Source organism: Lactuca virosa, chromosome 5 (assembly GCF_052849685.1).
Source record: "Lactuca virosa cultivar CGN04683 chromosome 5, Lactuca_virosa_CGN04683_v6, whole genome shotgun sequence".
In the NCBI taxonomy this organism is placed as follows: Eukaryota; Viridiplantae; Streptophyta; class Magnoliopsida; order Asterales; family Asteraceae; genus Lactuca; species Lactuca virosa.
In genome coordinates this window covers 52,532,109-52,604,197 of record NC_136430.1, presented here as the reverse complement: position 1 = coordinate 52,604,197, position 72,089 = coordinate 52,532,109, and positions in this window count along the sequence as shown.

Here is a 72,089-nt window from a genome sequence, read left to right as displayed (position 1 = left end):
ATTCATAATTTGTTCCAAAGTCCACATTGGAAATAAAAGCTTTATGCTTTCCAAAGTGACTTGAGCTTCTCATTCAGCTTTCTCTTTCTCTTCTGCCTCTCTTGCGATTCGCAAGTTTTCATTGAGAATTGCATCACGTGCTTTGCATTTAAGGTTTGCATTTTCGTCTGCTTCTTCCTCTTCATCATCATTGATGATCTTTTCTTTTCCCTTTAATCTTGATCCCGAAGCTTCATTCTCCTTCGGATCAGATCCCTTTGTCTTTTCTGCTTCACCAGAAGTTCCAATAGCTTTCTTGGATTCTTTCGATGAATGTTTCTCAGTTTCTCCCCTTGTTTTGGAAGTGAGCCAAAATCCAAAACACCCTCAAGCCTATTTAGCATTGCGAACGCTGGCGTAAGTTTATCTGCCAGATGCTTCCTTACGGTGATAAAGATTAAGGAATCACGAGTCTCAATGAGATCAGAGATTAAGGTGTTCACATTGGCAACACAACTCTTCATTACAACTTTCTCAAACTTAAGCTCGGAAAGCTCCTTATTAGCATGTTCCCAGCTTGACAGATAAAACCTTTACTTTTTCTGTTTTGACTGCGAGCAGATATATTATTGAGTTCTCTATAGCCAAATCCGCATGAAGCTTGTCTATTATGGAAGATATGGATGAGTGAAACTCAGTGTTATCTGTCTGAAAGCCAATTCGAACCTTCTCAAGAGCTTCTTTCTCAATACGAAGGGTAGTTCAAAGACTCGTGACAACTGTATTAGCTTTAGCAGTGTATGTTTCGAAAGAAGTCTGGAAGTTACCCATAAAGGTTTTGACATCATAGATTAGTTTTTCAACTTTTTCAATCGCTTCCTTGCATGTGGTAGCGTAATCCTTCACAGCTCTGTTCGCTTTCTCCAAATTCACAGCATGCTCTTTGGTGAGAGTGTCCAGAGATGCCTTGACAGCTACCTGAGAATAAGCACTGTTGGACGAAGCATTTGTAGACTCAATCAATAAATCCAACTTCTCATTGATGGCCTTTAATTGCTTTTGAGTGATTGGAGCATCATCGTTACTCTCTTCTTGAACATGGAAAGGACTATAGGTAAAATATCCGAAATCAGTTACATCACCACTAAAAAGTGTATCTGGATCATCTTGTCTAAGAGGCGAGATGGGTGGTGTACAATGACCAAGAGTGAAACCTGAAGCACCTGCCCCCGTATTAGATGCGTTGACAGAAACTGGAGGTTCACCAGTGGCTGTGGTTGCTGTTGAATCTGTAAATAGTGGAGTGAATTAAGCAACAATAGCTTGGGGTTGCACAACTCCCACAGTTGGAAATGAAGCAATAGTGATTTGAATAGTTGTGGTAATTGGAGAGTGAGGAGTAGAGTGTTGAAAGAAATCATCGGTGATGGGAACAGATTCAGGCATTGAAAAGGTTACCTCTGAACTCGTAGGTATTAGCTGCGAAACCTGAGGATGCGAAGTCGCAGTGGCGTGATTTTGTTTTTGCTGGACTTGCTCTTCGTTGCGAATACCAGAGACAGTGTGAGACTGCGAATCCTACTCATTGCGTGGTGAAGGAGTTCATGGTCTGCGACCAGATTTCTTTACCTTCTTCTTTGTCTGAGCTTGAGCTGGTTCGGAGGGTCCTTCATTGGGTTTTCTTTTATCTCCCTTCTTAGGTGATTCAGCAGGTTCAGATGGACTGACCTTCACATATATTTTCTTTCCTCCCTTCTTTGGTTTGTCAGCCTCTTGAAATACCATTCGTACTTCATCGGTCATTGGATGAAGACCGGAGGCTGGCAGACTGTGATAGGTTCGCATGACTTCACTCGCAGCTAGGACATTGCAAAGCATAGATTCCGAAATTGATCCAATAAAGGAAAACATGGAAGTATCTGCGAGAATGATGTTGGTGGTATGGAAAATCTGAATAGCAGCCATACACGAATCTTCTAGGACTGGGATGTTAAGCCGATCAATAGCCCATTGAACAATGAGAGTCCAAAAACTAGCACATGAGATCTCGCTGTGGCGTGTAGTTGAAAGAGTACTCTGGACCAGTTGAGCTCAAAGCACATTTCCATAGTCAAAATACACTGCAGAGTAGATGTCGTACATTATTTTCATGAAAAGATTGCTTACACAATCGAAGTCGGTTACCCTCTCAAAAAAGGTTTTGAAGATGAGAGTAAACAACCCATTCCACATCGGTCGCAGATTTGGCTTCTTAAACTTTGAGACGACGGTCAAATCCTCTTTGTATCCTATTTGGTAAAACATCTCGAAGATTGCAGAGTTGGAGACGATGTCAGGGTCAACTAGGTCACGACCTTGAGGAATTCATAGCACACTACATAACCGTAATTTCGAGATGTGGGTTTTCTGGTTAAAGATCTCGAATGTAATCATCTCCTACCCTTTTTAGTAGCTTGATGCCGAATAGGCCTTGGACAGATGAAGCAAGGGTAAAATTTCAGACTTTGTCGGCGCGATTACAAGTGGTGAATATCACAAGCACTCGATGATTGGTTGAAGAAAATCACCCTACGTGGACAGGTCAAGGTCCAGAATGAGATTCAGATTTTCCTTGAGGTTGTGAATTGTTGATTGTGCCATCTGTTCAGCGTTTGAAGGGGTTTCAGAAGAAGTTGCCATGGTTGCTTAGAGAAGAAGATGAACAGTAAAGAGAATAATCGTCGGGAGAATTAGATTTCTTTGAAAGTCGTAAGGATAATCGAATCGTCAAAATCCTTTTGTACCGTATAGCAAGAGAGAGAAATCCAACGGTTGGTTGCATCAAACGCTAAAAAGACGATTAAAAGGGCGTGAGTGACAGCTATGACGTGAGGAAACGTGTGTCAGGCGGTGTGACATCAACGTCAGTTACAAATTTTCACGCGCCCAAATCTTATCCGTTTAATATTCCGTTTCAGTTACAGCCTTACACAATTAATCCTCATCAATTGTTCTGCGAAACTGAAAGTAATCATGAGTACCACGAACCAGACTTTGGAAAATCACAAGGATCTTCGTGCGAGAGTGTGAAAAGATAAAGAGATAAATCAACATTATTATATGTAACGACACGATTTTTCAAAAGAAAATTTTCAATTTTAAACTCATAAACATATATCTCATCATTAATTCTCAAAAACAAACAACAAGTTTTCAATACAATTATTCAATCCAGCATGTCGGTGCCTTCCCGCGATCCTCGGAAGTACCTGAAACACATAACACATAACACGGTAAGCACGAATGCTTAGTGAGTTCCCCAAAATACCACATACAACAATTCGCCATTCGAGGCTATACTCCGTAAGACCCTCCGGTCTATGTGTCTCACCGGGACCCTCTACTCTCGTAGCTCGTTGGACCCTCTGGTCCGGTCTAGCTCGTTGGACCCTCCGGTCCGGTCTGATTGAGAACCCTCTGGCCTCATAGTTCGTTGGACCCTTCGGTCCGGTCTAAGCAACAAACAATATAACATACAATACATATCACACAATCATGCATAACTCAAGCAAGCACATAAGACCCTCTGGTGACACATAATTACCACTCTAGGTAAAGTATAGTGAGAAGACTCACCTCATAAGACAGCTAGTAAAAGTCTCGTGCCCGAAATCCTCGGTCTAGCCTCCGCCTATCACAATTAATATTTCTAATTAATATTCTACTCTTATCTCTGAAAAGTGGGTAGAAGACCATTCTACCCTTCCCTGACCTCTTTCACTCATTTGGACCAAGTCCTAAAGTCCACGGAAGTCAACTCCAGTCAACGCTCCAACTCGACGACCTAACCCCTAACTTGACGGGTCACCATCTGACTCAGTTCATCGGGACAAAACATTAATCAACTCATCGAGTCGGTTCATCGACTCGGCGAGTCCGTTCGGTCTCAAATTGTATTCAGGTGATTTCCAGGCAGAAAACTCTCTCACACCCTAGATCTAAGCTCTCAAGGCTTGAATATCACGTAAAGCCTCGATCATTACGTTCATGCATAACACTAAGGGTTAAAAATGCCAAGAACAAGCTTGAGAAGAAGTCTCTCATTCAAGGGGCTATCATGGTTGAATAAAGCAGGGGACTTTCGACTTTAGGGACCTCATAAGGTCCAGATCTGATGTCTATTTCTATGAAGGTCCTCAAAACCTTCAAGGTCCCCAAAATAATATGGAAATAGAGCCCTAACTCTAAAACCATGAGATCTATCCATACAAGAGAGAAAGGTATGAACTTTATACCTCGAATAGAAGCTCCTGGATGTCTAAGCAGTAGATCTAGCCACTTCTTCACAATCTTAAACAATGGCTCAAAACTCTTTCAAAAGCTCAAGGGGGCGATTAGGGTTTCTCTCAGTGAAAGGAAACAGATGGAGAGCCGCAAATAAGGCTTTACTTATCCTTATATAGGCCCTAAACCCGGGGATTTAGGGTTTCAACTCACAGTGCCTACTTGGCGAGTCTACATCCGGACTCGTCGAGTAGATCATTAAACCCACGTGGCCATCCCGACTCTACTCGGCGAGTTATAGCGTCAAATCGTCGAGTAGGTCAATGATCCTCAAAAATAAATACTTAAAATGACATACCTAGGAATCCGGATGTTACAATTTTCCCCCACTAGAATCAGACTTCGCCCTCGAAGTCATGCTCCGCAAATAACTCTGGATGCTGCTCCCGCATCTCTGACTTTGGCTCCCAAGTCAAATCGGACCCTCTCCAATGCTGCCACTAGACCTGAACCAGGGGAACTTCCTTGTTCCTCAGAACTTTCACCTTTCGATCCAAGATCGCGATCGGCCCCTCGATGTAATTCAGGCTCGCATCCACCTGAATGTCCTCTAATAGTACCACTGTCGTCTCATTAGCCACACACTTCTGCAACAGGGACACGTGGAAGGTGTTATGGATCTGACTCAACTCCGCAGGTAGCTCCAACTGGTTTGCTACCTTACCCACTCTGGCGGTCACTCTGAACGAACCGATATATCGGGGCCCCAACTTGCCCCGCTTCCTGAACCGGATCACCCCTTTCCATGGGGAAACTTTCAAGAGCACAAAATCTCCGACTTGAAACTCAAGCTCAGATCGTCGTCTATCTGCGTAACTCTTCTGACGACTATGCGCCGTCAGTAACCTCTGTCTGACCCGATGAACCTGCTGAGTCGTTTTCAGCACTATCTCAGTGCTGCCCATAACTCTCTGCCCCACCTCTCCCCAACAGATGGGAGTGCGACACCCTTTCCCATATAGGAGCTCAAAGGGAGGCGTGCCAATGCTCGAGTGATGGCTGTTGTTGTAAGAAAACTCAGCCAAGGGTAGGTATGTGTCCCAACTCCCACCGAAGTCCATAAAACATGCTCGAAGCATGTCTTCGAGCGTCTGAATCGTTCGCTCGCTCTGTCCATCTGCCTGTGGGTGGTAGGCGATACTAAAATGCAATCGCGTTCCCAACTCCTCACGGAACTTCTTCCAGAATCTGGAAGTAAAACGCACATCCCGATCCGACACTATGGACATCAGCACTCCATGCCGAGCTACCACCTCTCGCACATAAATCTCTGCCAGCCTCTCAGCAGAAGAGCTCTCACTAATAGCAAGGAAATGGGCACTCTTCGTCAACCGATCCACAATCACCCAGATCGCGTCAACTCCACACGCCGTTCTCGGTAATTTGGTGATAAAGTCCATCGAGATATGCTCCCACTTCCACTGGGAATCTCCAAAGGCTGCAACGGACCATGTGGATGTTGGTGCTCCGCCTTGACCCGACGGCAGGTCAAGCACCTCTCGACCACCCAAGCAACATCCCTCTTCATACAGGGCCACCAATAATCTTTCTTCAGATCCAAATACATCTTAGTGGCCCTGGGATGGATCGAAAATCTTGACCTATGCGCTTCCTCCATCAGTGTGCTATGAGCTCCGCCCATATCAGGTACCCAAATCAAACCTCGAAAGGTCATATGTGTGACAACCGTCAAAATTCGAGTGAGTTCTAGATTTGATAAACTTAGTTGCATATATAGGCACAACACATAATAGACTTAGTAACTAGAAGCTAAGTTATAACCTAGTAGAAACTTGGAAACAAATAGAAACAATGGATGGTGTACTTAGATTTCACATTGATATGTGAATTCTATAACTACTTAACTGTAGTGACTATCCATATTTGGGTCACTCTTTGACTTGAATACCTTTTCATGAATCATATACACACATCATGCACTTGACTTAAAAGTAGAAATTAGGTCAAAGTCTCATAGAAACTTAAGTCAAAGTTGAAGACTAGGACTAGTATACTCGATTCCTCAATTTCGCTTGAATCTCGGAATCACTACATAGAATGCCAATAAACCGATAAAATAAGTTACAAACATTATTATAACTATAAAAGAGTTATAATACCATAAGATAAATTTAAGTCTCAAAGAATCTATTGATTTTGATATCCAAAGATTTACAAACTCTCAAAAACCCTAAATGCCCTAAAAACCTAAATTTATGAAATTTAACCTTAAAAATTCTATAAACATAGTTATGAACCTCATAATATGATCTTATAATAATTAAAATTATAAAAATGCATTCAAGTAAAATAAAATTTAACTCATTAACATTTACCCTTAATTTATAAATCAAAATCAAGGTTTTATGAATAAAAACTTGATTTTAGTGCATATTTTATATGAAAATTTTGATATTTTATAAAAGAACTTAAATTTTATAAAACAAAATGAATGAGAAAAGGGTATTATACTCAAAATTTCGGATCCCTCTCTCCCCATATCTCTCTCTCACACTCTCATTCTCCAACACACATACATCTCTCTTCTTTCTCTCTCTAGAAAACTCTCTCTACCTTCTCTCTAATTTTTTTTCTCTCCAAACACCACTCCATTTTCTCTCTTCATCCCCCTAAGAAACACGAAATTTCTCCAGAAAATAAGTCCAAGAACACTCAAGATACTCAAATCTTCATCATATTGTGGTGTTCTTGAAGATAAAATCGACTTCTACTTTACTTTTCCTTCAAGTTTTGCTATTTTCTTACACTTTCTCCTTCTTCTCCTTCTTCATCTTCTTCAAACTTGTTTTCTTTTTGTTAAAATGGTTTTTAGAACATCATGGATGTGTTTTAACACCATGCATGTATGATAAACAAGGTTGCATGTTCATGATCTTAGTGCAAAAATCGATTTTAAGGATTAAAACATCAAACTCAAGTTAAGAGTTTTTGAGAAACAAAATTTTGTTCATAAATGCATGTATACATTTTGATAAATTTTAATCTTTTGATCTCTAATTTTTTTTCTCTCCAAACACCACTCCATTTTCTCTCTTCATCCCCCTAAGAAACACGAAATTTCTCCAGAAAATAAGTCCAAGAACAATCAAGATACTCAAATCTTCATCATATTGTGGTGTTCTTGAAGGTAAAATCGACTTCTACTTTACTTTTCCTTCAAGTTTTGCTATTTTCTTACACTTTCTCCTTCTTCTCCTTCTTCATCTTCTTCAAACTTGTTTTCTTTTTGTTAAAATGGTTTTTAGAACATCATGGATGTGTTTTAACACCATGCATGTATGATAAACAAGGTTGCATGTTCATGATCTTAGTGCAAAAATCGATTTTAAGGATTAAAACATCAAACTCAAGTTAAGAGTTTTTGAGAAACAAAATTTTGTTCATAAATGCATGTATACATTTTGATAATTTTTAATCTTTTGATCTCTAGAAACATGACTACGATATGAGTTTATCATGAATTCATAAAATATTTCAAAAGATTTACTCAAAGAAATGATGAAAACTCACTTTTCTAACCAATCATCATGCATGCAATCTGCCAGATTTCTTTACCTGACTCTAAACTGCCATATCGCACTCATTCCTTAACCAAAATTCGTGATTCTTTTTCTGAAATATAATATATTGAGTTAGGTTTCAATCCCATCTGACCTCACTGGAAAATTCCAATATTTCGATTTTTAACAATTTTTACAAAACTGTTGCTCAAACAGCACTTTCCTTATGAACATTTGTTTTGTATTGCATGTTCAAAGGACTTATTCATCACTAAAAATCATTCAAAAATTATTTTGAGCACTTAATATAATGTATTAAGAGGTATAAAAAGATCTTGATTCAAAAGCCTTTGGAACATGTTGCAAAAATTCTCAAAGTAACATCAATAATCTTTACCAAAATCAAAAGAATCAAGTTTTCTCTATAATTGTTTGAGCCTTTAGGCATCTTTTTCGACATCAAAAATAAGAAAACAAATTTTCATTATTATTAAATTATTTGAAGTTGCATTCTGGAAATTTTCAGCTCAATATATATTTTCTTTATTTTTACATGAAAATAATAAGAAAATAGAGTGTTAAAGCATATAAAATACTTACACTTGTAAATAAATTCTGGAAATATTTGTGGATGATCCTTTAAGTGACCAAAACATCTCTCATGAAGTTTCATCGATTTTTGTTACTGTTTACGATGGTTTTTAATTTTCTTTTTATTTAGCTCCAATAAATCATAAAACCACTTTAGGGAATGTGAAAATATTATTTCCTATTTTTCGCAGATTGTACCTTATATTCAAGAATCAGAAAAATATTTTGGGAATTTTTTAAAATGTATATCTATTTTTCCATGATTTTTGTGTTTATAATGGAGTAAAAACAGGAAAACTAGTTTTACTCATCCAAAATTCATGAAATTTTACCAGAAACTCTTATAATATGTTAGGATGATACATAAAAATTTTGACGATCTTTATCTTCTGTATGTTATTTTTATTCTATTTTCCCAAGATTTAATACACTGAAATGTACAAAAATCATAAAATTGGGTTAAATAGTTTAAAAATCCATTTTTATATTTTTCCCAGCTTAAGTATGTGTAATAACACTTGTAAAAAACGTTTTGTGAATTTTTGAAATTGTTATCTATTTATTTCTATTTTTATAGAATAAATACACAAAAATCAGAAAAATTGTGTTAAACTTTTTGAAAACACATATTAATATTTTTCCCAGACTATGTACACTGTAAAACAGTTACAAAAAAAAATTATAAGAATATTTCATGATAATTTACTATTTTTCCATGATTTTATGATTATTCAAGGAATTAAATGGTGAAAAATAGTTAGACAAATCAAAAATTCAAGAAAATTTATCTTAAGGTCTTTGACTTCAATTAAAACTGAAATACAAAGTTTGGGAAATTTAGAACTAAATTGATTTAGTTTTTGAATATTTAATCATTAGAACACCTCTTAAAATGTTAAATATTAACATTTCAATAATGAGAATTTTCCACTTAAATTGTTATATAACTATTGATTCATTGAAATTTAATTTTCACAGAAAAATGTTTGTAACTTATCAATATTAAATTTTGATACAATATTGGCATAATTCTATTGTAGTAGTAAGTATACTAGTGTTAGATTTCGATTAGAGACTCACTAGCAAATACCATTATTGTATGAATCGGTAGTGGTACACGTGGAACGTAGTTCAAGGCACCATTTGCATCATCTTAATGCATTGTGAGTATTCACGCACTCCCCTATTTTCGGTTTTTATGTTTTGGGGTGGAAAAGCATGTCCGAAAAACTATTATTTGTTCGTTGTATTTAAATTGATTTGTATCAAACATGGTTGCTATTTTATTGCTATATTTCTCTATGTATGTCTATGCAACACGAAACATGAGAACTTATCGTCTTAAGTCCCTTCCATTACACTTTATTCCAACCATTAACTCTTTGAGCCAATGGTCATTATGGATAGTGCTATTAGGAATTGACACCTCCTCACTCGCCCGATTGCTGGAGTGCATGATACCATATAATCTATGGAACGATAAGCATAGATCTTGATAGGGCATCAGTCATAGGCTTGGTTGGGAACTCATTGTTTGCTCATACACATACAAACTCGTTACTTATTATAGCAATAAACTTGTTTATTAATTATAGCAATGAACTTTGTTTCTCATTATAACAACGAACTTTTATTACTAAAAACTTATATACATGTTTTAGCAATGAAATTGTTTGCACCTTGTAGCAACGAAATTGATTGCTCATTTTAGCAATGAAACTTGTTTACTCGTTTGAGTAACGAACTTTATCTTCCATGAGAATATGAATGTTGCATCTTATTTGGGAAACATACTTTATCTCTCCTGATGACAAAGAACTTTGTTTTTACAAACTTATTTACTCATTTTAACAATATACTTTTATTATTGGAAACTTTTATCAAAACTTTGATTTCAATTCATGGAACCAATATTATTTTGTTTATCTGTGAGTACTCACCAACTATTTTTATAGTTGACGCTCGTTTTACATGCTTTTTCAGGAATCATCGAGTAAGTGGCACTTAGGGACACTTCACTGTTAGGAGCATTCACATGTGTTGTATTCCAATTTTCATTGTAATTTTTTTAAAAAGTTGTTCAAACCCATTGTAAATTTGTAATGATTTTTAATACTATGGTTGGTGTTGTCTTTTAACTTTTGCTATGAAACCCTTTATACTGCCACGCCTCTTGTTTCCGCTTTAGCGGGGTGTGACAATATTTCCTCGGCTATCCATCACAAACTCGGATACTTTCCCAATCACCCGCTACCTCTTGCGGTTCTCCAGTCTCACGGCCTCCGCTTGGGCCTCTCGAATGATATCCAATACCGGAGTCATCACTGTCATTCTCATGCATATGTCCCGAATCGGGGCACTCTCTGCCTTGCGACTCAGGGCATCGGCTACCACGTTATCCTAGCCCGGGTGATACAGAATCTCACAGTCACAATCTTTTACCACGTCCAACCACCTCCTCTGGCGCATATTTAGTTTGGGCTGATCCATCAGATACTTCAAGCTCTTGTGGTACGTGTATATGGTACACCGAACCCCGTACAAGTAATGGCGCCAGATCTTGAGGGCGAATACCACTGCTCCCAACTCTATATCATGGGTGGGATACCTCGTCTCATGAGGCTTCAGTTGCCACGATGCATATGCTATCACGTGCCCTCTCTGCATAAGCACTGCACCTAACCCTGATATGGATGCATCGCAGTAAACCAAAAAAGTCCTCCATTCCCTCAGGGAGAGCTAACATTGGAGCTTCGCACAATCTCCGGCGAAGAGTATCAAACGAGGTCTGCTGCTCGGGACCCAAAAAAAAAGCAACGCCCTTCCGGGTCAACTTGGTGAGAGGAACAACAATCTTGGAGAAATCTCTAATAAACCTCTGGTAGTAGCCGGCCAACCCCCAGAAAACTCCTGATCTCGGTGGGGGATCCCGGCACCTCCCAACTCATAACCGCCTCAATCTTGGAAGGGTCGACCAAAATCCCATTCTAATTAACGAGGGGCCCCAAGAACTGGACCTCTCGTAACCAGAAATCACACTTCGAGAATTTGGCATAAAGCCTCTCCGATCTCAATACTCCGAGGACTTCTCTCAAATGCTCCTCATGCTGCTCTCTAGACCTCGAATACACCAAAATATCGTTGATGAACACGATTACCGAACGATCCAACATAGGCATGCATACCCGATTCATGAGATCCATGAACGCTGCCGGTGCATTGGTGAGCCCGAAAGGCATCACTACGAACTCGTAATCCCCATAACTAGTTCTAAATGCTGTCTTCTGTATATTCTCCTCACGAACCCTCATCTGGTCATAACCAGACCTCAAATCGATCTTGTAAAACCAAGATGCACCCTGCAACTGATCAAACAGATCGTCGATCCTCGGGAGTGGATAACTATTCTTGACCGTCAGCTTGTTCAACTCCCGGTAATCAATGCACATCCAATGCGAGTCATCCTTTTTTTGACAAAAAGGATCGGTTCTCCCCAAGGCGAGCTACTCGGCCAGATAAATCCATTTCCCAACAGCTCCTGGAGCTGCGAGAATAACTCCTGCATCTCTGGCGGCGCAAGGCGATAGGGCACCTTGGCAATAGCTGCCGCCCCCGAAAGTAAATTAATACGAAACTCCACCTGCCTCTCGGGAGGCACGCCTGGTAACTCCTCGGGGAAAACGTCAGGAAACTCGCTAACCACCAGAACCTCAGCGACAACACTTGGTCTCTTCGTAACATCCCGCGTATCAGACACATACGCCAGAAAACCCATGCAACCCTGTTGCAAGCTCTGCCTCGCTCACACAGCCGAACAAAATGCTGACCCAGATTGGGTACCCTCGCCGAATACTGTAAGTACTCCCCCACTAGGGTTCCGAATGGTCACCAATTGACGCTCACAGTCGATCATAGCCCCGAATCGGCTCAACCAGTCCATGCCCACGATGACACAGACATCCCCCATCGCGATAGGTACCAAATCTATCGGAAACTCGACTCCAAAAATATTAAGCACACATCCCCGAATCACATTAGTCGCAAAAACAGCATGCTCATCAGCTATGGAGACTCTCAAAGGTCGAGTCAACGCCTCACGTCGGATACTGATTTGACGACTAAATGCTAGCGATACGAAGGATCGACTCGCTCCCGAGTCAAACAACACCAAAGCAGGTACAAAACTCACAAGAAAAGTACCTAAACATGTCACAAATAAGCACCATATATATAAACAAAAGAATAAGAAAAAGATCACATACCAGCCACAACATCAGGTGCTGTGTGGACCTCCTCCGCTGTCAACTGGAAGGCTCTACCGCGAGCCTTCGGTGCCTCGGACTTCACAGGCCGAATCTCTGTAGATCGAGTAGAAGAAGGCGCAGATCCCTGCGTTGATCCCTGAAGCAATTGCGGGCACTCGGCCTTCCTATGGCCAGTATGGTTGCAATGGAAGCAAACCGAAGATCCATTGGGGCAATCCCTCGCGATATGCCCCTCATTCCCGCACTTGTAACACACACCTGTTCTGCACACCCCATCATGGCTCTTGCCGCACTTCCCACAAGTGCGGCTCTTCTGTCCTCCCGATCTCGAATCTGCGGGCCTTGCCCTCTTGGCCCCCGGATGAGACTGTGTCGGCCGCCTATCCCTCGTCTGAGACTCTGCCTCCTCCCTGGCCTGAGTCTCTAGCTCAATCTCCCTCTTCCGAGCATTTTCATGGAGCTCGGTAAATGTTCGGTATGTCGAGTTCGCCACGAACTCACGAATGTCTCTCCTCATAATGCTCAGATATCGACTCATACGTGCCTGTTTATAAGACACGTGCTTAGGGCAAAACAACGCCCTCTCATGAAACATCCGTGTGATCACAGTCACAGACTCAGTCCCCTGCTTGAGTGACAAGAACTCCTGGGCCAACCGTTCCCTCTCCACCGGGGGTGTGTACTCGTCTCGAAACATAGCGGTGACCCTCTCCCAAGTCACCGCGGTAAGCTCTGCAGTAGTAAAGTCAGCTGTCACAAACTTCCACCAGTCCTTCGCTCCCAAGCGAAGCTGGTTCAGTGCGAACCGTACCGTCAGATGCTCCGGACAAGAACATGTGTAGAAGCATCCCTCAATATCAGAGATCCATCTCATCGCGGCTATCGGATCCTGAGTCCCATCAAACTCTGGTGGCTTCGTGTTGCTGAACTCCCGGTACAGCAACGAGTCACCCCCTATGGCCAAGCAGCGGTGACGACTGCGGTGGCTGCAGCAATAACAGCCTCGGTAAGAGCAGCATATCGCTCGTCAAATGTCTCAATCAGTGTGGTCTTGATAGACCCAAACATCTCTGGTATCTCAGCTCAAATGGCTGCGGGCACCTCCTCGTGAATCAACCTATGAATCTCCTCATCACTGGTACCGCTGGTACCACTGTCTCCTGCGTTGTGGCGCGTAACCACCAAGATGCCTCTGAAACACAACATAAAACAATCAGAGACTCGACCGAGATTACTCACACTCGGCCAACCGTTCCTACTTGTTCCTTAGCACCCTGGGGATTCTTACTTGGAATGCTTACCGATCCGATGCTTTCAGTAGTACGGGCCCAATACTACCTTCAACATTGTATCCGTATCCACCATAAGTCCTCCTCCTAGGATCCCAACTCGCAAGTACTCTATACCACTCTGAACACATGCTACTCTCTAGCAGACTTCTCATAAGCTACTCTCTGCTACCTAAGTGCACTCAAAAGCACTCACAGCAGCAGAAACTCCTAGGCTAAGGCATCACGAATCAGGCCACTCTAGTCCTAACATACGAATTACCTAGCCTACTCTAGCATGCAAAACACATCACATAATATCATAACACGTAACGTAAGGATATTTTGGGAAATCACCATTCGGGCGCTGGCTGATTGTACACACTGCTCTTTTCCGCCCGTTCTGGAAATCTTTTACTCTTTTTAGAAAAATTGTTTCTTTTTGAAAATTTTTCTCAAATCCTTAGTTTGAGTCCAGATATGCCCGAAGGTGTATCTGAATCCCTCAAACCAAGGCTCTGATACCAACTTGTAACGACACGATTTTTCAAAACAAAATTTTCAATTTTAAACTCATAAACATATGTCTCATCATTAATTCTCAAAAACAAACAACAAGTTTTCAATACAGTTATTCAATCCAGGATCCACAATCATAGTTCCATATCAAGAGTGTGTGTACAATCACGCTGGTGCCTTCCCGCGATCCTCGGAAGTACCTGAAACACATAACACATAAAACGGTAAACACGAATGCTTAGTGAGTTCCCCAAAATACCACATACAACAATTCGCCACTCGAGGCTATACTCCGTAAGACCCTCCGGTCTATGTGTCTCAGCGGGACCCTCTAGTCCTGTAGCTCGTTGGATCCTCTGGTCCGGTCTAGCTTGTTGGACCCTCCGGTCCGGTCTCATTGAGAACCCTCTGGCCTCATAGTTCGTTGGACCCTTCGGTCCGGTCTAAGCAACAAACAATATAGCATACAATACATATCACACAATCATGCATAACTCAAGCAAGCACATAAGACCCTCTGGTGACACATAATTACCACTCTAGGTAAAGTATAGTGAGAAGACTCACCTCGTAAGACAGCTAGTAAAATTCTTGTGCCCGAAATCCTCGGTCTAGCCTCCGCCTATCACAATTAATATTTCTAATTAATATTGTACTCTTATCTCTGAAAAGTGGGTAGAAGACCATTCTACCCTTCCCTGACCTCTTTCACTCATTTTGACCAAGTCCTAAAGTCAACAGAAGTCAACTCCATTCAACGGTCTAATTTTGACCAGACTCGTCGAGTGCACTCGGGAGACTCGTTCGAGTCCAGTCGATTCATGGCAACCCCGGAAAGCTCCAACTCGACGAGCTAACCCCTAACTCGACGGGTCACCATCTGACTCAGTTCATCCGGACAAAACCCTAACCGGCTCGTCGAGTCGGCTCATCGACTCGGCGAGTCCATTCGGTCTCAACTTGTATTCAGGTGATTTCCAGGCAGAAAACTCTCACGCACCCTAGATCTAAGCTCTCAAGGCCTGAATATCACGTAAAGCCTCGATCTTTACGTTCATGCATAGCACTAAGGGCTAAAAATGCCAAGAACAAGCTTGAGAAGAAGTCTCTCATTCAAGGGGCTATCATGGCTGAATAAAGCAGGGGACTTTTGACTCTAGGGACCTCACAATGTCCAGATCTGATGTCTATTTCTATGAAGGTGCTCAAAACCTTCAAGGTCCCCAAAATAATATGGAAATGGAGCCCTAACTCTAAAACCATGAGATCTTTCCATACAAGAGAGAAAGGTATGAACTTTATACCTTGAATAGAAGCTCCTGGATGTCTAAGCAGCACATCTAGCAACTTCTTCACAATCCTTGCTTGGAATCCTCTTTCTCTCTACCAAAATGCACCAAAGATCTCAAACAATGGCTCAAAACTCTCTCAAAAGCTCAAGGGGCAATTAGGGTTTCTCTCAGTGAAAGGAAACAGATGGAAAGCCGCAAATGAGTCTATACTTATCCTTATATGGGCCCCAAACCCGGGGATTTAGGGTTCCAACTCACAGCGCCTACTTGGCGACTCTATATCCGGACTCGTCGAGTAGATCATTAAACCCACGTGCCCATACCCGACTCTACTCGGCGAGTTATAGCGCCAACTCATCGAGTAGGTCAATAATGCTCAAAAATAAATACTTAAAATGACATACCTGGGAATCCGGATGTTACATTATATGGGATTCTAGTGATGTCATCTAAGACATAAATCAGATGGATCCCGAGTAATGATTGCTTCCTTCAGAGTCAAGAGAGACTCTAAAGTTTCTTTGTGGTGTCCCGTTGAATTACGACCATCTGTTTGTTGAGAAACAGTGAAAGGCTTCTTTTCATTAAGCTTAAAGGGTGGCTTTCTCTTCAACCAAACTATGAAACATGACATCAGTCCGAACGTTCGGATGAAGTACTTGTCTGACCAGTGTAGCCATAAGAACAAGTATGCTTTGGAATCATTTTTTTGTGACTGGATAAATATAGAAATCTAAAAAAAAAATGGATCGCATGGGTAGAAATGTCTTAGGTCAAGAACATTTCATTAAGATCTCGCAAAAATAAAAAGATATTTCAAGGTACAAGCCACGAAGGTGGACATTCGATAATTCGTTGGTGAATAAGCTAGGACATTTAAATTGTTCACCGTCAATTCGTAAATATGTGTTGGATTTTGGGTTTCACTCAATTCGTGGTGATAACGCATTTAAGATCATAAACACAGATGTTGTGTATCCATAAACCACAGTGGTAATATCTAAGAGTCTCAAGGGTTACAATTATGAATGCGAAAGTGACAGAGATAATTGTAGGAGGTTCCAAAGAAAAATGTACGTCTACTATACGAAAGTGACTAAGCAGTCAACTCTTAACTCAATATGAGAAGAGTAAGTTAGCTCATGACTTCTGTGAATGAATAGCCTAATTGGGAAGAAACGATTGGTATTATCGAGTCATTTAGGCTTCAACATACAGTCTTTGAGGCTTCAGACTATATGCAACAACATGCTTCTAGGGACACTTAAGTAGTGCATAGTTTAGGAAATTTATACCTGCCCCATCATTCATAATTGAGATCACCAAGATATGTTCCTTCAAACCTGCTCAATTATCTAATATTTTTTATATTTTCGAATATTTTATGAAAAGAAAAAAGTAATGAAAATAAAGAAAATATTTTTGCATTTTTGTTTTTCTGAAGAAGAAAATAAAAAACAGAAAGAAATAAAATATTTTTGGATTTTCAATTTTCTGAAAAAGAAATAAAAACAAAAATAAATAAAAAAAAACAAAATATACAAAAGTATACAAGAAGCTCCGAAACTTCAAATGAACAGTGGACTGCGAGCTACTACGAGCGTTCGCGGATGAACAGTTGACTGCGAGTCACTGCGAGCGTTCACACCAATTCGCAATGCAACCAAAACTTTATGATTGTCAAGGTGGTTTCGGAACTGATTCAACCTCTATCATTCCTAAGCTTTGAAGAATGCGATTAAAGGTTTGTTCAGGCAAGGCTTTCGTGAAGATATCGGTCAGCTGATCAGCGGATCTAACAAAGTGTATCTCGACATTTCCATCTTCCACATGATCTTTGATGAAGTGATACATCAGTGCGATGTGTTTGGTCTTTGAATTTTTCACTGGGTTGTGACATATGCGAATGGCACTCTCAGAATCACAATATAAGGGGATTCACTTCATGTTGATCCCATAGTCACGAGGCAGAGTTTGAATCTAGATAACTTGTGAAGTACAAGAGGCAGCGACTATGTACTCTGCTTCAACAGTTGATAGGGAGACACAAGTTTGTTTCTTTGATTTCCAACTAACAAATTTGCCATCAAGGAATTGACATCCTCCCATTGTACTCTTTCGATCTAAACGGCAACCTCCGAGATCAGCATCTGAAAACGCTTGCACAAAGAAACCTGAACTTGAAGAGTACGAAATTCCTAATGAGGATGTTCGTTTGAGATACCTGAAGATATTCTTAATAACAGTCATGTGGGGTTCGTGAGGATTCGCTTGAAACCTGGCACAATAGCAAACATAAAACATGATAAGTAGATGACTAGCTGTTAGATACATCAATGAACCTATCATTTGTTGATAGAGTGTCATATCAGCAGCTGGTTTATCCAAAGACGGTGTTAGTTTTGTTCTGAATGTCATTGGAGCCTTCACTTTCGAATATCCCACCATTCCAAACTTAGCAAGTAATGTATTTTTATAAGTGTCCTTATTCATAAAGATACCTTCTTTACTCTGTCTTATATTCAAACCAAGGAAAAAGTTAATCGGACCCATGGAGCTTATCTCAAACTTAGTTTCCATCAACTTTCGGAACTCAACAGTTAAGTTGGGGTTAGTTGATCTGAAGATGATCTCATCAACGTAAATTTGGATGATCATTAAGTGGTTACCATATTTCTTGCGAAAGAAGATTGGGTCGACCGATCCTTGTTTAAATTTAGCATGTTTCAAAAAGCGAGTACCAGTTTCGTACCAGGCTCTTGGAACTTACTTTAGACCATAAACTGGTTTATCCATAATGTAACAGTGATTGGGATACTTTTCGTTTATGAACCCTGGTGGTTGTTCCACATATACTGTTTCTTCTAGTTCCCCGTTCAGAAAAGCACACTTAACGTCCATTTGAAAGACTTCAAAGTTCTTGTGCGCCGCATATGCCAAGAGGATGCAAACTGATTCTAGTCTCGCAATTGGTGCGAATGTTTCCCCGTAATCTATGCCTTCTTCCTGGAAATACCCTTTAACAACAACCCGCACCTTGTTTCGTATCACATTTCCCTCTTTGTCTAGTTTGTTACGAAATACCCATTTTAGACCAACAACGGATGCATCCTTTGGTGTGGGAATAAGTCTCCAGACCTTGTTTTATTGCACCCAATCAGAATGATCAAGAGCAATTTGAACATTTTTAGGTTTAACTTTGGAGATAAACGAGTTGAACATGCAATATTCCACATTAGAGAATAATGCAGTCCGCTTTGCTTTTTGTTGTGCTCTCGTAAGAACTCCTGAAGACGAATCTCCAATTACTTGAGTTTTTGGATGATCTCTGGTCCATTTGGCTAACAGTCGGTAATTAGGATCATAAGTTGGATCCAATTCAGCATTTACATCCTCAAATTTTGACTGCACATCAGAATCATCATTCATATTTTCATTCTCCCCCTTGAATGATATATGTATCTCTTCTTCTGGAATCGAATTCTCCCCCTGGAGAGGACTTTCGTGGGTCACTTGAGGAGTTGAATTCTCCCCCTAAAAAGGTGTATCAGGTGTGGAGGTTGAAGTAGAACCCTCCCCCTGAAACGGTGTACTCATAGATTTTGGACCTTTCGTACTTGGTGGCTCTTGTTCTATATCTTTCACAGCGTCATCAATGATTTTCTTCAGTTCATATTCTTTGTTGTCTGCTGCTTTGGATTCTGAGGAGATGGCCTTTTCTGGCTCGTCAAGTAAGTTCATGAACTCTTCATAGAGAGTGGAGAGTGGAATTGTTGCTGGATTCGGCTTAGGAAAGATCTCCTTTGATTGACTGTGATTCCTCTGATGCTTCTTTAAATAATTGTCATCGAATGTGACATAGTAGGTTTCTTCTATCTTTTTGTACTTTTTGTTGAGAACCCTATATGCCTTAGAAGTCATAGAATACACCAAGAAAATAATTCCGTCAGCCTTCACATTGAATTTGTTCCTTTGCTCTGTAGAATTGAAGATAAAGCACCTGAAACCAAATACATGAAAGAACTTGACATTAGGTTTGCGATTATTTATAAACTCATAGGGAGTAACATAAAATCGCTTATTAAGTGTTGAGAGAAAAACTTTAGGAGAAACACTTGAACAAACGTTAGTACAAGATAATGGTTACGGAATAAGTTAATCTCAAAGGATCATGTAAGCTCAACAATAATAAGTTAGAGTTGTTAGATAGTTAGTTGCGGAAATATAAAGTGTTGAAATGTAAAGGAAATGTAAATGACAACAAGTTATATCAAGTATAAACCAAACTGATTCAGAACAAGGTTTGAATTCAAACACAAGTTAGTATGTGTGATCAGTTCAAGGTGAAGAGGATCTTTGAAGATAATAAGAAAGATAGAGATATGAGAAAATGATCTTAGTATTTCAGAGTAAAAGTTAAGAAAGATCAACAAGATATATGATAAGTAGAAGTGGTGGAGAGATGTATTTTTACACGAACACTAAGACTCTATTTATAGAGTTCCATAAAGTTACATCTGGAATAAACAATAATAAACTACTGACTCTAAGTGACCATGCAAGGTTCACTGGACAATGCAATGCTAATACGCTAAGTCAGTTGATGTAACCAAAAAGTCTTCACTGTGGTAGAGAGGTCGCGGTTCAACTCCGGATCAAACATCTGTTACGGTGGTAAGACTGATTGCGGTGGCCAAAATAGATTCGGAACTGCTGATTGTTAAGTTTAAGAGGGTCACTTTTTGCTTTAACAATTTCCCTCAAAGTGACCTCTTTAACTTTTCTTCATTTGTTGAAACGACACGATTTTTCAAAACAAACTTTTCAATTTTAAACTCATAATCATATGTCTCATCATTAATTCTCAAAACCAAACAACAAGTTTTCAATACAATTATTCAATCCAGGATCCATAATCATAGTTCCATATCAAGAGTGTGTGTACAATCACGCCAGTGCGTTCCCGCGATCCTCGGAAGTACCTGAAACACATAACACATAACACGGTAAGCACGAATTCTTAGTGAGTTCCCCAAAATACCACATACTACAATTCGCCACTCTAGGCTATATTCCGTAAGACCCTCGGGTCTATGTCTCAGCGGGACCCTCCAGTCTCGTATCTCGTTGGACCCTCTGGTACGGTCTAGCTCGTTCGACCCTCCGGTCTGGTCTGATTGAGAACCCTCTGGCCTCATAGTTCGTTGGACACTTCGGTCCGGTCTAAGCAACAAACAATATAGCATACAATACATATCACACAATCATGCATAACTCAAGAAAGCACATAAGACCCTCTGGTCACACATAATTACCACTCTAGGTAAAGTATAGTGAGAAGACTCACCTCGTAAGACAGCTAGTAAAAGTTTCGTGCCCGAAATCCTCGGTCTAGCCTCCGCCTATCATAATTAATATTTCTAATTAAAATTCTACTCTTATCTATGAAAAGTGGGTAGAAGACCATTCTACCCTTCCCTGACCTCTTTCACTCATTTTGACCAAGTCCTAAAGTCAATAGAATTCAACTCCAGTCAACGGTCCAACTTTGACCAGACTCGTCGAGTGCACTTGGGAGACTCGTCGAGTCCAGTCGATTCATGACAACCCCGGCAAGCTCCAACTCAACAAGCTAACCCCTAACTCGACGGGTCACCATCTGACTCAGCTCATCGGGACAAAACCCTAACCCGCTTATCGACTCGGCGAGTCCGTTTGGTCTCAACTTGTATTCAGGTGATTTCCAGGCAGAAAACTCTCTCACACCCTAGATCTAAGCTCTCAAGGCCTGAATATAACGTAAAGCCTCGATCTTTACATTCATGCATATCATTAAGGGCTAAAAATGCCAAGAACAAGCTTGAGAAGAAGTCTCTCATTCAAGGGGTTATCATGGCTAAATAAAGTAGGGGACTTTCGACTCTAGGGACCTCACAAGATCCAAATCTGATGTCTATTTCTATGAAGGTGCTCAAAACCTTCAAGGTACCCAAAATAATATTGAAATGGAGCCCTAACTCTAAAACCATGAGATCTATCAATACAAGAGAGAAAGGTATGAACTTTATACCTTGAATAGAAGCTCCTGGATGTCTAAGCAGCAGATCTAGCAACTTCTTCACAATCCTTGCTTGGAATCCTCTTTCTCTCTACTAAAATGCACCAAAGATCTCAAACAATGGCTAAACACTCTCTCAAAAGCTCAAGGGGGCGATTAGGGTTTCTCTCAATGAAAGGAAAAAGATGGAGAGCCGCAAATGAGGCTATACTTATCCTTATATAGGCCCTAAACCCGGGGATTTAGGGTTTCAACTCACAGCGCCTACTCGACGAGTCTACATCCGGACTCGTCGAGTAGATCATTAAGCCCACGTGGCCATCCCGACTCTACTCGGCGAGTTATAGCGCCAACTCGTCGAGTAGGTCAATGATCCTCAAAAATAAATACTTAAAATGACATACCTGAGAATCCGGATGTTACAATTCTCCCCCACTAAAATCAGACTTCGCCCTCGAAGTCATGCTCCGCAAATAACTCTGGATGCTGCTCCCACATCTTTAACTCCGGCTCCCAAGTCAAATCGGACCCTCTCCGATGGTGCCACTGGACCTGAACCAGGGGCACTTCCTTGTTCCTCAGAACCTTCATCTTTCGATCCAAGATTACGATCGGCCTCTCGATGTAATTCAAGCTCGCATCCACCTGAATGTCCTCTAATGGTACCACTACCGTCTCATAAGCCACACACTTCCGCAACTGGTGCACGTGGAAGGTGTTATGGATCTGACTCAACTCCGCAGGTAGCTCCAACTGGTATGCTACCTTACCCACTCTGGCGATCACTCTGAACGGACCGATATATCGGGGGCCCAACTTGCCCCGCTTCCTGAACCGGATCACCCCTTTCCATGGGGAAACTTTCAGGAGCACAAAATCTCCGACTTGAAACTTAAGCTCAGATCGTCGTTTATCCGCGTAACTCTTCTGACGACTCTGCGCCGTCAGTAACCTCTATCAGAACTGCTGAACCTGCTCAGTCGTCTTCAACACTATCTCAGTGCTGCCCATAACTCTCTGCCCCACCTCTCCCCAACAGATGGGAGTGCGATACCTTTTCCCATACAGGAGCTCAAAGGGAGGCATGCCAATGCTCGAGTGATGGCTGTTGTTGTAAGAAAACTCAGCCAAGGGTAGGCATGTGTCCCAACTCCCACCGAAGTCCATAACACATGCTCGAAGCATGTCTTCGAGCGTCTGAATCATTCGCTCGCTCTGTCCGTCTGTCTGTGGGTGGTAGGCGGTACTAAAATGCAATCGTGTTCCCAACTCCTCATGGAACTTCTTCCTGAATCTGGAAGTAAAACGCACATCCCGATCCGACACTATGGACGTCGGCACTCCATGCCGAGCTACCACCTCTCGCACATAAATCTCTGACAGCCTCTCAGCAGAAGAGCTCTCACTAATAGCAAGGAAATGAGCGCTCTTCGTCAACCGATCCACAATCACCTGGATCGCGTCAACTCCACGCACCGTTCTCGGTAATTTGCTGATAAAGTCCATCGAGATCTGCTCCCACTTCCACTGGGAATATCTAAAGGCTGCAACGGACCATGTGGACGTTGATGCTCCGCCTTGACCTGGCGGCAGGTCAAGCACCTCTCGACCACCCAAGCAACATCCCTCTTCATACAGGGCCACCAATAATCTTTCTTCAGATCCAAATACATCTTAGTGGCCCCGGGATGGATCGAAAATCTTGACCTATGCGCTTCCTCCATCAGAGTGCTACGAGCTCCATCCATATAAGGTACCCAAATCCGACCTTGAAAGGTCATAAGTCCTCGGCTATCCGTCACAAACTCGGATACTTGCCCAATCACCCGCTCCCTCTTGAGGTTCTCCGGTCTCACGGCCTCCGCTTGGGCCTCTCGAATGATATCCAATACCAGAGTCATCACTGTCATCCTCATGCATATGTCCCGAATCGGGGCACTCTCCGCCTTGCGACTCAGGGCATCGGCTACCATGTTAGCCTTGCCCGGGTGATACAGAATCTCACAGTCATAATCTTTTACCACGTCCAACCACCTCCTCTGGCGCATATTTAGGTTGGGCTGATCCATTAGATACTTCAAGCTCTTGTGGTCCATGTATATGGTACACCGTACCCCGTACAAGTAATGGCGCCAGATCTTGAGGGCGAATACCACTGCCCCCAACTCTAAATCGTGGGTGGGATACCTCGTCTCATGAGGCTTCAGCTGCCTCGATGCATATGTTATCACGTGACCTCTCTACATAAGCACTGCACCTAACCCTGATATGGATGCATCGCAGTAAACCACAAAGTCCTCCACTCCCTCAGGGAGAGCTAACACTGGAGCTTCGCACAATCTCTGGTGAAGAGTCTCAAACGAGGTCTGCTGCTCGGGACTCCAAACAAAAGCAACGCCCTTCCGGGTCAACTTGTTGAGAGGAACAACAATCTTGGAGAAATATCTAATAAACCTCCGGTAGTATCCGGCCAACCCTAGAAAACTCCTGATCTCGGTGGGGGCTCCTGACACCTCCCAACTCATAACCGCCTCAATCTTGGCCGGGTAGACCAAAATCCCATTCTGATTAACGAGGTGCCCCAAGAACTGGACCTCTCATAACCAGAAATCACACTTGGAGAATTTGGCATAAAGCCTCTCCGATCTCAATACGCTGAGGACTTCTCTCAAATGCTCCTCATGCTGCTCTCTAGACCTCGAATACACCAAAATATCGTCGATGAACACGATCACCGAACGATCCAACATAGGCCTGCATACCCGGTTCATGAGATCCATGAACGCTGCCGGTGCATTGGTGAGCCCGAAAGGCATCACTATCAACTCGTAATGCCCATAACGAGTTCTAAATGTTGTCTTCCGAATATCCTCCTCACGAACCCTCATCTGGTGATAACCAGACCTCAAATCGATCTTGGAAAACCAAGATGCACCCTCCAACTGATCGAACAGATCGTCGATCCTCGGGAGTGGATAACGGTTCTTGACCGTCAGCTTGTTCAACTCCCGGTAATCAATGCACATCCGGTGCGAGCCATCCTTTTTCTTGACAAAAAGGATCGGTGCTCCCCAAGGCGAGCTACTCGGCCGGATAAATCCCTTTCCCAACAGCTCCTGGAGCTGCGACAATAACTCTTGCATCTCTAGCGGCGCAAGGCGATTGGGCGCCTTGGCGATAGGTGCTGCCCCGGAAGTAAATCAATACGAAACTCCACCTGCCACTCGGGAGGCACGCCTGGTAACTCCTCTAGGAAAACGTCCGGAAACTCGCTAACCACCGGAACCTCAGCGACAACACTCGGTCTCTCCGTAACATCCCTCGTATCAGACACATACGCCAGAAAACCCATGCAACCCTGCTGTAAGCTCTGCCTCGCTCGAGCAGCCAAACAAAATGCTGACCCAGATCGGGTACCCTCGCCGAATACTGTAATTAGTCCCCCACTAGGGTTCCGAATGGTCACCAATTGACGCTCACAGTCGATCATAGCCCCGAATCGGCTCAGCCAGTCCATGCCCACGATGACACAGACATCCCCCATCTCGATAGGTACCAAATCTATCGGAAACTCGACTCCAAAAATCTCAAGCACACATCCCCGGATCACATCAGTCGCAAAAACAACATGCTCATCAGCTATGGAGACTCTTAAAGGTCGGCTCAACGCCTCACGTCGGATACTGATGTGACGACTAAATGCTAGCGATATGAAGGATCGACTCGCACCCGAGTCAAACAACACCAAAGCAGGTACATAACTCACAAGAAAAGTACCTAAACATATCACAAATAAGCACCATATATATAAACAAAAGAATAAGCAAAAGATCACATACTAGCAACAACATCAGGTGTTGCGCGGACCTCCTCCACTGTCAACTGGAAGGCTCTACCGCGAGCCTTCGGTGGCTCGATCTTCACGGGCCGACTCTCTGTAGCTCGAGTAGAAGAAGGCGCAGATCCCTGCGTTGATCCCTGAAGCAATTGCGGGCACTCGGCCTTCCTATGGCCAGTATGGATGCAATGGAAGCAAACCGAAAATCCCTTGGGGCAATCCCTCGCGATATGCCCCTCCTTCCCGCACTTGTAACACACACCTGTTCTGCACACCCCATCATGGCTCTTGCCGCACTTCCCACAAGTGCGGCTCTTCTGTCCTCCCGATCTTGAATCTGCGGGCCTTGCCCTCTTGGCCCCCGGATGAGACTGTGTCGGCCGCCTATCCCTCCTCTGAGACTCCGCCTCCTCCCTGGCCTGAGTCTCTAGCTCAATCTCCCTCTTCCGAGCATTTTCATGGAGCTCGGCAAATGTTCGGTATGTCGAGTTTGCCACGAACTTACGAATGTCTCTCCTCATAATGCTCAGGTATCGGCTCATACGTGCCTGTTTAGAAGACACATGCTTAGGGCAAAACAACGCCCTATCATGAAACATCCGTGTGATCACAGTCACAGACTCAGTCCCCTGCTTGAGTGACAAGAACTCCTGGGCCAACCGTTCCCTCTCCACCGGGGGAGTGTACTTGTCTCGAAACATAGCGGTGACCCTCTCCCAAGTCACCGCGGTAAGCTCTGCAGTAGTAAAGTCAGCTGTCACAAACTTCCACCAGTCCTTCGCTCCCAAGCGAAGCTGGTTCAGCGCGAACCGTACCCTCAGATGCTTTGGACAAGAACATGTGTAAAAGCATCCCTCAATGTCAGAGATCCATCTCATCGCAGCTATCGGATCCTGAGTCCCATCAAACTCTGGTGGCTTCGTGTTGCTGAACTCCCGGTACAGCAACGAGTCACCCCCTGTGGCCTAGCAGCGGCGACGGCTGCAGTGGCTGCAACAACAGCAGCCTCGGTAAGAGCAGCATATCGCTCGTCAAATGTTTCAATCATTGTGGTCTTGATAGACCCAAACATCTCTGGTATCTTAGCTCGAATGGCTGCGGCCACCTCCTCGTGAATCAACCTACGAATCTCCTCATTACTGGTACCGCTGGTACCACTGTCTCCTGCGTTGTGGCGCGTAACCACCATGATGCCTATGAAACACAACATAAAACAATCAGAGACTCGACCGATATTACTCACACTCGGCCAACCGTTCCTACTTGTTCCTTAGCACCCTGGGGATTCTTACTTGGAATGCTTACCGATCCGATGCTTTCAGTAGTACGGGCCTAATACTACCTTCCACATCGTATCCGTATCCACCCCAAGTCCTCCTCCTAGGATCCCAACTCGCAAGTACTTTATACCACTCTGAACACAACCTACTCTCTAGCAGACTTTGTGACAATCCGATATTTTTCAAGTCAATGTAACATTCAAAAAGTCAAATATAATGAACTATTTAGAATCAATGAAATCAGCGTAAAAAATGAAGTGTTCAAAAATCTAAATTGGGATGCATAAAGTGTTAGACATCGTGCCAAGGATTCCGAAAACATAAAGAACACTCAAATCCGAGTTATAACAAAGGAGTTATGACCAATCGAAAATCCACGACACACCCGGTAAAACACTGCTAAACGTAAATAGTGAAACTTCAGTAAAATAGTTTTTAGCCTAGGTATCTAAACGAAAGTTGTAGATTACGTTAAACCGTGAGCATGCACAAAAAGAACGCCCAAATCTGACTTTGTACGAGGAAGTTACGATTTTTCTATGTTTCGGAACAGCAGTAGACAACTAAAAACTCGAAATAAAGATCGAGTGATTTTTAGCCGACGCTACCTAAACGAGAGTTGAAGGTCTCTACAATAATAGTTCAATGGTAAAAAGACAGACGAAAATGGACATCGGATATAGAAGTTATGGATTTTTAACGGAATTATCGTGTCCCGGCCTATTAAATAAAATATAATTAAAAATAAATTCAAAATTAGCCGACGAAGTCTAAATGAAAGTTGTAGAGTATTTTCTGACCTTCGCGTGGATATAAAGAACGTCAAAAACGGAGCTCGTATACGAAAGTTACGCATTTTTGAAGTTTTTTGGCACGCATTACGAAGCTCATCCGAAGGAGTACACCCAACGTACTTCGGAGTACGCCCAGCGTACTGAATGGAGGGCCTCGGATCGGCCACGTCGCCCCTACCACTCTACTGCTATCCCATCCGAAGACCGGAGACCGTGACGTCATCGCTGACGTACGCCCCGCATACTTCGGAGTACGCCCAGCGTACGAGGGCAGTGTTCCTCACCTATAAATAGGATGCGAGACCTCCTACTTTCCTTGCCTATTTCCTCCTTCTCTCTCATTTTTACTCCACATTTAGCATCCCGAGACGATCCCGACTTCCCGGTTTCATACCTCAGCCCCAACGAAGGTCCGAAGCCCCGAGATTCCCGAGAATCTCACCACTTTCCGGTCGAGGTGCCGCCCGAGAAAAATCTCGTTTTCTTCGAATCATCACACTTTCCAGGTGAGTTCATACCCCTACATTTTCACGTCTTTTTCATGTTTTAGGGGGGGGAATACAAGTGAAACACGAGATAAACTCATACTTAAAATACACGTCGTTAGAAATGTTTTCATCTACATAATCTAGGTTTTTGTTATGGATGTTAAACAACATTAATACTAATGTTACACTTCACATGCAAAGTTGATATTACACCAAGTTTATGTTACCAAATGGAACACGCTTTCAAATAACTATAATCGGTATAGTTTACGAGTTATTCATTACATCTTTATATAATCACTGTAAAAATGAAATACTTTCATCTACATGAAATATAGACTTTTCTGTTCGTAAATCTTTTGATACTATGTTTTGTGAGTCACTCATCTTCAACGTACTTTCGAGTATGCATTTCAAGTCCTGTATTATAAACCATAATCTCTTGGAGGGAGAGCGTGATACTTGTGTATAGATCTATACGGGACTGACTATCCAGCACCTAAACTGTTAGCTACAGTTAGACCGGCAGGTCTGGGGTGACAAACGTCATAACACTACAACGCCTGAAGAACGTTGTTACAGGCTGTCTGGATCAATAGCATGGTTATAAAACTCACACGGAAGTATTAAAATAAGTTTGATTTGTGAGACTTTTTTTTTGATGCATTCAGTAAATACATTATTTGAGTATAAATACACTTTCATCATTTGAGCACGAAAGATACTATTACAATGCCAATCTTTGGAACTTTTTCAGACTATATGTAGAAAATACTGGATTTTCTGGAAAAACACGTTCAGTTATTTTTACTAAAGACATACCAGTTTTCAGTACAAAAACGCTTATTAACTCACCAACTTAACTGTTGACACATTTTCAAAACTACTTGTATTTCTCAGGGAATCAGTAATACAGGTAACCATCAGCTTTTTGAGAAGGAACGCTAAGGCGTCTATTATCAAAACATTTTAAAATCATCATATTTGTAATATTCTTTTGAAACATGTATTACTCGCAACAATGTAAGTTTTTATTATATTTATGATGGCTGTGTTTACTTTCTTTACAATATTCAACTGTTATGAAACTACGTGAAGTCACCCACCCCCGAATGTTTCTGCCATCCTGGTTTGGGGGTGTGACAGACTTCTCATAAGCTACTCTCTGCTACCTAAGTGTACTCAAAACCACTCACAGCAACAGAAACTCCTAGGCTAAGGCATCACAAATCAGGCCACTCTAGTCCTAACATATGAATTACCTAGCCTACTCTAGCATGTAAAACACATCACATAATATCATAACACGTAACGTAAGGGTATTTTGGGAAATCACCGTTCGGGCGCTAACTGATTGTACACACCGCTATTTTCCGCTCGTTTTGGAAATCTTTTACTCTTTTTAGAAAAATTGTTTCTTTTTGAAAACTTTCTCAAATCCTCAGTTTGAGTCCATATATGCCCGAAGGTGTATCCGAATCCCTCAAACCATGGCTCTGATACCAACTTGAAACGACACGATTTTTCAAAATAAAATTTTCAATTTTAAACTCATAAACATGTCTCATCATTAATTCTCAAAAACAAACAACAAGTTTTCAATACAATTATTCAATCCAGGATCCACAATCATAGTTCCATATCAAGAGTGTGTGTACAATCACGCCGGTGCCTTCCCGCGATCCTCGGAAGTACCTGAAACACATAACACATAACACGGTAAGCATGAATGCTTAGTGAGTTCCCCAAAATACCATATACAACAATTCACCACTCGAGGCTATACTCCGTAAGACCCTCCGTCTATGTGTCTCAGCGGGACCCTCCAGTCCGTAGTTCGTTGGACCCTCTGGTCCGGTATAGCTCGTTGGACCCTCCGGTTCGGTCTGATTGAGAACCCTCTGGCCTAATAGTTCGTTGGACCCTTCGGTCCGGTCTAAGCAACAAACAATATATCATACAATACATATCACACAATCATGCATAACTCAAGCAAGCACAAAAGACCCTCTGGTCGCACATAATTACCACTCTAGGTAAAGTATAGTGAGAAGACTCACCTCGTAAGATATCTAGTAAAAGTCTCGTGTCCGAAATCCTCGGTCTAGCCTCCGCCTATCACAATTAATATTTCTAATTAATATTCTAATCTTATCTCTGAAAATTGGGTAGAAGACCATTCTACTCTTCCCTGACCTCTTTCACTCATTTTGACCAAGTCCTAAAGTCAACAGAAGTCATCTCCAGTCAACGGTCCAACTTTGACCAGACTCGTCGAGTGTACTCAGGAGACTCTTTAAGTCCAGTCGATTCTTGACAACCCCGGCAAGCTCCAAATCGACGAGCTAACCCCTAACTCGACGGGTCACCATCTGACTCAGTTCATCGGGACAAAACCCTAACCGGCTCGTCGAGTCGGCTTATCGACTCGGCGAGTCCGTTCGGTCTCAACTTGTATTTAGGTGATTTCCAGGCAGAAAACTCTCTCACACCCTAGATCTAAGCTCTCAAGGCCAGAATATCACATAAAGCCTCGATCTTTACGTTCATGCATAGCACTAAGGGCTAAAAATGCCAAGAACAAGCTTGAGAAGAAGTCTCTCATTCAAGGGGCTATTATGGTTCAATAAAGCAGGGGACTTTCAACTCTAGGGACCTCACAAGGTCCAGATCTGATGTCTATTTCTATGAAGGTGCTCAAAACCTTCAAGGTCCCAAAAATAATATGGAAATGGAGCCCTAACTCTAAAACCATGAGATCTATCCATACAAGAGAGAAAGGTACAAACTTTATACCTTGAATTGAAGCTCCTGGATGTCTAAGAAGCAGATCTAGCAACTTCTTCACAATCCTTGCTTGGAACCCTCTTTCTCTCTACCGAAATGCACCAAAGATCTCAAACAATGGCTCAAAACTCTCTCAAAAGCTGAAGGGGGCGATTAGGGTTTCTCTCAGTGAAAGGAAATAGATGGAGAGCCGCAAATGAGGCTATACTTATCCGTATATAGTCCCCAAACCCGGGGATTTAGGGTTTCAACTCACAGTGCCTACTCGGCGAGTCTATATCCGGACTCGTCGAGTAGATCATTAAACCCACGTGGCCATCCCGACTCTACTCGGCGAGTTATAGCGCCAACTCGTCGAGTAGGTCAATGATCCTCAAAAATAAATACTTAAAATGACATACATGGGAATCCAGATGTTACATTTGTTGAGCTTCAGGAAAACGATAATGAGCCACCAAAATTTCCTTACTTCACCTAGCCACTGGATCCTGCAGGTGATTTCAAACTTCACCTCTTCAGTCGTATTCTTAGATCTTTCGACCGAAGTTAGAGTTGTTTCCAGTTGCTTCTTGGTCAGCCTATGCATTGAGGTGACAGGAATGAAGTATTTGAGACCACTGTTGGTTTTCTTGAAAAGCACTCATATGTCTGGAAAGTTTGTTGCTGCGAGTGACATTTGTTGATAATCTTCAGTGAAGCTTGGTGCGGGCTCAAGTGCTGGAAAGTTAAATTTCTTGGCCAAAATGGGGTGTATTTCAACATCAATTTTCCCGAAATCACATACCAATGCTTTGAGGAAATCGCTGGCTTTTTCACACGCAATCTTCATTTTAGGGTGCTTTTCGGCTTTGACTTGGAACACCCTTGCAATCAGAAAAACTATTTCGGGGTTCATGCAAGGGAAGTCATCACGCGTCCGAATGTAATCATTCCTCTCCGGGTGAGTGTGTACTAAACAAAGTCAGTTTTCCTGAACTTCCTCACCTTGTAACTCTTGACCGCTCCTGGTATGTCATTGGACCAGATCTTTTCAAAGTCAGTTCCATTCTTAACATGAAACTGGTTTAAATGTTTAAACTCGAGGGGGAGTCTTTGATCATCTAGGAGGCTAAGATCAAAAGGCTCGAAGACGAGAAATTTTTTGGAGTTGGGAGAGACTGGAATATCCCAATATCCGTCGGATGGGGGTTCAACATAGGTTAAGATGGTCCTGTAATCATCGTCGAGATGTCTTCAGATGGGGTTTACCCAAGAATTGATTAAGGTCTCATCTATGGTTGTGTCAAAACCATGCTCTTTCCATATCTGTTCAGCGAACTTCGCTGCCCTCTAATATTTTTTCTTTTGCTGAGTGGCAGGAGAGTCACTTGAATATTCCGAGGACATATAGGGTTCCAAATTCTTGAACTGCGGGGGAGTTTCATCAGAGGATTGTTGCGGATCCTGTTGCGGTGGATTTTGTTTCAAAGAAGGCACTGAAGTTGATTGTCTTGGAGATGGTTGCGGTGAAGGTTGTGGAGTTGGTTGTGGAGTTAGAATCCTTGAATGAGTTGGATGATGAAGTGGGATTCTTAGAGGAGATAAATGTGAATGGCCTTGATGAAGATGCAGATGAGAATGCAGAGGGGACTCACTTCCCCTTTTTGAGGAAAAAACAATTTGTTGCTCCTCAAACCATTGACGCAGTCCATCAATCTTCGAAAAGGCTTCATTCAACTGGGACTTCGTTGCATCACACAGCTGCTGATTGTTGGGGATTTCTTTGTTTAAAGAATTTGATGAATCTCCTTGGTAAGCTTTAGAATCTCATCAACATGTGAGTTGGCAGAAAGTGAACGCCTTTGGCTGTTGATGGTTGATTGGAGAACTGCAATGGTGGATTCGTAGGCATTCTGTGTTTCTTCTACCAGCTATTTGGAGTGGATTGCTTGATTGTCAAGAGTTGTTTTGAGTTCATTATTGAATGTGGTTACCTCTTTGATGAGGTTTTCAGCAGATGCCATAAACTCCTTACGATCAGCTGTGCGACTATTATCCAAGGATCGAATTCCCATTTCAACTTTCAGAGTGATGCATTCTGCGACCAGTCGTTCTCTCATTTCCAATCTTTCCAGCCTTTCAGCTAGAGACTGCGGTGTAGGGGTCTATGTGTTCATTGGTTGGCTGGTGGTGACTGCGGCCAAGATTTGCTTGACTTTTGATTGGAGACTCAGAAATTCCTTTCTTGATACAGCTAGTTTCTTCTTCTTCTTTGCCTTTGGTTTTGAAGTGGAGTGTTGTGATCCACTGGATTCTTCATCATCAAACACCATTAAGAATTCTTCTGAGTCAGGAGACTGCTAAGCATCATCCAGATCAAAATCATCAAGTCCAAACACTAGACCTGAACTGATTCCAACTGCGGTTCCATCATCGTTGGAGTCATGATTTTCAGTAGTTGGAAGAGGCTTTGATAAACCAGCACCACCTTCTAGATTTTGAGCTTGTTGCATTGTTGCTTCCGATTGAAACATCCAATCTGGAATCTACAAAATATTGTGAATAGTCTTGGCGTTGTTGAATGAGTCTGCCTAGTACTTTGCAACTGTTTCAAGAGCTTCATCTTTTTGTTGTTGTTGTTGTTGTTTCTGTTGTGCCCTTCTTGCTTGAACTGCTCTCTGAAAAGCTTCAAATTTTCTGATTTCGGACTCAGTACTTGGACGGTACCGAGACCAAGAATCATCTGAACAAACATCATCAATTCCTTTAAAACACACAGAGGTGTCCCTCGGGTACGTGGTTCCTTGCACAGTTGTGCTCCCCACGCCTAGACCACTTGTGTTAAATGTTGGTGGAATAGGAATTTCCTGAGCTTCCTCGGTCTCCTTGACCTGAAGTCATGTTTCGCCTCGGCTAAGTTCTGGCTAGGCACAAGAATTCCCTTGCAGTGGAATTGGTGTTTGTAGTGTTTGTGCGACATGAATAAAAATAGAGTCTAACTTCTCAGGCTCAAAGAAGTGTAAGTGTGATGCCCTGCAAAATTTAGGGCGACTCGAACCTATGTGATCCACTTGGGATCCGACTGGGCGTGTGTCTCCATCGTGGGATGAAACATATAAACTTATTGTATCTGAGTGCTGAGATAGGGTATGAACGGGTGAGCATGCGGTAGCTCCAAGGACTACCAAAGTCTTTTGAGAGACTGTGGAATGAGTCGTGGTGTGCATTTGGCTTTGGCTAGGGGTTAACCTTAGTTTCTTACGTCTAAACACATATGAAGTAGAAGACTCATGATGAGTTTCATCTTCAACATTGACTGGGGAATTTTGAGATTTAGATGGAGAGTGGTGAACCGCAACAGAGGTTTTTGCGGTCTTGATCTTACGTTTCCTAGACGGAACACCACTTTTCTTTATGGTGTTACTGTTGGATTAGTGTCTAAGTCCATAACTATAATTAGTATGTACTTGACCCGATTTGGCATGGTCTATTTTGGTTGCATGGCATCGGAACAATTTGGATAGACTTATGTGAGAAAAGGATATTTATGATTTATTAATATATTATATGTTCTAATATATTAATATGAAATCATATTATTTAATTAGTATTGATCAAGAATTAATTTGGAATTAATTTTGTGATCAAAAGAGACTAATTAAATATATGGGGATTGATTGTGTAAATCATTCATTCTTATATATATGGGCTTATGATCCATAGTTCTTCATGTTGGGCTAAACCCATGGAGTAACCCATGGATACTCCATGGAGGTTTTAACCCATGGAGCATGAATAATATGGAAAGTCATGAGTTACATGGTGTAACCCTAATAGCCACAATATATAAAGACCCCATAGCTCAAGAAATCGGCCCTAAGGATTCATGAGAGGGCTAGCCGATTTTGAGCATAAGAACTTTTCTCTCAAGTTATTCCAAGTGGTTGTTGGTGTTGTGTGAACCATTTAAGGTGTCAAACTTGGGGCACTAGGCTCTTAAGCTCCATGGAATCAAGCTACAACAAAGAGGTATGTTATCCTAACTAGTGTCTTATATTTTTTATGTCAATTGCGTTATAGTTATAGGTTTATGCCTTAGAAACACCTTTTCATGTATAATTAGTGAAAACATAGATCCAAGGTATTTAGGGTTGTATGTGCACCATAGGATGTTGTATGTCACACCCCAAAACCAGAACGGTGGAAACGTTCTGGGGCGGAGGACGTCATGTTTAGTATCACAAGGCATGCATCATAGTAAGCAAGTAATAAACAACCATTTCATTACAAAGAAAGTGTATACAAAGTATATGATTCACATAATATAGAATACATAGCAAATAACAAAAAGACATGAACCTATACTGCTCCATCTTCTGAATCCCAGTGCACGAACCTGTCTACTGGTCTCCTGAGAATACAAATTATTTTGAAAGCGTAGATCAGCATTTAAGCTGGTGAGTTCATAAGATTTTCGTGATGTAGTAAGTAGTAAGACAGTTTGTAGAAAGTTGTAGTAAGTTGTAGTAAGTTCTGTTTAGAAAAGTTTGCCTGTTCCTCCAGAAAATCCTATATTTCCTGCTTTGATGAAAGATAAGTAAAAATGACTCTACAGTCCTTTCTATGAGTATTAAATGGATACAAGTTATATAAAACCCAGAGTAACAAACAATCGATTGTGTGTATCTTCCCTAAGCCCACAACCAAACAAGGAACAGGAAATGAGGCGGAAGGCACAAATCCAATTGGTTGTTAGATCGTTGTTGTATATAACCCTGGTGTATTCCCTTGGTACTCACGGAGTTAACTGTAATAGTTCCTTTATATTTGAAGAAAAGATTCTTTCAGAAAACCCTTATTTCTTATAATAAAATAGTAACCACATTGGTTCCTTCTATAATCACTTGGTTTATACTAGTTATATATAATCTAATATCGAACAGATAGTTAATTGTGTGGATCTGCCCTAAGCCCATAACCAAACAAGGAACAGGAAATGAAGCGAAAGGCACACATCCAACTATCTATCGGTTATTAATTATATAGAACCCTGATGTATAAACTAAGGTATTATAGAGTTAACCACTTAAGGTCCTTTAAGTTATATTGGTTTAATAAAATGGATTAACACCTTTACTGGTAAAGTTTCTAGTTTTGTAAACCAAAGGTTATGATTCTTATAGTATGTTTTGTACTAGAAAACTGTGCATTCAATTAGTGTCCTATGACCTGACCCATACATCGTACCCCTTATGATTACTTGGTGTATATGTAATATATATATATATATATATATATATATATATATATATATATATATATATATATATATATATATATATATATATATATATCGCTAAGCTCGGATAGATAGTAGGCTGGGTGTCTCTGCTCTAAGCCCACAACCAAACATCTTACTACCTGTCGGACCCAATTGATATATATCCCCGAATGCATACACTAAGGAATCATATAGTTAGCTTTATAGGTCCCTTTCTACTGAATGTTCATGTTACGACTAAGTTATGTATCTTGTTTATTATCGTCGGGTACTTTACAAATGTACCCTTTATAAATAACTTAGGTTGGATATTATTATCACCTCGTGCCTGCCAACCTGGCACGTGAACTCGTATCAGTGTCAACGCAAACCCGGAAAGATATATTATTAAGTTTATCACCTCGTGCCTGCTAGTCCTGGTACGTGAAATCGTACCAGTGTCAACGCAAACCCGGAAAGATATATTATTAAGTTTATCACCTCGTGCCTGCTAGTCCTGGTACGTGAAATCGTACCAGTGTCAACACAAACTCGGAAAGATATATTATTAAGTTTATCACCTCGTGCCTGCTAGTCCTGGTACGTGAAATCGTACCAGTGTCAATGCAAACACGGAAAGACATATTATTAAATTTATCACCTTGTGCCTGCTAGTCCTGGTACGTGAAATCGTACCAGTGTCAACGCAAACCCGGAAATATATATTAACGTGATTTTTTCCCGGTACTTAGTATAGTATGTTACTCCATTTACTTGTTATAGTATGTTCCTCTCCGTACTTGTTATAGTATGTTCCTCCATGTACTTGTTATAGTATGAACTGAACCCTTAAACTATACCTATTATATTTTTCTAGTAATGTACTTGAACTGTTGTTGAAAATACTCATTTTACTACTAAGTTATGCTTGTACTTTAAAAACGGAGTTTTGTTAAACTATAAAGTAGAATAACTTGAAAAGAGTTTTTGAAATGTTTTGACAACTTATAAATGACATAAGTAATCTTTTGAAAAATTTTATAACAAACAATTACACAATTATCATTGTGTTCAACTTGTATTCCCCCATTAAAAGCATTTAAAACAGTTTAAAAGATTGGTTACGGGGTATGAACTTAGCTAATGTGGGTGATTCAACGATTATGTGCGTAAGGATGAGAAGTTCCACGAATGAAGTCCTGAGACTTAACGAGTCCTAAATGACATTTAATGGCATATACTGACATAAATATAGTGTTTGGAAGCAACCAAATGCAAGGAAACACCTCACGGGACTAGGCAACACTTTGACCAAGTGTTGGAATCACATGTGATTGAACTAAGGGATGTTTAAGGCCAAGCAAAGGTGTTTACGGTCAAGCAAAGGTGTTTACGGCCAGGGTGTAAACTCATGGCCGTAAACTGATGGTAAATGTGCCTAAGAGGGTATTTGAATGCTAGGGAAACTTGAGGGACCATTGCTCTTCAAAAGGATGAGCACAACCAATGTTTTGGAGGGTGTTGAGGTGTTTACAGCCAGACCATAAACTCCATGGCCGTAAACTCTCCAAATGGTCATATCTTGGGTCTTAAAGGCAAGGAGTTTCAAAGGTTCAAGTGTTCCAAAGGTTAACAAGGGTCTAGAAGTGTTTAAGGCTCAAAACATCACATTTATAAGGGTTTAAGGCCCAGGTGTAAACTCCTGGCGGTAAACTCTCTTTGATGATGAGTTTAATTAAGTTTAAGGCCATGATCTAGTGTTTAAGATGCACTAGTAGATGATAGATGGAATACTCACACTTTGGAGGGCCTTTGATGTGTTTTCGGCCACCAAGAACAAGTGTGTGTTCTTGGTGTTCTTGGTGAAACTTGAAGATTTGAAGATCTAGTCAATAAGATGATTTCCATGGATGAAATCATGAGATGATACTAGATTAAGAGATGTATCAATAGATCAAAGGAAGAATCACTTACTTTTTGGAAGATCTAGGATGAAAAGTCGATCATACTTGAGAGGATTTGGAAGTGTTCTTGAGTTGGATATGAAATAATGAAAGAAAGTTGAAGGATATGAGGTTATAAGGCGGAGTTTATGGCCAGCCTTGAGTTTACGGCCGTAAACTCTTGTGCCTTGGCCGTAAGCTCCATATGATGGAGTTTAGGGCTTGGGTGTTGTACAGTGGCTTTAGCAGGTACTTCCCAACACTTATTCCTTAAGTGTACAAGGCTTAAAACTCCCTTCTAAACAACGTGGGATCAATCATACCTCTTTTGTATCCAGACATGACAAGAAACTCTGAAAGAGTCTCATACCATGCCCTTGGAGCTTGTTTAAGATCGTATACTGCTTTTTCTAGCTTGTAGCAATGATTTGGAAATTCTTTACTCTCAAAGCCTGGAGGTTGTTGCAAGTAAACCTCTTCCTTCAGTTCTCCATTCAGAAAGGCACTTTTGACATCCATTTTATGTACATTGATATTCTTGTGTGCCGCATACGCTAAGAAGATGTGTATTGCTTCCATTCTGCCTACGGAGGTATAGGTTTCATCATAGTCAACGCCCTCAAGTTGGTTGTACCCCTTAGCTACTAGCCTTCTTTGTTTCTTATTACCGCACCAGACTCACCAGGTTTGTTTTTGTATACCCATATATTGCCAACAATTGTACGGCCTTTTGGCTTTGGTACTAGTTTCCACACATTGTTTCTTTCAAACTCATCGAACTCCTATTGCATTGCGGTGATCCAGTCGGGCTCCATGAGTGCTTCTTTTATGGTTCGAGGCTCGACTGAGGACATGAAAGCTGCATAGTGGCAGTGGTCTGTTAAATCACTAGAGGACCAAGTTTGTACACCTGCGGATGGGTTTCCTATGATTTGACCCGATGAGTGATCCTTTATCCAGATGTGAAGACGAGTTTGTTGGAGATCACCAGTTGCGGTAAAGGGAATATATTCAACGTATGATGACTCTGCGGTAGGAGAAGGTAGTTCCCCCTCGACTTTGGAGCAGCCTGCAGAAGTATCTTGGACTGTAGAAATTTGAACAGCAGTAGTTGATGGAGGTTCCCCCCGTAATTAAGGATGGGAGTTCCCCCTTAACCAAAGATGGTTCCCCCTGGATTTATGATTGAGTGATAACCCTTGGATATGATCTTGTGTCTATGTTCTCAACCTCTTCATCCTTAGAGTTTAAAGAAACATTTGATTGGATATTGACTCTGTGGGTAGACACCGAAGTGGCATCTTCTAGTACCGGAACCTCGATGGTTGTCACAGGAACCGGAGTTGAATTTCCCCCTCAACCGGCAAGGTGGAAGTATTGAGTGACAAATCTTCAGATGAGGTTGGACCAGATACTTCAGCATGTTGTTGTTGAGCTACCGGAGACACCAGGATTTCGGAGATATGAGTAGTCTCTGCGGGGTCAAAGAGATCATAATAGTTGATTTCAACTATGTTTAAGGGACCCGAAGAGGCTGGGATATCACTTTCCAAGATAGCTTTTGTTTCACTTGACGGAGCAGTATTACAGACATAAAAGTCATCAAATTTGACATCGAAGCTTTCGACTATCAGTATTGTGTGTCTAATGAGAACCCTGTACGCCACTTTATTGGTTGAGTAGCCAAGAAAAATGCCTTCATCTGATTTCGGTGAAAATTTGTTAAGGTGATCCTTGTTGTTGATCACAAAACATCTGCATCCAAAAATATAGAAGAATCGGACATTGGGTTTGCGGTTGTTGAGACCTTCATACGGAGTCTTGTTAAGACGCTTGCAAATGATGCTTCGGTTTTGAACAAACCAAGAAGTTGCCACTGCTTCGGCCCAAAAATAAAGAGGAAGGTTAGCAAAGTTTAACATTGATCTAGCTGCTTTGACCAATGTACGGTTTCTTCTCTTTACTACTCCATTTTACTACGGTGTGTAGGGAGCTGAAAAGTTGTGACTGATGTCCTTTGAAACTAAGAAACTATTCAAGAGATGATTAGTAAATTCGGTTCCATTGTCACTTCTAATTCTTCTGACTGGTAACTTGAACTGGAGCTCGATTTCTTTTATAAAGTTGATCATGATCTATGGTGTGTATTACTTGAGTCTTAGGAAGAAGACCCAAGTGAAACGTGTGAAGTCATCAACTATAACAAGAATATACTTTTTTGTGATGAAGACTGGCTACGGTAAATGGACCGCAGAGATCAATGTGAAGGGTTGCATGTACACTTAGGAAGTGTTAGAATGCTCAAAACCCATCAGTGGTATCAGAGCCTAGGTTTGTTTGTTGTTTTTTTTGTGTGCAAACAGCTTGGAAAAAAATTGTTTTTCTGTTTTCTGCATGTATGAAAGTTTGCACATTTGTTGCTGGAAATGGACTAGAAACATTACCCTAAACTGTTTTGATGTTTTAAAGCTTGTTTTAGATGGTGTAATGTTTATGCTAATCCATTTACAATGGCAATTATTAAAATTACAAGTTTTTTTAAGTGTAATTTTTGATTCTTGAAAGTGTTCATATTAATGTTCTTGAACTTATGAAGATTACATGATCATAGGAATTGTTTGTAACCTTCATGGTAGTTTAATTCATGATCATAATGTGTTTTAATGGAGTCCATAACTTGTCCTCAAGTTATGGAAAACCAAAAGTCTCACTTTTATTAAAGCCATTAAAAGAACACAAGAGTTATAAAAATGAAGAGTCTTCATTTTTTTTACTCAATTAATTCATAAGTTATAAGAAATGAAAAGTTTTGGAAGTTTACAAAACTTGCCCTCAAGTTTTGGAACATGTAAAGTCTTGATTAAAACTTTAGTTCCAACCCTTAGAATTTTAAAAGTTAAAATTCAACCCTTATACTTTGTAATATTATAAGTTACTAATATATATATGTATAACGTCAAGTCGTCTTACCGCTAGTACGCCTCATTCACGAAGCCGGTCTATAAGGGGGGTATAAGGTTGTTGCCTATAAAATGGCAACTTAATGGGTGTCCACTCTCACCCACCGCTTCCTTGATCGGTGGAGGGTCGTTAGCCGAACGGGTAGGACAAGGACTTATAAATTCTCATTAAAAGTATGATGAATATTATAAAGTAACTAAATGCTTTTATTAAATTCCCAATCTTAGTTACTTTAGGAAATGTGAATAAGGTGCTAATCCATGAAATTACACTTTACACTTTGTTTAAGTCGTTAGTGGAGCTCGTGTGGTTAACCGACACACTAACTTGGACTTAACAAGGTAGGTAAAGGGTGACTTAAAGTTTACTATAGGTCAGTGGAGCTCGTGTGGTTAACCGGCACATCGATTGAGTAATAAAGATTGAGTCTACCAAGTGATTTGCATGGTTACTTCACACCTCGTTTTGTGATCCTCGGTATCCCAGTCACAAAACTTGGAGGGCACACTCGAGATTGAAACATGCCTTTGAAAAGTTCATTGAATCTCAAAAGAATCTAGGAATTTCTAAGAACCAATTAAAAACCTAATATCTATATTTCGTTTTTCATGGTGGAAATTGGTGAATCGTCATTCACCTACCTTTCAAATATGTTATAGCTTGGATTACGGCATACCTCTTCTAAGTTATAATATATTGTGATTGGATTCTAGCCTTAATATTACATTTGGGTGTTTTATTAAGGACTCTCTCTTAATATCTAAACTAATCCTGTTCTCTTCTTTCAGATGTCTTCAAACAATGCTGCTTCTGGCTCTAATCCTAATGGCTCCTTTACCCTTATGAACTTGTGTGGGAAAGTAACTTTTGATGGATCCAACTTCAATGAATGGATCAGAAACATCAGGATGATTACCCGCTACGAGGACAAAGAATATGTCCTTGACAAGGAGCTTAAGGAGATTAATGAGACCATTGCAACTCCCCAGGAGATCGCTGACTTCCAGGCACATGAAAGGGATGCTACAAAAGTGGCATGCATCATGTTGGCCACCATGACAGCGGAACTCCAAAAGTCCTATGAGGACTTCTACCCTTTTGAAATGCACCTAGATCTGATGAAAAGATGCCATCAAAGTGCACGACAAGAGAGGTATGAAATCATATGCTCTATCATAACAACCATGATGAAGGACGGGGAATCCGTCACGAGCCACATACAGAAAATGCAAAGGTATGTGGATCGGTTGCTGAAGCTTAATGTGAACTTCCCTGAGAAGCTTGCAATAGATATCATTTTGCACTCCTTACCATCGTGATATGATCAATTCCGCATGACATATCACAAGAATAAGGAAGAGGTCACACTCAGCAAACTTCAGGGACTCCTCTAGACCGCAGAAACAGGTCTTAAGGGTAAGTCGGTTGTTAACACTCCTACTCCAAACTCCGCCCCGGTTTTGGCAATCGGGAAAGGTCGAGGGAAGAAGAGGAAGAGCTCTTCGAAGGGTACCAAGGCTAGGACCCTTGATGGCTCTTCTTCAAGTGGAACCAAGAAAGGTTTTGTCACTCCTTCTTCTGACCCAAAAGAGGCTGAATGCTTCTATTGCCATGAAAAGTCACATTGGAAGCGGAACTGCCCAAAGTACCAGCAAGATGTGAAGGATGGGAAAGTTAAACCCAACCATACAGGTATTTACACTATCTTATCTAATAACTCACCCCATTCTAACTCTTAGGTCCTTGATACCGGTTGTGGTATTCATATCTGTTCTGATTTGCAGGGACTAAGAAGAAGTGAGAATGTGGAGCATGGAAGAATAAACTTAATCATGGGGAATAGGAAAGCTTTACCTGTCACCAAGATTGGAATTTATACTTTATCGCTAAGTAGTGGGTTTAGTGTAGATTTGAATAAATGTTGTTATTCGCCAGAAATGGCAAGAAATATTATTTCCTTTCATGCATTGTATAAACAAGGTTTCACCTTTTCATTTGATAATGAAGTTGGTTCGATTAATGCTTTCTTTAATAATGTTCTTTATTTTAAAGCATTACCTTGTGATGGTGTGTATGAAACTGTATCTGTGGTTGATAACTTAGGAAATAATGTATTGTGTATTGATTCTGTTAATGATAATAACTTGGATAAAGCATCATTATGGCATTGTCGTCTTGGACATATAAGCAAGAAACGCATAGGCCAACTCCAAAAGGATGGAGTATTGGAGTCATTTGACCTAAAGTTAGATGATAGTTGCGAATCATGCTTACTTGGAAAAATGACAAAGTCACCCTTCACAGGTTCTTGTGAGAGGGGTGAAGGTTTGTTGGATCTTATACACACGGATGTGTGTGGGCCCTTCAAACATGCCACAAGGGATGCTAATCGTTATTATTTGACTTTTACTGAGAATTACAGTAGATATGGATATGTCTACTTAATCAAGCATAAGTCAGAGACTTTTGAGAGGTTTAAAGAGTTTAAACAGGAAGTCGAGAATCAATTGGGCAGGAACATTAAGATGCTTCGATCCGATCGAGGTGGTGAGTATCTTAGTTCAGAGTTCCTCGACTATCTTAGGGAATGTGGGATTGTCTCACAATTGACACCTCCCAGGACACCGCAGTTGAATGGTGTAGCTGAGAGGCGTAATTGAACCTTGTTGGATATGGTTCGTTCCATGATGAGTCGAGCTTCGTTACCAATCTCATTTTGGGGGTATGCCTTAGAGACTGTCGCCCATATCCTTAATCTAGTTCCCACAAAGAAAGTTGCCAAAAATCCTCATGGGATGTGGACTGGTAAAGTACCCAAACTAGACCACATTAAGATTTGGGTTTGCGAGGCTTTCGTGAGACGCGAGACTCATGATAAGCTCGAACCTCGAAGTGAGAGGTGTATTTTCATCGGCTACCAACAGAAATCCTTTGGTTACCTCTTCTACAGACCTAGTGAGAATGTGGTCTTTGTAGCTAGGAGGGCTTTCTTTCGAGAGATAGAGTTCATAAGCCAAGGAGACAGTGGGAGGCAAGTTGACCTTGAAGAAATTCAAGATTCAAGTGGTGAAGGAACTTCAAACCCTAGCACTCAACTTGAGGAGGAAACTCCTGTTGAGCCAATTGACAAGTCTGTACCTCTGAGGCGTTCCACAAGGGTTAGGAATGCACCTAATCATTACTATGGATTCCATATTACTGCGGAAGGTGATACACTTATCAGTGATGAGACACTGATAGGTCTGGATGAACCTAATAGTTACGCGGAAGCCATGGCAGGCCCTGAGTCAGCCAAGTGGAAAGAGGCAATGGACAGCGAGATACAGTCCATGTATGACAATCAAGTTTGGAACTTGGTTGAGAATGTACCAGGTCGTAAGACTATAGGGTGCAAATGGATCTTCAAGAAGAAGACCGACATGGATGGTAATGTACGCACTTATAAGGCACGACTGGTTGCAAAGGGTTTCTCACAAACTCCGGGAGTTGATTATGATGAGACCTTTTCTCCAGTGGCCAAGATTAAGTCTATTAGGGTTCTGTTAGCCATAGCTGCATTTCATGACTATGAAATATGGCAAATGGATGTCAAAACCGCTTTCCTTAATGGAAAGTTGGCTGAGGATGTTTACATGAGTCAGTCAGAGGGTTTTGTCAATACAGTGTACCCTAATAAAGTGTGTAAGCTTGAGAAATCCATTTATGGGTTAAAGCAAGCACCTCGCAGATGGAATCTTTGCTTTGATGAGAAAGTCAAAGAATTTGGCTTTTCTAGGAGTGAAGATGAATCTTGTGTATATGTCAAGGCTAGTGGGAGTATAGTTAGCTTTTTGGTATTGTGTGTGGATGACATACTACTCATAGGAAATGACATCCCAACTCTGCAGGAAGTTAAGTCCTGGCTTGGGAAGTGTTTCTCTATGAAGGACCTAGGAGAAGCTGCCTATATTCTAGGGATAAGGATCTTGAGAGACCGGAGTAAAAGACTAATTGGACTTAGTCAGAGTACCTACTTGGATAAGGTGCTGAAGAGATTCGGCGTGCAGGACTCCAAGAAAGGAGAGTTACCCATCCAGAGTAACGCCATATTGAGTAAGACACAAAGCCCTAATACTGAGGCTGAGATAGCAGAAATGAGTCGAATACCTTATGCTTCGGCTGTAGGATCGATCATGTATGCTATGACGTGTACTCGACCTGATGTAGCCTTTGCTTTGAGCATGGTTAGCAGGTATCGGGGGAACCCTGGCAAGGCACACTGGACTGCGGTAAAGAATATCCTCAAGTACCTATGGAGGACTAAAAACTGGGTCCTTACCCTCGGTGGGAGTGAAGACTTGAGAGTTGTAGGGTATAGTGATGCTAGCTTTCAGACTGATAGGGATAATTTCCGCTCTCAGTCAGGCTGGGTCTTTACGTTAAACAGAGGAGCAATTTCTTGGAAGAGTTCCAAGCAAGAGACAGTGGCTGATTCAACTTGCGAATCAGAGTATATAGCAGCTAGCGAGGCAGCAAAGGAGGCGATATGGCTGAAGAACTTCATTGGAGACCTTGGAGTTGTACCAGCTATTAAAGAGCCAATGGAAATTTTCTGTGATAGTGAAAGTGCAGTTGCCTTAGCCAAGGAACCAAGGGATCACGGGAGATCCAGACACATCGACAGAAAATACAATTTCATCAGACATCGAATAGAAGAAGGAATCCTCGTGGCAAAGAGGGTATCATCGGATGAAAATCCAGCAGATCCCCTCACGAAGGGACTGACTCGGGTTAAGCATCTCCAGCATGCTCGGAGCATAGGGCTGAAGGATGATATTAGATTTAGTAGTTAGATAACCTTGAAATTTGTAAAGTGTAATTGACATTAGATGATGAATAAAAGGTGTTTTATTTATGAGTAAAGTGTTGCTATCTCTTGTCGATCGTTTACTATATTTCTTTTGCATGTTTTGACTTCTAGAATAATTATGTTTGGTATATCATATTATTCGAACCTCCATAGTCGGTCATATGTCGGAAGTAGGTATGAATCAAGACTGTCATGATTGGTTGCAGAGGTCTAAGTTGTTGGACATGGCTACAACACTCATGAGTGCTCATAAGTTCTGAGCATTGGACTCAACCCACGCTCACTGGAATCACATCATGGAATTTATCTCGAGTGATCGTGAGACGGTAATATCATATAAGTCTTCAAACCTAGATATATGATTTGTTACTTATGATTTGGTTATGCATTGATTGTACGAAAACGCATTGGTAACTCGATGTTATAAAACGTGCTCTTGTGTATAATTCAATGAGTAGTAAAACAAACATATGAGTCGAAGTTTATCTGTTCCTTCTTGGATTAGAAGCTGATATCTGGGCCCCTCGATGATTTTGTTTTGACCTATGTACCGGGCCCGGTCAAAACTAAGTTAATGTGTTAAATTGAGTTCTATGTCAAACAAATCGGAAATCGGGAAACAAACTGTTGGACACAAAGTAAGACACTGTTCCATGTATTTATCCGGCTGATATCTAGAACAGAGGATTATATGATCACTTATCTGAAATGGCGTATCATCATCTTCTCAGTTCCGAGAAACCTTGAAAAGAGCTACGATTGCTGATCGGTTCCTGAAGTCATACTTGTAGTTATAGTTATTTGACTTATCCAAGTGGGAGACTGTTGGATAAGGTGTCTAAGTCCATAACTATTTCTGGTATGTACTTGACCCGACCCGGCATGGTCCATTTGGGTTGCATGGCATCATGCATTTGGATAGACTAAATGAGAGAAATAACACTTGTGGTTTATTAATATATTATAAGTTCTAATATATTAATAGTATTATTTAATTAGTATTGATCAAAAATTAATCTAGGATTAATTAAGTGATCAAAAGATGACTAATTAAGTATATGGGTTGATCATGTAAATCATCCATAACTTGTATAGTGGGCTAAAAGGCTCCATGGATAATCAAGTTGGGTTAAACCCATTGAATGTTCCATGGAGGCTCCATGGGAGTTACAAACCCATGGGTCATGGAAATGAAGATTCATGCCACATTAGGGTTTACATGGTGTAACCCTAGATGTGACACACTATATAAGCAACATGTTCTCCATCAAAATCAGCGACACTAAGAAACAAGAGGGCTAGAGCCGATTTTGCACGTGTAAGATTCTCTCAAAGTTTACTCCTTTGCATTTGGTGTTGTGTGAAGCATTTGAGGCATCACACTTGGGGTGCTAGGCTCACAAGGTTTCAAGGATCATAATCAACAACAAGGTAAGTTATTCTATCTTTCATTCAAGTTAAAAATGTTCCCCATGTATGCTAGATAGGAATATAACCTTGGAATTCAACTTTGCATGATTATTAGACAAACATAGATCCAAGGTTATTAGGGTTGCATGTACACTTAGGAAGTGTTAGAATGCTCAAAACCCATCAATATTCTGCTCTATCAGTTCACGTTTGATCTTGTGTTTCACCATCCTACTTAATAGATGGTTATAACGATTGAACGTTTGGTCCAGTTTTTCCTCAAGCTTCTGAACGAAAGCTCGAAACTCTGAAAGTAACAGATTGTGGATGGAATGTTCAAGATCAGCTTCGCTTGAGTATAGTTCCCTAAGTCTATCCCATATTTCTTTTGCAGTTTTGCATAGAGAATGATCCTCATAGCCTTGACATTGCTAATTAGCTTGTCCTTTTCATCTTTAGGTATATCATCAACTTCAAGAAGAAGATCGGTGTACTCCGCTTGAGTCTTGATAACTCTTTTTGTACATGTATGAGCAAATGTCTCTTTGGTTATTCCACCCCATATCAGTGAACCATTGTCTTCAAGCCCTAGCATATAATCCTCAAAGTGTATTGCCGACACTTCATAATCATTAGAAAAGAGTATAGGGATCCTTGTTGTACAAACCAATGTCACTTGAGAGATTGATTGAGTTAACGTGAGAATCATCAGGCTGCATGATGTCGATTTGATAAAAACCTGTAAGAACCAGATGTGTAAACCTAAAATAGAGTTTTACGGTAAATTAAATATCAAGATTCAACGTCTATAATCGATGAAATCGAAGAAGATGACAGACTCCAGATCCTATTAAAGCGGAAACCCTAATAGCTCTTTTAATAGAAGAGATGTGTATGGATTACACAGTCTCCTGCTCTGATACCAATTGTTGAATATAAAACTTGAATGATCGATTAGATTCAAACAGGCAAAAGAATCAAAACACAAAAAAGAGATCAAAGTTGTGTCGAATGATTAATAAGCACAGCCTTAGAAGATCTCTATGAAGAACTACTACTGTAAAGGTTATGTAGGGTTTAAAACTTAGACGGTTACAAGATACGGTGCATGCATGCGCTTTAAATAGTAAAACCCTAATAATAAATAACTGGGTGGACAGGCCCAACCCGCTATACAAAATGGACACACAATGACGCAACCCATATGACCTAACAGTCCAATTAACTTTTTCCTTGGGTTGAATAAAAGACAGAGTCGAGACGGAATATTTATCAACCTGGATGCTTATACGAAGACCTTGCTTGCGAAGTTTGGTATGGTGGGAGATTCGAAGGTGAAGGTTCCAATGGCATTCGGAACGAAGCTAACACCATCTTTGGACAAACCAATTGTTGATATGACTCTCTATCGGCAAATGATAGGTTCACCGATGTATGTAACTGCTAGTCGTCCATACATTATGTTCTCTTTTTGCTATTGTGCCAGGTTTCAAGCAAATCCTCACGAACCTCACATGACTGCTATGAATAATATATTAAGATACCTTAAACGAACCTCCTCGCTCGGAATTTGGTACCCTTCCAGCTCAGGGTTCTTTGTGCAAGCAATCTGAGATGCTAATCTTGGTGGATGCAGTCTTGATCGAAAAACTACCATGGGAGGATGTCAATTTCTTGACAGAAAACTTGTCAGTTGGAAATCCAAAAAGCAAACCTGTGTCTCACTATTGATTGTTGAATTTGAGTATATTACAGCCGCCTCATGCACCTCACAATTCATTTGGATCCAAAGTAAGCTAAGGGACTATGGGATAAATATGAAGCGAACCCACTTATATTGTGATTCAGAAAGTGCAATTCGCACTTGCCACAACCCGTTGCAGCATTCCAAGACTGAACATATTGCACTGAGGTATCACTTCATTAAGGATGATGTAAAAGATGGAAATATTGAAATTCACTTTGTGAGATCTGCTGGTCAACTGGCTGATATCTTTACAAAGGCCTTACCTGAACAAAACTTTAATCGAATACTTCAAGGCTTAGGAATGATTGAAGTTGAATCTCTTCCGAAACTACCTTCGTAGCTGTTAAGAATTCACTAAGAATTGGTCTGAACGTTCGTAGTAATTCGTAGTCTACTGTTCAACCGCGAACACTCGTAGTGATTCGCAGTCCACTGATCATTTGTAGTCTACTATTCATTATGTGAACGCTAATAGCAACTCGCAGTCCACTGTTCATTCGGAGGTTCGGAACTTCATGTATCCTTTGTATATTTTGTTTACTTAGATCTTTGTACACTTGTAATTTTGGTTTTCTTTATTTTCTATTTTTTTTTTTTTCAGAAAATCAAAAATACAAAAATATTTTCTTTACATTCTGTTTTTATTTCTTTTCAGAAAATCTTAAAATTACAAAAATATTTTTCTTAATATATGTTTTTAATTTCTTTTTCAGATAAATCAAAAATATTTTCTATTTTTTATTTTCTATTTCAGCGAAATTTTAAATTACCAAAAATAATAGATAATTGACCAGGATTCAAGGAACAAATCATGATACTCTCAATTACGAATGATGGGGCAGGTATCTACTTCCTATTCCTTGCAGTAGTTAAGTATCCCTAGAAGCATGTTGTTTCATGTTGTCTAAAGCCTCTGAGACTCTATGTTTGAAGCCTTAATGAATCGATAATACCAGTCGTTTCTTCCCAATCAGGCTAAAATTCACATAAGTCATTGAGATACCTTACTCTTCTCATATTGAGTTAAGTGTTATTTGCTTGGTCATTCTTTCCTAGCAGAGGTACATTTCTCTTCGGAACCACCTCAAATACTTCTCCATTACATTGATTTTCACACTCGTAATCCTTGGGAATCTCAAAAATTATCAGTGAGGTTTATGGTTACATAATTTCTATGTTTATGTTCTTAAATTCGTTATCACCACGAATTGAGTGAAACCCACAATCCAACACATATCTCTGAATTGACGCTGAACAATTAATATGTTTGTCACACCCCAAAACCAAGAACGGCGGAAACGTTCTGGGGCGGAGGACGTCATGTAAAGTATCACAACAGTGTAAAGTAGTAAACAAGCAACAACATCATTCATTGCATTAATAGTATAATTTTAATACATGTATGTTCTTTCATAGTATATGACATGATAGTAAGAAATCAAAATAAAATACAAGTCTTGACCGCTCCGTCTTCTCAAAACCTGGTCATTGTACCTGTCTACGAGTGACCTGAGAATACAAGTTATTTTGAAAGCGAGTATCAGCTTTAAAGCTGGTGAGAACATAAGTATTTTAGTGTCATTGCTTTGTAAAACTGTAAAGAGAAGATTTGTAATTGTTTTATGAAAACTTGGTATAAGTATGAAAGACCCTAGAAAATCCCATATTTCCTACTAATATAAAAAGTAGCCTTCTACCAAGACCCGACTGTTTTGAAGATTTGCACCTTTGTAAAAATGAAGGTTTTTCTCCTAGTATAACTATTATTATCTACATATAGCTATACATAAATGTGTATGTGATAAAATCACAAAGTAACTGTAATAGGGAAAATACTATTTTTCCTCAGCAGTAACACTGCTGGCTATAAAGTGAGTAAAACATAGACTCCATGTGGTATGGAATGAACAATACACCTCAAAAAGTCTAAATGAATGAAATATGGACTCCAGGTGGTATCGAATGAACAATACGACTCGAAAAGTCTAAATGAATGAAATATGGACTCCAGGTGGTATCGAATGAACGATACACCTCGAAAAGTCTAAATGAATAACCTTTGATTCTTAAATGGATAAATAAAGGTTTGAATGTGAACTCGTATGTAACCATACTGATCGACGATGAATAATTGATGACCCTCCAGGTCATATATGATGATGTGACATTCTGTCACCCCTGGGCCTTATCGGCACAGACTGTAGCTAGCAGTCGGGATGTGGGAGTGTCTGACCCGTATAGATCTATACACATAATGCCCGCTCTCCCTCCAGGAGACTCTGGTTACACGGTGATACCACTAAGATGTGTCGTATCGAGAAGTAGGATGTCACATTCTATTTATAGTATTAAAATATTTGTATAGACTCATGAATGAACTAACTCTTGTGTAATTCCTTGTTCTAGAATTAGTAAATAGTATCTCCTAACTATGCCCATTATAGTTACTAGTAATATATGTATACGGATAATGAAAGGATGGCTTTGCTACCGAAAAGTACTGACTGACTGATAGAACTTTTATGTCCATATATGTACACAAGATATATAACTAATATTTAGACGGCCTTCGGACAAATAACAGGATACCCTAAGTCCACAACCAAACAAGGAACAGGAAATAATGCGGGTTAGCAGTCCGAAGTCCTTTAAACATTACTTATATAACTATACATATAGAGGCATGCAATTGATAATATAAATGTTTAAAAGAAGTTTTGTAAAACATTAGAAAAGTTTAATAATAGGGGTTGATGACTTGATGTCGGTTTATAAAACAGTTTAAAAGTAGTTTGTTTGATGTAAATAGTTTAAAGTATAAGAAATCCCCTATTTGGAACACAATTTGAAGTACATGAAAACCTTTGTTTGAACATAACTGAAACAAGATTTGAAAGGAAAGGTGTAGCTTAGAAAACAATTTTGACAAAGAGTTTAACGTGTAAAACATTCGAGAAATCATTTTGAAGTAGTTTGCTTGATAAAACAGCTAAAAGTGTAGTAAATCCAAAGTTTGATAATTATTAATCACATGTGATTGATAAGATAACTGTCATGATTCAACTTGTATTCCCACCCATAAAAGCATTTAAAAACATTAAAAAGGTTAATTAAGGGGTATGAACTCACCTGCAGTGAGTGGTTTGGATGGAAGTGCCGGGTAGGATGCTAGGTGTCAAGTGAGGACTTCAACACACACACGGATCCTATGTAACATGTAGTGATACATAAATGTATCTAATTAGTCATTTAACAACTAATAATCAAGTAAAGACACTCTAATACATGGAAACACTTTATTTCAAGTGCTAGGAGTACCAAAGGTTGCATCTAAAGAGAGTATGGCCTCACATTGGAGTTTACTCCTCATATGGTAACACCATATGAGTTTACGGTTCTCGGACCATTTCCCCCATGAGTTTACGGCCGTAAACTCATGGTACTTGGTGCATTTGTGTGTTTTAAGGTCTTATAACCCTCAAGGAAGTGTTCTAGGTTTACATCAAAGGCTTAGAAAGGGGTAAGGGCTCGAAATGGCTCATCTTTGGAGTTTACAGTCCTTAGACCATCGTTGGGAGTTTACGGTCGTAAACCCTTGAGTTTAAGGTCGTACACCCATGAGTTTACGACCAGAAACTCATGGTCACTCCAACCATTTTGTGTTTTGGGGTTTCTAGCTTATGCATGCAAGGTTCTAGGCCAAGATCCAAGCTATAGAAGGTGTTAGTTGCACTTAAACACCAGTAGATGCTGTTTACGGTTTACGGATATCCCTTGACCGTAAACACAAGTGTTCTTGAGGGTTTTTGATGTTATTCAATGATTTAGCAAGTATACTAAGCAAACAACTAGTTAGGAGGAGTGTACTTACTTATAAGAAGCTTGTAAGAGTGCTTACGGGCCAAGAACACTAGTGTGTGTTCTTGGTGTTCTTGATGTTTTGAAGAACACTTGAAGATCTATAAAAAAGACAAGATTTCGTGGATGAAATCGTGTATAAACACTAGATTAAGTGTTGTATGAACGAATCTAGGAAGGAAAAACTTACATTTTTGGCGGATTTGACGAAATGTGATATGATACTTGAGAGAGAAAAGGTGGTGTTCTTGAGGTGGGAAGTGAAAAATGAGCCAAAATGACTAAGTGTCATATTTATACTCTTTGGGGTTTACGGCCGTAAACACCATGTTTGGGCCGTAAACTCCAAACTCTTGGAGTTTTGGGACTTTATTGATACACAATAAATCCTAGGATATCCCCTCTCCTGCTATCTCCTGAAGCACTAAGCTTTAAAACACTCAGAAGGACTTTGAACCGGCTAAAATTTAGCAGAAAAGTTTTTGACTTTTATTTGAAGTGTTTGACAGGAGGATTCGTACAAATGGAAATTTCGGGTTGTCACATCATCCCCCCGTTAGAAGGAATTTTGTCCCAAAATTAGAGTTTGAGCAGATAGGTAGTTACAAAGTAACTCATTAAGAGATGAGGATATTTCAGTTTCCACTGATCCTCTCGTTCCTTAGTGAATTCCGGTCCTCGCCTAGCGTTCCAGCGAACCTTCACTATCGGTATTCGGCTTTGCTTTGTTTGCTTGACCTCTCGGTTCATGATTTCTACAGGTTCTTCTACGAAGTTGAGGCTCTCGTTGATCTCGATCTCGTCGAGTGGGATAACAAGAGTCTTGTCGGATAAGCACTTTTTCAAGTTTGAAACGTGGAAGGTAGAATGTACGTTACTAAACTCGCGGGGTAAGTTAAGTTTGTAAGCTACAGGGCCGATTCTCGCGAGAATCTCGAAAAGCCCTGCGTAACTTTTCTGTTAGTCACTAGAGGCTTTAATCGTCCACTAATCTGAATGATCTTCCCTAATGATGCCCTCTTACGCTAGATCATGAATTTCATAGCTAGCTTGAGGGTTTCCAACTGATGGGAGGTTTAGGTAATGACCTTACTTCGTTACATCAAAATGCAACTGAGCCCTGGATTTGGAAGTGTCTACTTGAATTTCCTCTTCGCTAACAATGCGACACAAGAATTTGACCCTTCGAATCCAAACTCGTGTTTAAGAGAATTTCGCGTAGGGCTCCTCTGATCGAAATGTTTCCAAGATCTATTCACGATGTTGACTATGCTCCTCTTTACTACGAGAGTAGATAAGTACCTCACCGATGAAGACGACGATGATCCGATCCTAGTAAGGACGACACACCTTATCCATTAAATCCATGAATACTGCGGGTGCGTTTGTTAATCCGAACGGCATCACTACGAATTCGTAGTGTCCATAACGAGTTCGGGAGGCTGTCTTCGGAACATCCTTCCCTAGTTCTCGTAGTCAGTGATACCCGGATATTGGATCGACTTTTGAAAAGAAAATTGCCCTTTTTCAGTCGATCAAATAATTCGTCTATGATAGGCAAAAGGGTACTGATTTCTGACGGTTAGCTTGTTGAGCTTCCTGTAATTGATGCATATACGAAGTGCTCAGTCTTTCCTTTTGACGCACCAGACCGGAGTTCTCCAGGGTGAGAAGCTTGGTCTTATAAAGCTCCTATTGAGCAGTTCGTTAAATTGATCGGACGGTTCTTGCATCAATGCAGGTGCTAGACGATGGGGCGGTTTGGCTACTGGGATAGCCCCTGGAACTAAGTCGATCCTAAGTTCGATTTGACGTTGCGGAGGTAAATCCTGGGAGTTTTCTGTTCTATCCGAATCTATTGTCTCGATCGGTGAGAAGGCATTTGATTGGATTCTAAGTCCATCCGCATGGCAGCACGATCACTCGTAGTCTTGGGCAGTCTCCGTCCTAAAGTTCATATCATAAGTCATTTTTGGGTTCATCAATCACAACTTCGTGTATACGAGTCGTATATAATTAAGACTGAAGAGGCAGTCGAATAAATGATTCTTCTTCAAGCTCACATCCAAACAAGGAAAAGAAGTTAAAGCGGAATCATTAATTCTAAGCCTGTAGAACCTTGATTATATACCACCGTTGCGTATACCTTCTCCAGCGATAGATCAACCGTATGGGTGTTCGGGTTGAACTTGACATACTGTACGAGTGGTACTCCGGGGAGGTTTGCTAAGATGTCTTCGGAAAGGATACGAAACATAAGGTACTCTCCGTTTGAGTACCTCAGAGTTCTGAATTGACGGTTTCGTTAGAAAGGCGATTTCGGGGAAAAGAATTTACACGTGAGACTGGTATTGTGAGGGTCTGATTTGCTCAAGTTATCTGAAAAGGTCGGACTATTCAGAATTAGACGCATTAGACTTAGTTCAAAAAGGTATTATAAACCGAACACAACGGTGCAACGTTTAACAGAGTTTCAGTACTTAAGTTTACTACATGACTACTGCTGCAAATAGGGTATACTACTAAAGCAAGTATACGCAGCACGAGAGCCCCTTAACTAGTGGGACTTCACAAAAGACAAGACTCGAGTTGCACTAGTGTTTAACAGTTCATAAGTCTAAGATTACGAAAACGCCTTAGAATTTTAACGTGGGTCCGGAGCAGTCTCTCCTACGGCTGTAATCCTTAGTATCTTCCCGTCTGCGCCAGAGTTCTTCGTTATTGGACAATCCTTCTCGAGGTGTCCTATCTCACCGCATAGGTGACATATCTGGCTAGCACCAGCATCAGTGGTGGAAGTGAAGTGTCGTGTCAGAGTTATATGAACACTGGTGCTTGCGTTGCTCTTCCCCTTTGGACAATTCCTCTTGTAGTGTCCGGTTTCACCACATCCATAGCAAGTTGGGCTGATTCCGATGTTAGTGGCTTGGGAGGTGGTTCGTGTCGGTGCTCTGCAGGCACTAGTGGTGTGCCCCTTTCGATTGCAATTGAGGCATTGCAATTCACGGCAAACTCCCTGATGGTGAAAGGTACACCTTTCACACTTAGGGAGTGTTCCCCTATAGGGTCTGATCGGTGCTGGGACGACAGGGGTCGCCACTTGTTGTCATTGAGTGACAAGTCTTTGGGATCGCTTGGGCTCCTTTTGGGCTTGGCGCTTCCATTTCCAATTCTCGGTTTTATGGCTTTGCAAGTCTGTGACTGTTATCATTTGTCGGCTTCCCGGATTGATACAACGATCGGAAATGTCAACCCCCTTGCCAGCCTTGCTTGTGCTGTTAGCACTGAGGTTTGCAAGGACAGCTGCCACTGCAGCTGTTACCGCGGCTTGGAAGGTAGCGGCGTCGATATGAAGGATAGGATATTCGTCGCTCGACTGGTTATATCTTGGTGACGACATGATTCTGTTATACAAAAGAAAACGAGTTTGGGAGTGATCACGATTGAACCTAGACGTATTTCGACCATTCGTGTAAAGAGTAGGAGTAAGTTCTCGAGGGTTTGACCTACATCCCTATGATGTAGTCCAAGCAAAAGAGTAGAAGTAAGTTCATAGAACGGTTATAAGACGATTGCTATCCAACCTTCGACAAGAATTGGAAGTAATATCTGAGCTAAAATACCATAGCTCATTAACCTGAATAGAATGCGTATCAGATAGAATTCTAACGATAGAAGGACGAAAGTATTTGAATAAAGGTTGATACAGAAATTAGCCAACTGTCCATATCGCTGATATTTATGATGTAATAAGTTTGGGAATATGGACCTTGTAGTATGTCTTACATCATATCTGGAGAAGAGAGGTTTTGACGGCATACTGGCCTAACTAGAAAGTTCTTACAGTACGGAGTTAGTTACATAGAAAAGTGCTACTTATAGCATAGGTAGGAAGACCATTCTTTTAACCAACCAAAGAAAGGTAGACTATTTCCTACTGGGGACGGTTATCCCTTGGGTGAACCCTTAGTTCAGCCAGCTGACGCTCCAAGTTGGTGGAAAAAGTGGTGCTACAACACTCATGAGTGCTCATAAGTTCTAAGTTTTGGATTCAACCCGCGCTCATTTGAATCACTTCATGGATTTTATCACGAGTGATCATGAGACGATAATATCTTATATTCTTCAAACCTAGAGATATGAGTTGTTACTGTGAGTTGGTTATACATTGATTGCACGAAAACGCATTTGGTAACTCGATGTTATAAAACGTGCCTTTGTGTATGATTCAACAAGTAGTAGAACAAGCCATATGAGTCGAAGTTTATCCATTCCTTTTACCTTCGGGATAAAAGCGATATTTGTGGGCCCCTCGATGAGTTAGCGATGACACATGTGAGTGCTTGGCCAAGCCAGGACTGCTTTGATTTGTTCAATCAGTCAGTCATCATAAATCGAAAATCGGGAAACAACAAATGGACAGAGAGAATGATTATAATCCATGTCTCAGTCCATATGATATCTAGAATGGAGGAATATATGATCCCTTATCTAATGGACAAGTCATTGACAAGGTCAGAGTTCGACAGTGGCTTTAAGAGCTACGATTGCCAGTTAGGTTTTGAAGTTATACTCAATAATAGTTTTAGACTTATCCAAGTGGGAGACTGTTGGATTAATGTCTAAGTCCATAACTATATTTGGTATGTACTTGACCCGACCCGGCATGGTCCATTTGGGTTGCACTTCACCGGCACAATTTATATGGATAGTCTTTTGAGAATAGTATATTTATGATTTATATTAATATATTATAAGTTCTAATATATTAATATGGAATCATATTATTTAATTAGTATTGATCAAGAATTAATTTAGAATTAATTAAGTGATCAAAAAGAACTAATTAAATATGGACTCTTATATATATGGAATGAGCCAAGTTCATTTAGGTTGGGCTAAGCTTTCATGGATGGTCCATGGAGTTTTTAACCCATGGATCCTATATAAATGAAAGGTCATGGGTATTATGGTTTACATGGATGTAACCCTAATCCTCCATATTATATAAAGGGGTCCTTGGCTCACAAAATTGAAACAAGTGTGTGAAAATAAGAGTGGGCCGATTTTAGTGTGCATACATATTCTCTCAAGTTCTTCCAAAGTGTTTGGTGATTTGTGATTCCATTTTAGGCTTCCACACTATTGGGGCTAAGCTCTTAAAGCTTGAAGACATCAAGCTACATCAAAAGGTATGTCATCTAACTAGAACTTTGTAGTATAGGTGCTTCATAATATGCTAGTTAGGATGAAACCTTGGAATAGTTAATATTTGCATTATAATAGAGAAAACATAGATCCAAGGTTTATAGGGTTTCATGTACACCATAGGAGTGTTAGAATGCTCAAAAACCCATCAGTGGTATCAGAGCCATGGGTTGTTTTCTGTTATATTGATGCAAATGTTTTATTTTCAAGTTGAAAAAAAAAGGAAAAAAAAACATGACGTTTGTCAAATTTTAAGATAATTACTTGTTTTTGTGAAAAACTAATTATTTGTAAAATTTGAATAAGTTGCTATATGAGTGGAATTAGGTCAAATTTAGTAAAAGATAAAATAATATGATCATTTTATTAGTTTTAAAAGTTTGATCTAAAGAGTTTTTTGAAACCTCCATAAGTTATGGATATGAAAAGGTTTTTAAAAAAATTGATTCAAAGTTTTTTATGGAGTTACAAAACTTGGTCTTAATGTTTAAATGACTTCCATAACTTGTTCTTAAGTTATGGAACATGAAAAGTTTCATCATAAAGCAAGTATTTAACTCCATAAGTTATGGAATCCAAAAGTTTTCAAGAGTTACAAAACTTGCCCTTAAGTTTTGGAATTTGGAAAAAGTTTTTTTATGATAAAAAAAAAAGAAAGAATTGAATTCTAAAACTCTTGGGTTCATAACTTAAACAATTAATTAAATGGTTTTAATTTTGAATTTAATAATTGGAATTATGATGTTTTTATTGAATAATTCAATTAACTCTTATGGACTTTATTAATAGATAATTAAAGTGTTTAATTAAAAGAGAATTAATAATTCCATAATGACATGGTTTAAATTTAATTAAATTAAGAGTATAGTTTAATTAATAGATTAAACCACCAAGTATTTTAAATGTCTAAAATACACCCTTATACTATTATAATATTAAAAGTTTAATATATTATATGTATAAGAGCAAGTCGTCTTACCATTAGTAGGCCTCATTCACGAAGCCGGTCTATAAGGAGGGTATAAGGTTATTGCCTATAAAATGGCAGTTTAATGGGTGTCCACTCTCACCCACCGCTTCCTTGACTGGTGGAGGGTCGTTAGCCGAACAGGTAGGTTAAGGACTATAATTCTCCCTTCATTATAAGTATAATGATAAATACTAAGTAACTAAACACTTATAAATTCCCAATCTTAGTTACTTAGGAAAATGTGAATAAGGTGCTAATCCATGAAATTACACTTTGCACTTTGTTTAAGCTGTTAGTGGAGCGTGTGTGGTTAACCGGCACACTAAACTGGACTTAACAAGGTAGGCAAAGGGTAACTTAATGTTTATCATAGTATCGTTGGAGCGTGTGTGGTCAACCGGCACATCGATTGAGGGGTAAATATTAAGGGTACCAACTATATTTGCATGGTTACTTCACACCTTGTTTTGTGATCCTCGGCATCCCAGTCACAAAAACTGAAGGGCACACTCGAGATTGAAACATGCCATTGAAAAGTTCAATGAATCTCAAAAGAATGTAGGAGTTTCAAAACCAATTAAAACCTAATAATACATTTCGTTTATCTTGGTGGAAATTGGTGAATCGTCATTCACCTACCTTCAAATATTTTATAGCTTGGATTACGGCATCCCTCTTCCAAGTTATAAAATAGTTTGTTGGGTCCTAGCCTTAATATATCATATTGGGTGTTATATTAAGGACTTAAATCAACTTTACGTGAATTTCTCCCATTGTTGATGTCTGGTTTAGACAACAATGATCTTCCCAAACCAAGCTTTCCTAATGAATATGAATTCCCGAGTTTGGCTCATGGAAGTCATACTTCTCTTCCTCCACCTCATCCAATTATTATCCCTAACCCACAAGTTCAAGGTCACTCAAGCCCTAATGGCAAGCAAGGTCTATGTGTGATCACATCTTAGAGATGAAGTCACATATTGACAAGCCGGGAGAGTTGGGTGTCAAAGTCTTGAGAAAGTTGGATGTTCAATCACTTTCTAAGTCACATAGTGAGTTCCTTTGGGACTACTATGAAACAGACTATGACATGAACCTTAATGATCATATCTATTTGCTTGGTGCTGCTGAATCAGCAATGATTTGGAATGATAGTAAAGCAAATTTGATTAGAAGATCAACTTCCCAAAAACTTTATGGACAGTGACAATGGTGACACTGGAAATCCAGAAAAAGCATTCTCTTCCCAATGGAAAGGGATTGGCCATAGTCAACCCGGTTGACCAAATGGTAAAGAGAAAGGCCAAGTCTGAGATAGTCCCATTACCAAAGGGTCCATATGTTTATTTTGCCAAAGGAAGGGGCGTTGATTGCAAAGCTGCCAAATTTACTTAAGGATGTTAAAGAAAATAAGTTTGACTCTACATCAGGTAGAGCCCATTATCTAAATCTGTTAAGTTCTATTCTGAGATCCTCATTACATGATGTGACTGGGTCACATGTTGATGTTTTAAGAATCAAAGAATAGAGAGAAATCTTAAAGGAAGTATATGCTGATTCTGATCGCGAAGGTGGATTTCGATCGCATCAGAATTTTGAGCAGTTGCTTAAGAAGTTATGATATATTGCTAAGGAATAGATAACAACAATTTTCCATGTGGATTGTAAGGATAAGTTTTTCCGCAAAGTTTTAAAATAAAAGAAAAATTGTTTAATTTTATTTATTTGAAGTATCCTTACAATGGCATTTGTGGAAAATTGTTGCTTATATGATTCCACTGACAACAATATTGGAAAATGGATTTGATTCTTTCATTTGTGGTAGTGTCTAAATTTACCAAATCAGGAAAGTTCCTCATCGCCCAAGTTTCAATTGGACCGAAACTTGGAATCATGCAAGTTGAATAGTATGATGAATGAGAACTTTCAAGCATTGGAAAATCAAGACTAATTACTTGTTCACATGGATGTGTGAGTCAAGTGAAGGACTAAAGGGATCGAGTACACATTGTTGTGCACTGGTCATGTCCACCACAAAGCTCGTTAATACTATTTGATTTACTAAAGTTTAGTAAATATGGTTATACTTACAAGTTTAAGTATAATTCTGAAACATTGGAAAAGTCTCAATGTATGGCAGAACGAATGGGAAGAATCAAATTAGGAAGAAAGATAAAAGTTTCTCAAATCTGAAAAGATGGGAGAGTACTTTAGTATCATGTTTGTGATCATCTTAATGATTTAGAAATCATATCACAATTAGTCCTCTAAAGGTCATCTTAGTGCATTCTTATGACTAAGAAGAGGAGTCATGAATTGTTGAAATGGTTAGATCAGGAAGATGAGTCATACTTCGTTCCAAAACAATTCTTAGAGTCATACTCCAAGATTGTAACTTGAGTGACATATCTTAAAGAAAGGTTTAAAACACTTGTCAAATGTAAGAGTAAAAGTGTCCTACTCTTGTACATTTGAAATTGGTAAGTTGTGATGTTTTGGATAAAACAAAGACCAACTAAGGCCAATTGTGTGAAGTGTTTGTCTTGATAAAGAATCCGCACTATCTCTTAAATATTTAGCAAGATAGTCTTATATGTCAAGAGGATAGTGGGTGTCTTAAAGATCCTAAAAAGAATTTCAAGAACTAATCAAGAATAAAACCTGAGGTTCTTCACTAGCACACGACTTGAGGTTTATAACCTATCGTGTTGACATATTCTGTGCCCATTCCAGTTAAAGTTGGCTTTGCATAGGAGTTTTGAAAGTTCTCAATTGGTTGCATAACAACTTGGAAGCAATGGCAGGCCCTGTACTGCCAGGTGGCAAGAAGTTAAGATTGCATAAGTTCAGTCCATATGAGTTTGGATTTGTCATTATCCTTGTCTTGTGACTATGGTTTTGACGATTCACATGGATAAGAACACATACACCATAAAATCTAAGGGTCATAAGGTTTCTCTCCGATTCATGAAAATGATGGTGAGGAAACACTTCCACCAAGTAGATTTGAAGCAGATGGCAAAAGGTCTAAACAATTGAGACTATGATTACGACATCCCTTTTCATAGTTCTGAAATTGTTTAGACACACATGCATGCTATCTAAGGAACGGTGTATGATTTTGATAAAGTTTTATCAAAGCATCTCGTAACAGAAATTTGAACTTTGGTAAGAAAGTCAATAAAGTATTGATTTCTAGAAGTCCAGCTGATTTCTAAGTACATGTCAAAGCTAGTGGGAGCATAAGTGTTATGCTAATAATCATCATGTTAGTGGGAGCATGATAATTATTGTTAGAGTTGCAAGTTAGCAATGTTAATTATAGAAAACAAAAGTTTCAATTCGTGAGGCTGCAGGGATTGAAAAAGTTGTTTTGCTATAATTAAGGGAGAGGATATACTTCATTTCAGTTCTAAAGGCTTAGATTGAGACCTTAATCATCTTTAGTCAAGAATATATATATGAATTTCATGTTGGATTGGTTCAACTTAAGGAAATTCTATATATTGCGTTCTTAAAATTCGATTATGATTACGACATCCCTCTTCATAGTAAAATTTTGAAAACATGGCAAATAAAAATATTGTAGCAAAAGACTGGTCTAGAATCATGTCTTTATGTGAGACATCATGAATCGTGTACCATTTGCTTTGGGTATAGGATTGATTGCATGTGCTATAATATTTGTCATTTATAAATTTTTCCAAATTCCTAGAGGCATTAAGAAGGGAAAAGGTCTAGAATTGGATATGACTAAAATGATTAAGCAATTGTCGAGGACAATGTGAGGTTTACCAAAGATTGGTTACTCAGGGACAGTTGGAAGTATAGTGCTAATTTTGGAAGGACAATATTGACATATTCTGAAAAGAGGAATCTCTTATTCAGAAGTGATAGTCAAAATGAGAATATGGAGTTGTCTCCATAGGTGGAAGTTATCTGTGTAAGATTAGAAAACTTAATGCAAGAAGCATGTCCAAAGCAATGTACTTTGAATATTAGACTTAGTTTCCATGGAGTTGAGCTCCATTGGAATACCTTATAATGACTGTTGATAAGTCTTTGTGACTTTGTACATATTCATTACAGGAGGGTCAGTGCATATAAGTTTAAAATCTAAACAGATTTCGATAAATGATAGGAATTTGAAATTCTCACATTTTTCGATAAGGATTTGGGAGTGTGAAATTAGAATCATTGAAATTATGTTCAATTGGTTTATTTCACAAAGTAAGGATCATAGACAAACATAGAGTGTATACTTGGTGTATGGCAAAGCTATTGTTTAAGAAAAACATAGTGTACATGCTTGGAGCATGGGACAACTAGTGTTTTTAATTCAAGTATAAAGTTGATAAAACCGAAACAATGAATAATGAGTAATCAGTATGGTGATAAATAAAAGTGTTTATTTATATTCATAGGGTTTGATACCATATTTGATTCATTTATTCTTGTGTTTCACTTTGCATGTTTTGACTTCCAGAATAACTAAGTCGCTCTTCCTGAATGATTAAGTTATTCAAACCATCCACAGTCGGTCATATGTTGGAAGTAGATATGAATCAAGACTGTCATGGGTTGGTTTGTAGAGGTCCAAGTTGGTGGACAAAGTGGTGCTACAACACTCATGAGTGCTCATAAGTTCTGAGTATTGGATTCAACTCGCGCTCATTTGAATCACTTCATGGATTTTATCACGAGTGATCATGAGATGATAATATCTTATATTCTTCAAACCTAGAGATATGAGTTGTTACTATGAGTTGGTTATACATTGATTGCACGAAAACGCATTTGGTAACTCGATGTTATAAAACGTGCCTTTGTGTATGATTCAACAAGTAGTAGAACAAGCCATATGAGTCGAATTTTATCCATTCCTTTTACCTTCGGGATAAAAGCGATATTTGTGGGCCCCTCGATGATTTAGCGATGACACATGTGAGTGCTTGGCCAAGCCAGGACTGATTTGATTTGTTCAATCAGTCAGTCATCATAAATCGAAAATCGGGAAACCACAAATGGACAGAGAGAATGATTATAATCCATGTCTCAGTCCATATGATATCTAGAATGGAGGAATATATGATCCCTTATCTAATGGACAAGTCATTGACAAGGTCAGAGTTCGACAGCGGCTTTAAGAGCTACGATTGCCAGTTAGGTTTTGAAGTTATACTCAATAATAGTTTTAGACTTATCCAAGTGGGAGACTGTTGGATTAATGTTTAAGTCCATAACTATATTTGGTATGTACTTGACCCGACCCGGCATGGTCCATTTGGGTTGCACTTCACCGACACAATTTATATAGATAGTCTTTTGAGAATAGTATATTTATGATTTATATTAATATATTATAAGTTCTAATATATTAATATGGAATCATATTATTTAATTAGTATTGATCAATAATTAATTTAGAATTAATTAAGTGATCAAAAAGAACTAATTAAATATGGACTCTTATATATATGGAATGGGCCAAGTTCATTTAGGTTGGGCTAAGCTTTCATGGATGGTCCATGGAGTTTTTAACCCATGGATCCTATGTAAATGAAAGGTCATGGGTATTATGGTTTACATGGATGTAACCCTAATCCTCCATAATATATAAAGGGGTCCTTGGCTCACAAAATTGAAACAAGTGTGTGAAAATAAGAGTGGGCCGATTTTAGTGTACATACATATTCTCTCAAGTTCTTCCAAGGTGTTTTGGTGATTGTGATTCCATTTGAGGCTTCCACACTATTGGGGCTAAGCTCTTAAAGCTTGAAGACATCAAGCTACATCACAAGGTATGTCATCTAACTAGAACTTTGTAGTATAGGTGCTTCATAATATGCTAGTTAGGATGAAACCTTGGAATAGTTAATATTTGCATGAATAATAGAGAAAACATAGATCCAAGGTTTATAGGGTTGCATGTACACCATAGGAGTGTTAGAATGCTCAAAACCCATCAGATCTTTAACAGTTACTCTAATATTTGTAAAGTGCATACCAGTTATATGTAATCAAAACAGGATAGGCCTTCAAATAAGTGACCTTAACTCCAAATTCACAAAGAACAAGGGGTAAAGCAAAATTTCACCAATTCTAAGTCTATGTCATCCTAGTTACATATAACCTTAGTGTATCCACTTTGCAACTATTGACCTATTAATGAAGATCTTTAGTTCTCAGGTAAGTAATTATAGTAACACAAAATACCCCTATAGTAGTTTAGGTTTATGTTTTGTCCTAAGGTTTTCGTTATGGTATTGTTGGTAAGTTTTTAGACTTGTTGCCCTATCACAACCATTCTCGGGCATATGCTAATCACTCCTCGGATCAGAATAGTTGATCAAGCTATGCCATTCCCAGGACTGACCATACATCCCCGAGCTTACTTGTGATATTTCAACAATCGTAATACTTTTGTTTTTGTCATTGTGACACTGATTTTAGTATGAATGCAGGCATGTATACTTAGTTAAATATTTTATTATTTAAAAGTATAAACTCTTGGTCAGAGTATTTTAATCCCATTGTATTTATAGTCTGTATATCTTTTATGGGTTGATATACTCAGTTCACTATAAACAATGCTCTGATACCAATCTGTCACACCCCAAAACCAAGAACGGCGGAAACGTTCTGGGGCAGAGGACGTCATGTAAAGTATCACAACAGTGTAAAGTAGTAAACAAGCAATAACATCATCCATTGCATTAATAGTATAATTTTAATACATGTGTGTTCTTTCATAGTATATGACATGATAATAAGAAATCAAAATAAAATACAAGTCTTGACCGCTCCGTCTTCTCAAAACCTGGTCATTGTACCTGTCTACTAGTGACCTGAGAATACAAGTTATTTTGAAAGCGAGTATCAGCTTTAAAGCTGGTGAGAACATAAGTATTTTAGTGTCATTGCTTTGCAAAACTATAAAGAGAAGATTTGTAATTGTTTTATGAAAACTTGGTATAAGTATGAAAGACCCTAGAAAATCCCATATTTCCTACTAATATAAAAAGCAGTCTTCTACCAAGACCCGACTGTTTTGAAGATTTTCACCTTTGTAAAAATGAAGATTTTTCTCCTAGTATAACTATTATTATCTACATATAGCTATACATAAACGTATATGTGATAAAATCACAAAGTAACTGTAATAGGGAAAATAATATTTTTCCTCAGCAGTAACACTGCTGGCTATAAAGTGAGTAAAACATAGACTCCAGGTGGTATCGAATGAACAATACGCCTCGAAAAGTCTAAATGAATGAAATATGGACTCTAGGTGGTATCGAAAGAAAAATACGCCTCGAAAAGTCTAAATGAATGAAATATGGACTCCAGGTGGTATCGAATGAACGATACGCCTTGAAAAGTCTAAATGAATAACCTTTAATTCTTAAATGGATAAATAAAGGTTTGAATGTGAACTCGTATGTAACCATACTGATCAACGCTGAATAATTGATGACCCTCCAGGTCATATATGATGATGTGACATTCTATCACCCCTGGGCCTTATCGGCACGGACTGTAGCTAGCAGTCGGGATGTGGGAGTGTCTGTCCCATATAGATCTATACACATAATGCCCGTTCTCCCTCCAGAAGACTCTGGTTACACGGTGATACCACTAAGAAGTGTCATATCGAGAAGTAGGATGTCACATTCTATTTATAGTATTAAAATATTTGTATAGACTCATGAATGAACTGACTCTTGTGTGATTTCTTGTTCTAGAATTAGTAAATAGTATCTCCTAAATATACCCATTATAGTTACTAGTAATATATGTATATGGATAATGGAAGGATGCCTTTGCTACCGAAAAGTACTGACTGACTGATAGAACTTTTATGTCCATATATGTATACATGATATATAACTAATATTTAGACGACCTTCGGACAAATAACAGGATACCCTAAGTCCACAACCAAACAAGGAACATGAGATAAGGCGGGTTAGCAGTCCTAAGTCCTTTAAACATTACTTATATAACTATACATATAGAGGCATGCAATTGATAATATAAATGTTTAAAAGAAGTTTTGTAAAACATTAGAAAAGTTTAACAATATGGGTTCACGACTTGATGTCGGTTTATAAAACAATTTAAAAGCAGTTTGTTTGATGTAAATAGTTTAAAGTATAAGAAATCCCTTATTTGGAACACAATTTGAAGTACATGAAAACCTTTGTTTGAACATAGCTGAAACAAGATTTGAAAGGAAAAGGTGTAGCTTAGAAAACAAGTTTGACAAAGAGTTTAACGTGTAAAACATTCGAGAAATCATTTTGAAGTAGTTTGCTTGATAAAACAGCTAAAAGTGTAGTAAATCCAAAGTTTGATAGTTATTAATCACATGTGACTGATAAGATAACTATCATGATTCAACTTGTATTCCCCCCCATAAAAGCATTTAAAAACATTTAAAAGGTTAATTAAGGGGTATGAACTCACCTGCAGTGAGTGGTTTGGATGGAAGTGCAGGGTAGGATGCTAGGTGTCAAGTGAGGACTTCAACACACACACGGATCCTATGTAACATGTAGTGATACATAAATGTATCTAATTAGACATTTAACAACTAATTAATCAAGTAAAGAAACTCTAATACATGGAAACACTTTATTTCAAGTGCTAGGAGTACCAAAGGTTGCATCTAAAGAGAGTATGGCCTCACATTGGAGTTTACTCCTCATATGGTAACACCATATGAGTTTACGGTTCTCGGACCATTTCCCCCATGAGTTTACGGCCGTAAAATCATGCTACTTGGTGCATTTGTGTGTTTTAAGGTCTTATACCCCTCAGGGAAGTGTTCTAGGTTTGCATCAAAGGTTTGAAAAGGGGCAAGGGCTCAAAATGGCTCATCTTTGGGGTTTACGGTCCTTGGACCACCCTTGGGAGTTTACGGCCGTAAACTCATGGTCACTCCAACCATTTCATTTTTTGGGGTTTCTAGCTTATGCATGCAAGGTTCTAGTCCAAGATCCAAGCTATAGAAGGTGTTAGTTGCACTTAAACACCACTAGATGGTGATTACGGTTTATGGATATCCCTTGATCGTAAACACAACTGTTCTTGAGGGTTTTTGATGTTCTTCAGTGATTTATCAAGTATACTAAGCAAACAACAAGTTAGGAGGAGTGTACTTACTTATTGGAAGCTTGTTAGAGTGCTTACGGGCCAAGAACACTAGTGTGTGTTCTTGGTGTTCTTGGTGTTTTGAAGAACACTTGACGATCTATGAAAAAGACAAGATTTCATGGATGAAATCGTGTATAAACACTAGATTAAGTGTTGTATGAACGAATCTAGGAAGGAAAAACTTACATTTTTGGCGGATTTGACGAAATGTGATATGATACTTGAGAGAGAAAAGGTGGTGTTCTTGAGGTGGGAAGTGAAAACTGAGCCAAAATGACTAAGTGTCATATTTATACTCTTTAGGGTTTACGGCCGTAAACACCAGGTTTGGGGCGTAAACTCCAAACTCTTGGAGTTTTGGGACTTTATTGATACACAATAAATCCTAGGATATCCCCTCTCCTGCTATCTCCTGAAGCACTAAGCTTTAAAACACTCAGAAGGACTTTGAACCGGCTAAAATTTAGCAGAAAAGTTTTTGACGTTTATTTAAAGTGTTTGACAGGAGGATTCGTACAAATGGAAATTTCGGGTTGTCACAATGTTCTAGCTTTTCACCATGGAATTAACGAATATCCACCTTCGTGGTTAGTACCTTGATATCTCTATTTGTTTTTGTGAGATCTTAATGAAATTTTGTAAACCTAAGACGTTTCTTCCCATTAGATCCAGGTTTTATTTTTCTTGAGATTTCTATATTATCCAACTACTCCAAAAAATTTCCAAAGCATACTTGATCTTATGACTATACTGGTCAGACAAGTACTTATTCCGAACGTTCAGACTTATATTGAGTTTCAGAGTTGGTTGAAGATGAAGCCACCCTTTCGCCTTATTAAAAAGAAGCCTTTCACTGTTTCTCAACAAACAGGTGATCGTAATTCAATGGGATACCACAAAGACACTTCGGAGTCTCTCTTGACTCCGAAGGAAGAGATTGTTACCCGGGATCCATCTGCTTTATGTCAATTGAGACATCCCTAGAATCCCATATAATTATATTGATTTATTTCTTTATCTTTGGCACACTCTTGCACGAAGATCCTTGCGATTTTCAAAAAGTCTGGTTCGTTGTCCTAATTGTGACTTTCAGATTCAAAGTGCAGGATATGGTGATTGATTGCGAAAGTGAACAACTGAAACGACGATATTTAATGGATAAGATTACGATTTTGGCGCATGAAGATTTCAAACTGCTGTTGACCTCACGCCGCCTGACACACGCCTGTCACACCTCATCCTTTCACATTTTTCAAGGCTACTTTATCGGGATTATGGAGCTCCAAATGCCGCTTTTCTCTCACCTATCATACCGTATATAAGGAAATTCGACGATTCAATTTTATTCACTGCTTTTAAGAAATTCTCCTTCCGGCACAAGAAAACCTTTTTCTCTCTCAAGGACTGTTCATCATCGTCTTCAACAATATGCATGGCTTCTTCTTCTTCTTCAGTTGATGAACAAATGTGTCACACCCCCAAACCGGAACGGCGGAAACGTTCGGGGTGGATGACTTCATGTATAGTATCACAACCATTGCATTACAGTAATCAACGTAAACACAACCATTACATTAATTAAGTAAAATATTTACGTCGGTTTGATTCAAGTTTATAGACATCAAAAGTATGACAAAAGTAAAAGACGACACTCTATACGCTCCGTCTTCTCAAAACTCTAGGAGGTACATGTCTACTGATTCCCTGAGATACAAGCAGTTTTGAAAGAGTATCAGCATAAATCTGGTGAGTTCGTAAGCATGTTTTTGAGAGGAAAATCGGTTAATGAATCAGTGAATGTATTCGTATGCTTCCAAGAAAATCCATTATTTTCTAACATGTGTATTGTCACAACTAGGAATTCTAAGATTTTTGTAAACATTAACAAAAGTAACATTTGTGACTAAAACTTGAAAATATGCATGATGTTTATTCAATAACAACAAAATTCCATCAAACATTCTATACAAACAGTTCAAATGGTCAACAAAAGATTGGAAACCCTAAAAATCCTGGTTTAAGTCCATTATGAACTAGGATTTCCTTATTGGGCATAATAGACCAATAAGCTTCCAATTTGACTATTTTGGGCTTAGGATCCTTAAATGGGCCCTAATTGGACCCACTTTCATAAAAATTAACATTTTTGGGCCATAATGAATCCAAAATGAATTGGTTTACCTTAATGGGCCTTATTGGGCCATAACAAACCCAATAAGCCCTAATGGGCCATAAAACTCATTCTTTTATGCAAATTGGGCCGTAAACCCTCTTAAGGGCCCAATGGGCCGAAAACCATCAATTTGGGCTTCACATTATGGAACTCAAGCACTAAAGGCCCAAATCCTTTCTGTTCCCTCTCCCTCTCGACCCAAATAAAAAAAAAGAATAAGAAGGGTTGACTTTTATGTGCCACCTTCTTATTATACACCAAATAAACATGCATGGTCCGACATATATCCACATTTGTCACTTCAATCATTTCTCTCCTTTCCCCTCTCTTCTTATCTATGGCCGAAGGAAGGAACACACACACACATTATACAAACTCTCTCCATTACTTTCAAAGATCATCTTCCTTCTTCCTTCAAAGAAATCTCGAAAATTTAGCTTGGATTCAAGGATCTTCATCAAGTGTTGTCAATCTTTGGTAAGTGCTATCAAACACAAACATCTTCTTCCATTACAACATCTAAAATACTTTCTTACAAAACTTTACTCCATGAACACCTTCGAAGCTTCTTAAGTTCGAAATCAACTCAAGGAGGCTTGCTAAGACCAAAAATCTTCTTTACATTTTCTTCAAAGCCGAAACAACTACGCAAGGTGAGTTCATACCCCCTTGTTTTCGGTTTTTACTTGTTTTTGGGGGGAGAATACAAGTATTATGTGATGATCTATGTGTGTTTGCATGCTATATGTGATTTCTTTAGTTTTTGGTTGTGATAATATGTAATATTTGTTGTATTTCGAGATCTATAGCAAAAAGAGTGAAAGAATCATAAAAAAAACATAATAAACAACATACATCATAGATCCAGGGGTCCTTAAGTTTAAAAAGTGAAAAACAAAACCAAAAGAACCTTACAAGTGTCATTTTTGCAAAAATAACAAAGATTGGGTATAAACTGTAAATAACACTTTTCAAAGGGTCAAAAACATAAATTTAAGCTTAATGGGCTTAAAAGTGGGCCTAATGGGTTTTGGGCCCAAGGTTGCGAAAAAATGAGGTTTTGAGGGGCTGAATTGGAAAATTTAACAAACTATGGGTCTAAAATGTAAATTAACTTTTTCAGGGGTTAAAAATGAGTTTATCACCAAATTTGGACTAAAAATGCAAAGTTTTTGATTTTAGGGTCTAAATTGTAAAACTTACGGAATTTGGGCCAAAAATGTAAACTTTTTAAAATAAAGGCTGGTGGAAAAGTCAAGTTTATAACGCATGTTTAAGGACCAAAAATGTCAATTTGGGTGGAAAAGTCAAGAAAAATGGTTTAAGGACCAAAAATGTCAATTTTCATAAAAAGGGATTAAAAGTGCCATTTTTAAAGAAAAAGGGGCCAAAATGGTCAATCTAAATTTTTTTGGGCCAAATAAACATTTATGAATGTTTGGGTTAAAAATATCAAGTTTATAACGCATGATTTTAAAAATATATATGTATGTATATATATATATATATATATATATATATATATATATATATATATATATATATATATATATATATATATATATATAT